This window comes from Ambystoma mexicanum, chromosome 9 (genome assembly GCF_040938575.1).
Source record: "Ambystoma mexicanum isolate Mex_15411 chromosome 9, UKY_AmexF1_1, whole genome shotgun sequence".
In the NCBI taxonomy this organism is placed as follows: domain Eukaryota; kingdom Metazoa; phylum Chordata; class Amphibia; order Caudata; family Ambystomatidae; genus Ambystoma; species Ambystoma mexicanum.
Genome location: NC_090931.1, coordinates 1,407,637,794 through 1,407,709,882, shown reverse-complemented (window position 1 = coordinate 1,407,709,882; position 72,089 = coordinate 1,407,637,794).

Here is a 72,089-nt window from a genome sequence, read left to right as displayed (position 1 = left end):
TCTTGAAACTTGATGCATTGGGTCACATCTTTTAAAGAAGCAGGCCAGTTCACAAGGCTACAAACACACTGCCATGTTCTCTAGTGCACAAGGGAAAATGTTTATGTTGTGCTAAAAACCAGAAAGAACATAACCTCATGGAATTATTCAGAGTTCCAGTTTTTTATGACATACAGGATTGATTAGCATTGTATTATCTAAACAAAAGCAACAGCTTTTCATATTGTTTAGCTGGCAACAGGACCCATGTCATGTGACTCCTTGAGCCAGCCCATGTGTTGTTTCCTATAGCGCTTTACATGCTGGAAGTAGGTGGATACGTATTATGAGGATAACTAAACCAGAAGTCAAGGGGTCTCGTATGGGTTTTGGTTGAGCAGCAAGAACTGGACCCTACAACTTATGGGTAAGACATTTTTATCACACATGGGGCCGATTTAGAGCTGTCACTAAGTGATTACTTTTCAGAAGACTGTTCAAAATAACAATGGAAGCCACATAACATCAAGAGTTATGATGATACTGCATGGCAGAGCTAGTTCAAAGATACCGTGGAGGGGGATTCAGGGGGGAAGGATTGAGTAGAGGATGGGAAGGGCCGTAGGGATAATCATTTTGGCCAGTCAATGAGTGATTCAAACACAACCAGCACTCACAGACTGTGCGCTCCTGCTTGCACCACATCTCCCTCTATCTGTGCTCCTATGTCAATAGTGTTGGGTTATAGGTTGCACTAGAGCACCACCAATTAGCCCAAAATAGTAATACATAATGCATATTAGCAACCTGAAGCAACATTCATGCGGCACACCTTGCCAAAGGTTCAATACTTCGAATTGGATATATATATGGAATCATTTTCATCCATTTTATCACATTGGTAGGCATTTAAATGGCCTCAACATGATGATAAGTTGAATTATCCCAACAGGCTTCAAACCAAGGGTGCGTACAACGGGCACAGACCTTATTAGCAGCCAGTTAATGCACTAGCTTTCTTAAAAGCTTTGTGGAAAGGTTCACTGGCCTGCACTGAAATCCTATGACCTTCTTTGTTGCTCATTTGTGTGTTTGTGGATAAAAGACAAAAGCATGCAAAAACGGGCTATAATGTGTTTATCCTCCCCGTGCATGAGGCACATCACTACCAGTTTTGAGCACATGACAGTCATGATAATTCTGCTGAATGTGGAGGCACATGATTGCCTAGACCTCTTGGAGAGATTCTCTGCCACCACAGATGTGATGGATCCCTTTGGGAAACCCGTTCAAGGCCTCAGAAATGGTGCTCTGGTGGGTTCATGAGGTAGACGGCACACATGACCACACCTGGAGAGCATGTGCCTTCCATTTCTCTCCACCATGCGTCTGTGCTCCACAGCAGAGAGAAAGAGAGGAGAGTGTGTTTGCAATCAGAAACCCTCAGGATGAAACTTGTGGGCTTCAGCATCCTTAAGGATGGTTGTTGATCTGAACATGTGTGATGAACTTCAGCAGGAGACTCCCATGTGAGCAGCCCAGTCCATGGATGCCGAAGGTGTTGAACTCATCAAGTCAGAGTTCTTTGTGATAACTTTAACAAAACCTGGAGCTTGGTCAAAACCTCACATGCACATTACATGCACTGAAGATAGACATGCACAATAATCTGCATAACTGCCCCAAGTGGGTAGGACCAGGCTGATCTGCAAAAGGATATTTCTCTTCTGTCAAAGGTACAGTGCGATAAACTATCGTTTCAGAACCTCCCGAGTGGAAACCTTTCTATAAAACAAGTTATTTGGCCATGTTTGTTCTTGATGGGAGGGCTCCCAGATCTTACTGTGAATTTTTAGGAAGTTGGGGGTTCACCCTAGTTTACCCAGGGTAATCCAAATATGGACCCCTTGTTCACTGTACATAGAGAGGCACAGCTTAGCCTCCCTGATGAGGCCTGACTAGGCTGAAACATGTGTTTGGAGTCACTGTTGGTACTCTTGTTCACAGGAGAATTACCTGGCATTTCAATGCTGTACTGCCAAAGGTGGTGGGAGCAGACTGATATGCAAAGGGATGTTTCTCTTCTGTGAAAGGTACTTGGAGCTAAAACATGGTTGTCGACCCTCCCGAGTGAGCACCTTCCCATAGAATTTATTATAAGTTATTTGGCCATGTTTGTTCTTTGTCGAAGTGCTCCCAGAACTTATTGTGAGTTTTCAGCAACTTGGAGTTTCAACCTCAGTTACCCAGCGTAATCCAGACATGGACCCCTTGCTCACTGTGCTTAGAGAAGTACAGTTTCTCCTCAATGATGAGGCCTGACTAGGCTGAAACACGTGTCTGGTCCTTTTTTTCAAAGAAGAATAGCCTGGCATTGCGGTGCTGGACTGCCCAAGCGGGTGGGACCAGACTGGTATGCAAGTGGATACTTCTCCTCTGTGAATGGTACAGCGAGTTTAAACATGGTTGTAGACCCTCCAGAGTGGGCACCTTGCCATAAAACAGTTTATTTGGCCATGATTGTTCTCAGCAGAGGGGCTCCCAGAATGTATTGTGAATTTTTAGGAACTTGTGGATTCAACCTCCGTTACCCAGGGTAATCCAGATGTGGACCCCTTTCTCACTGTGATTTTAGAGACACAGCTTCAGCTCACTGATGAAGCCCAACTAGGCTGAAACATGTGTCTGGGGTTGCTGTTCATACATTTGTTCAGAGAATTCCCTGGCATTTTGGTCTTGGATTGCCCAAGTGGGTGGGACAGACTGATATTTCTCCTCTTTGAAAGGTTCAGTGAGATAAATTGTGGTCGTAGACCCTCCCGCGTGGGCACCTTCCCATAGAACAGGTTATTTGGCCTCCTTTGTTCTCCGTAGAGGACCCCCCAGACCTTATTGTGAATAACTTTATATCAGTTTGCCAAATTGGCGCTCACTTTTGAGTTCTCCGTAAATGATGCAGAGGGTACCTGTTATGTTGGCACCTAGGTGTAATTTTCATCATCATTTGCACATTGGAGTGCAACAGGGAGGTGTAGTGTGGATGCAAACGTGGCTTTAATGCTTCCCTTTATGCAATCTGCTGTAAACACCAGCTGCCACGTACGCATGGCAGGTAGCATTTACATTGGATTCCGTAGCAATCCACAGCATTTACTCCAGCATGAAAATATAATGCAGGTGCTAATGCTGGAGTCTTTGTATCGCGGCGAGGGAGGGGGAGGCAGAAATGTAAGTACCGATCCGTGTCCCATATCTGCCATGCAAATGAATACAAATATGCGGTGGAGTACAATTCTGGCGTAAAATGTTTACGGCTACATTTAATGCATCCATTTTACTCATCGCCACATCGAACTTGAGCCCTATTGCCTTCTCTACAAAAATAATGGTTCTATGTCATTTTACCAACAGTAGTTTTTTCGATGGATTTTTTACTGAAAAGAATCCATCGAAAATACTCATCAAATGTTTTACATTTTCTATTTGGGGGGTCCCCCCAAGCCCTCCATGTACCTATGTTATTAACCCCGCCCCACCCCTTTTAACCCACTACCCACCCCATATATATTTCAATTTTTTTTTCGATGGACTTTTTTCTGAAAAAAATCCATCGAAATAATTACTGTTGGCAGAAGGACTTTGTACCTCAATAACTTTCACAGCAGGTCGACAAAGACATTGCTATAGCCTCCTCTCTCATCCTCTACCCCACAAAGAAATGCATATTTCATCTGAGAAGACTGCTGGAGCAAGCTGTGAATACAGAAGCTAATAGCTCTCACACCTTTCCTGAGAATAGCTACCGGAGCTGGTAGACTCGCGTCTGTCGAATCGTCAGACAGAAACAGAAAAAGACACACACAAAATCATCGCGAATGTGTAGCTAGTTATGCCGCAAGCCCCGTCAAAGAAAGTCATGGTGTGGTGCTAGATAAGGCTGCAGACCTTAAAATGGGCCAATATTCTGCAGTATGCATGTACAGTCAAATGTTACTGTTGAGTGAATGCAAGATTCCCATCAATCTACAGCTGATATCAGAGGGGGGGGGCCTGTAACAGCATGCTGTATGACTGGATGACATCAGTGTATCTCTGGCAATGCTGGGGTGTGAGCAAGACCATTACAGATTGCAGCATAGGACCCTAAAACATCAAACATAGCAGGATCACGCGCCAGAGGTCAGTGCCGTATAACCATAAGGCCAAGTAGGCACCAACCTATGGTCCCCACCCTTTTTAGGGGCCCTGCCACAACGGATCAAAATAAAGTGGTGCAGAAAATTAAAAAGGTATTAGGAGATAATGTAAACATCCACCGGGTTGAACCCGGTACCGGCAGAGAAGAGGAGTGGAAGCCCGTTCGGAAAACATGGAGATTCTTTTTTCATTTCTATGGTGGTGTTGGGGGAGGGCAGGAGAGGGCTCATCCGCACAGCAGAGGCAAAGCGGGTGCAGGGGCATGGCTTGCAAAGATCAGCGGGAGAGCCACACAGAAAAAAAGAGGTGCAAGCCTGGTAGGTAAGTGCGTGCAGCTGATAACAGGGAGTGGAATACAGTCCAACAGTGCAAGTTAGTGCTTGCAATCCGAGCCGTCTGATTGGCTCTTCCCCACTTCTTGGGCTCTAATAGAGATTATGTGCTTGACTTAATGGTCCTTGTGAAGACATTGCTTATGTAAATGGTTGAGCGTTGAGGCTTGAATCTGTTGAATGCCATGCCAGTCAGCCAAATCAGGACCAGGGCTTTCTTGGTAAGGATGCCTAGAAGCAATATGTTGGGTGAGCTTCAGGGTGGCTCCTGACATTCAGGCTTGGACGGGGATCAGACAGTGCTAGAGACGATGGATGCCGTTGATGTAACAGAACTGTGGGTAAAGTTGTGTGCCAGCTGTGTATGGGTGCAGCTTGATGGCAATGTGGGCGCGGGAGGGCAAAGGCTCCATGTAGAGGCTGAAGATGATAGGAGACAGGATGTAGTCTTGTGATTCGTACTTTGATTTTGTTTTGGATTTGGAGATTGCTGTGATGGAATGGTTATAGTACATGTGTGTCACGGATGTCACGCTATTGCTCCTACAAGTCAGATTTTGTGTTATGATTGTTAATCATGTTAACATGTTTATTTACAATATTTCTATGGAATTATACTATTCTGATTATCGCTGGAACTTTGTAAAACAGAAATATCAAAATTAAGCTAATTTAAATACAATTAATTGAACACAAATCCCATGATTACATGAGCAAAATAAAATAACCAGTAGCGGGGACAGGAGGATTTATAATGAGCTATGCCTAAGGGCTGACATACCTCGGATTGCCCAATCACATTGAAAATACTTTGCGTCTTCTAGGTTCATAATGCATTGTGGAGTGCACAGAAAAGACTCTCAAACAATTTCCAAGTTGTCTGTTTTTTATTAAGCCATGCCAAGTGTTCTTCTCTTTGTGATCCAATGCTGTTCAAAACAGGTTTTTGCTGCATGTACTGCCTCACCATCAAACCGAAACAACCTTCAAACTGATGAACATGTTAAACAATGTACTAACATTAAGATGTGACAAGAGGCATTGATGGTCTGATAAGAGGTACAGATAGTCTAACATGAGGTACACATGGTCTGACAAGAGGTACACATGGTCCTACAATAGGTACGGGTGATCTCTCACTTGCTGGCTTTTCATGTGTATTGTTGGTGGACACAGAGTTAAATGTCAACCTGATTGTAACCGACATTTTGCCATGAATCAAAAGAACATTATATAATCATTTGAATAGTAAAGCATGTGCATACATTCGGCACATGAGCTATAGTCCCATTACAAAGGAGCATTTGCAAATCCAAATGTGTTGCCTTTTCTTTATCTAGACATGTTCCCCTATTTGGACACAACGTTACAGCTTTTAGATATTCCAACACATGTTCAAAATAGGATTAATAGCATATACATGCTGGCATGCATTGTCATAAGTAATAATAATGACAGTCATAAGAATACTACAATTCAATTCGATCAAATCCTTATTTCAGCTCCAACCTACCTGAAAACGTTGATTCCCCAGTATCGCCCGGCTAGAGCACTGCGTTCGTCTAACAAAGGGCTGATTATCTGTCCCAGGTTCAAAAGGGAGAAGGGTCTTGGTAGATCCTTCCTGGTCAGAGCTGCCAAGTTTTTAAATGCACTGAGCCCCCTGCTGGCTGCACTTTTGATTACCTGCACTTCTCCACCCGCCCCCTGCCAGTTCTCCCTTTATCCCTGCCTGCACTTGTGCGATCTGAATGACACAAGGCCTAGTAAGATCATTGTTTTGTCCTCCCTCTGTTTCTCACTCCTGCGCCTAGAAACATGTGTGTACGGGCGTGTTATAAATGCCATATCATATCACATCCTTTCTATTTCATGGTCTCCAGGCGCTCATGTGACTCTGTCAGAAAGAGGGAGGGGTGGGTTAGTGGGGTAGGAGGGAAAGGATACAGGTTGTGCTGTTCTGCTGACGCTTGCAGAACCAGGAGAAACTGGCATCTGTGCGTGTCGGCTTTCTAAGTGTGCTTTGATTGCATTTACTGGCTTGTTTTTTTCCAGAGAGGTAAGGCCCGATATCTGGGATTGTATGTTGATTTCGGATATTGTGGCTTGTGTGTTTTTCACATGTAGTGTGGCTGGCCCTTTAGACTGTGTGTGGTGCTTGGGAGGTGTGTGGGAGAGGAGCTGGAGCACGGGTGGTTAGTACAGTGACAAGCTTCAGAGTGCAGTACGCTTTCATCACAGAAGTAGGATTCAGACGGCAGCAGTTCCCTATTCAGTACAGTGTCTATATTTCAAAATTCAGCTAACTGCAATACATTGGCTACCCTCGAAATTCAACAATGTTCACTCCAAATCCCAAAAGGCAAGCAAGGTGTGCTCTCTTGTAAGGTCACTCATTTGATATGTGTTAATGCTTTAAAACAGAGGTTTGGGTATGATAATTCACTCTGCACTTTCTCTCTTGTTTGCTAATTCTCTCTTGATATCTCTGTCTCTTCCTGTTTCTCCGAATGTCTCTCTCCGCATCTCTCTCTGTCTCCCTCTCTCACATAACACTTTCTCTGCCCGTCCATGCATTTACAAATCAGCATTATTTTGTTCTGAAGCTTGTCTTTTCATTTCCTCTGTGACTTCTAACAATGCAGGCATGGATAGTGAACGCCCTTGGTGGCTGTCTCTGTTGTGTCTCCCTTTGATCAAATCCAAAATCCTCCCTTCTATCTGTCCTTTTTTGTGACCTAGACATGAGACCCTGATTGCGTAGTCTTGATAGCTGCCTGCTTCTGAATTCCTACCTGCAACAGCTACATCATACTGCAAATAGCCCTTTTCAAGTTTTGCTGCTTCTGATCTTCCAAAGCGGGATATGCATTCTGCCCTTCATTACCACTTACATATGCTGTGTACTGTCTCTTTAAGAATAATGTGACCAATCATTATCCTCCTCCCTAGATGGCTTCAAAATGGTAGTGCCTTTCTCTACCTGAACACTGTTGGCCCCGCCTACTTGACCCCATTCAAAGATGTCCGCCTGTATTAACTCCTGGGTTCCATCTGTGTCCTTTGGTCGCTTCGTCTTTTGCCTGTTAACTCAACGGAGTGGGATCCAACTCGGTATTCAACTCGAGCCCACAGCCACACTATTTCCTATTAACACCCCTTGTCAGGGCTCAAAACAGAGGACAATACACGGAAATTATTCCTGCACTACCTCTGACACCAGTCTGTATGATGACACCTTAAACTGCAAGGGTGATATGTGTTTTTTTTCACTGCAGTCCATCCTTAGCGTGTGTGCATGTGCACAGGATTGTTCATCATGACGCAGAAGCCTAGCTGGGGGGCTTTGGAGGCTCTAGGCTCTCGGGCTACAACCAAAAGTCTAGCTAGCCCAGAGTCGCAACAGTCCTGACATTAGCGTAGCCCCAGTTCCTTTCTAGACCTAGCAACACCCCTGCCATGACATCTGTTAAACAGCGAGTGTATACATGCATTTTTCATCCAGCGCATAAATGCTGGCTGTGCAAAATAAAAATGTCCTCAATCGGAAATGGAAATGACTCTGCATGGAGATGTATGCTTGCATGCTTTGTCTACAGGTAATTGTGGTACATATTCGATTGCATGCTTGCAGATGCCGAAGATAGACTTTGTGTCGAGGGTCTTGTGTGACTGCAAATACCTTACAGTGTCCTTTATATTTGCTATTTTGTATTTGTATTTTATTTGTATTTTATATAGCGCCTTAAGCTAAGGCGCTGTACAGAGAGTCCGGAACGGTACAGTAAAATAAGTAACATGAACAAATAAAAAAAATCTGTCACATGAACCAAGATGGAGAAGATGAGACTTCAATTACTTACGAAATAGAGAACAAATAGAAATAGAGCAAAGGGAGACAGGCAGGGCATTCCAATGTAAGAGAGCTAAAGGGACAAAAGACTGAAAATGTGACTGACCACAAGGAAGACGTGGAACCACAAGAAGAAATTGAGAAGAAGGGCGAAGGTTTCGAGAGGGAATATAGAAAGAGAAGAGAGAAGAGAGATAGGTGCAAGGCCATAAAGCGACTTAACAACCAGACATAAACATTTTAATTTAAGCTGAGAATCAACAGATAGCCAACCAAGAGTAGAAAGTGAAGAAGTGGATTTGCGAACAGAGTGAAGACAAAAAAGACAAATAGAGGCATTGAACACTGATCTCAAGGAGGCCGGGTGAGTAAGAGGAAGGCCGAAATGAGCGGTAGAGCAATAAAAAAGCAGAGAGAAGATATCAACAGTTTTGTAGAGTGAAAAGTCAGAAAAGGGCGAGCCTTGCGAATATCATATAGGTGAAAGCGACAGGCAGGCGAAGACAAAGAAATGTGATAAACGATAAAGCAGAATCAAAGTGAATCCCCAGTTGACATGCAAAAGAGAAATAGGAGCTGGGATGGGGAAACAAAACAAAAGAAGGAGTAATATAAGAAGGATGAGTATTAGCAGGAACGAAAAGAACCTCAGTTTTGGCAGCTTTAAGCGTGAGATAGTGAGTTGACATCCAATATTTAATGGCAACAAGACAAGCAGAGAGTTTAAGGTGAATGTCAGAAGAGAGAAAAGAAAAGCACATAAAGAGCTGAGTATCATCACCATAGAAATTATCTGATAGGCTGAATGAGGAAATAACTGCAGCAAAAGGGGAAGTGTAAAGCGAAAACAGAAACAGATCTAGGACAGACCCTTGAGGAACACCATGAGCTAGAGAGAAAGTGTTTTATCACCCTAAGAAAGTGAAAAAGTTCTAAGGGACAGGTATGACTGAAACCAAGAGATCACAAAGCCAGAAAGACCAAAGGAGAATTGAGAAGCTAGAAAAAGAGAGTGATCAACCATGTCAAATGCAGCGGAGAGATCCAACAGAATAAGAAGAGATGAATGCTTAGCATAGCGTTCAGTGAGTAACAAATTCAGGACAGAAAGAAGGGCAGTTTCGGTAGAATAAGAAGGATGAAAACCTGAATGAAAACATGGGAGATATAGAATAGAAGAATTAGAAACAAAAGCAGAAACTTTAAAATACACCAACCGTTCAAGTAGTTTAGAAAGATAGGGCAACAAAGAGATAGCATGGATATTTGGGACAAGCAAGGGGTCAGCTGTAGGTTTCTTCAAGATTGGAATAAAAGAAGCATTCTTAAAAGATAGGGGAAAGTTGAGGATGAAAGACAAATATTGAAAAAAGAAGTGAGATAAGAAACCAGAGAAGGGTAACCTTACAGAATAAGTGCCCGGTGTATGGGATCAGTAGGAGAAGCAGTGAGATGAGCTTTAGCCAGTAAAAGAGAAGTTTCCCCATTAGCAATAGATTTGAAACAAGAACTAGAAGCACATGGGACTAGAATAGGAGGCATGGGTGGTGTTAAGATTACAGAGACCTCAATGTCAGAAAGAAGAGAGGCCACCTTTGAAAAAAAGAATTGGGCCAAGTCAGTGTCTGAATGAGTACAACTAGCTGAATAATCAAGAGTTGAAAAAGGTGCCTTAGTTGAGTTGAATGGGTATGTACGAGATCAGAAAAGTAGTCGCGTTTGGCTGCTACTGAACTTACTTCTGAATTGCTACTGAAATACCTGGTGTACCTTCATTTGCTTTTTAAGTTGATATTGGCTGATTGCACCTTCTTTTAATTTGTTGGTCGCTACTGGCCCATTACACTTTGATTTGCTTTGTTGGTCGCTACTGACGTTTGACACATTGATTACGTTTTGTATTCGCTAACAGCTCGGGCTGTTGGATATATTTTCTAGAGGGGATACATCTAATCTTGTCACACTTTGTTATTGTGGTAAAGTGTGCTTTATTTTATTGGGAGTAATGCACTGGCGGTTTCCTTATTTATGGTGGTAACGTTCCCCTCTTAATATACCCTAACACCTGTCCTTTTCCTGGGTCCTCTTCACAATAATAGCCACTGGACTTATTATACTTATATTTGACAGTGTCACTCTTTCCTCAGCAACTTATCTACGATGCTGAGCCATGCTCTAGCAGCCAAATCACTAAACATCATAAAAAGGTAACATGTAAAGTGGGAGAGGGAAACGCATTTGCAGACAGGATTGCAAAGCAAACTGCCACTGATTTGAATACCAAAATGATGACAGTACAGTCTGAGGAAGTGCCCTGCATGATAGAAAATGGAATTGCCAATGTCAAAGAGATGCAGGCAGAAGCTACTGATGACGAGATAAAAGGGTGGGCTGAGGGCTCTGCAGAATTAGATCTAGAAGGTTGCTAGGTAGACAAGAAAAGTAAAAACTGGACGCTGCCCAACTCCCATGTAACTGCAATGGTCACGATGGCCCACAGCCCTATACACATTTGTGCTAAGAAGATAGTCCAGCATCTAGTCACAGTACGGGAGAACACACACATAAAGAAAAATGGCGAGAGGCTGGTCCAAAATTGTATCACGTGCCTACAACACAATGGTGGGAAGGGAACGGTGACTCCAACAGGCATTTTCGGCCCTCCCTCTATGCCATTTGAGGTAATCCATTTTGATTTCATAGAGATGGAGGGGTGCCAAAACTTGAAATATGTTTTAGTGGTTATATGTGCGTTCAGTAAGTGGGTGGAAGCATATCCATTAAAAGACTGCACCGCCATGAGGACTGCAAAAGAAATGTTAAAGGAGTATTTTTTCTGATTTGGTCTGCCCCGTGTCATATGGCCCGCATTTTGTGGGCGCAGTGATATTACAGATTTGCGCAGGTCTCCAGATTGACAAGAGATTCCATTGTTCTAGACACCCCATGAGTGCCGGTCTTATTGAATGTCACAACAGCATTTTAAAGGCCAAAATAAGTAAAATGTGTGCAGGAAACAAGTTGAGCTGGGTGGACGCATTACCGCTAGCGTTACTGTGCATGCGCACATCTGTGCAGGCAAGAACTGGGCTCTCCCCATACGAGATAGTGATGGGGATGCCGGCGAATATTTGGTGTGAACCACAGCCAAAGCGGCTAAATGAGATAGAATATCCTGTGCTCAGCATTTACTGTAATCTTTTAATTCAGAAATTGCGTTTGATTCATCAGCAGGTGCAGGAGGCTCTACCCGTCATGTACACTGGTCCAGTGCATTCACTGGAACCCGGAGAGTGGGTTCTAGTGAAAAATTACGAGAGGAAGTCATCACTTGCACCCAGATGGCGTGGACCGTACCAGATACTTTTAGCAACACAGACTGCAATCCGCGTGGACGGAAGGAAGGCGTGGATACATGCAACACATGCAAAGAAGGTCCCATCGCCGTCTGAAGAACTGCCTGATCGAGACGATCAAAATGAGACAGTGGCTCCAGATACGAAAGAAATTGTTGCCAGTTCTTTGCCACAAAATCTTTCTGATCCTGAAAAAAAAGCCTGAAACGAAGCCTGGAAAAATTGCTATAAAGGAGAAAGGGCAAAGAGTGCCCCAACGATGTCCAGCAGAACCTGCATCACTGCTGGCTGACACAAAACGTGTACCACTTTGGCGCCAGCCATCTGCCATTGCTCTGCAAGCTGACTCAGAGCCTGAGTCTGGAAGTGCATCTGCACTATTCATTGATCAAACAATGCCAGGAGCAAGGCGGTATGATTTACGGCCTCGGAAGAAGGAGTGAAAAAATCTTCTTTTCTTTTGATCTTTTGTTGCCTCTGTTTCCTATCACGGATGAAGTAGGAACCGGAGGCCTAGGGGAGAGCGGTGTGAGGGTTGTGCAAATCGGACAGCCCAAGAGCGCGGCTCCTTGGTGCTTAAAGATCCATGTGCAGATCACCCCTTACGGACAAGAGGGGCTCACGTGGTACAAAGGCAATTGATAACTGCTCTGGAGTTCTTTGAGCAATGTGCAGATGCACAGAAATCTTGCCGAATGTATAGCAATCCAGGCTGCTGAGAACTGACAGAACAAACTGTTGACATTTTCAGAACTTATTGACATTTGAACGAGTGCAATGAGAAGAGATATTCATGACAAACATTGAACTGGAGAAGAAGGACAGTGAGAGAAAATGCCGGGACCAGCTTTTGCCTCCTCCTGCACCACTGCTGATAATGAGTTAACTATAGAGACCGGAAGGTTACAAAAAAGAAATTGTCGGAAAAATTGTATGCTGATCTGGAGAATAGTCATGTGTGTGATGAGTATATTAGCCCATATAATAACAGTACTGGTATTATGGTACTTAGAAGAAATACACCCATTAGAAGTGCTCTTGCCTGTTAGAAACATCTCCACTACTGAAAGCCAGGCCCATGTAATTACTTACACTTTGTCTCCCGATGGAAGAAAGGCACAGGGAAGGTTATGGGAATAACACATTATTGTTAATAATGAATATGACTCACTCAATATTAAGAAAAAATTATTGTTGGGTATGTGCCCACTTCCCACAGCATGGTGGTAAGGGAATTGGTTGGTATGTGCAGCCACTGCCATTGAGTTCTGCATGCTACGCATCTTTGAGTGCATTATATTATGGGAAATGGAACAAAAGTGAATCTGGTCAATTAGATAGAACAAATATGAATGAATTCGAGGAGATTGTTATGAAACCTGTAGGTTGTTCTATATTTCACAAAGCACAACTGATCACACCAGTAGTGATGCCACAAGACAGATTATTTGTGCCCTATAAATCATCTGTAATCACGTTTCATATGAACCCAGAAGGAAATAAAGATACAGTGCCCCCCTCCTATACAGTAAATTACAGTCCACGCTCTGTCCCCTTTTGCCTAAGAAAAAAAGGCTCCTATTCAGTGGGGACATCCACTAGATGCATGAATATTGTATTTCTTGACAGAGAGGTAGAACCAGTTTATGTAGGTGACCCTGTTTATTTCATATGTGGAGGAAAAGCGTATCCTTGGTTGCCTAGAAATTGGGGAGGTACTTGTTACTTGGGACTTTTGTTAACGGGGGTATTCCTTTCAAGAACAGCAGATATAGCCAAATTGTCCAGGTCAAGACCACAGCGAAATGAGGAAGGAGGTATGATCACGGAAGACATAGCAAAATCATTCATACCATTTTGGAGCCAAGCAATAAACTCCTACAATATAAGACAACTGTCTAGAATATTAGAAAGAACAATACATGGGACAACGGATATATTATACAATATGACATTAGAGGAGAAAGGAATTAGATTGATGACACTCCAAAATAGGATAGCTCTTGATGTAATCTTGGTTGATTGTGGGGGAGTTTGCAAAATCGTGGGATCAGCATGTTGCGTATTTGTAAGCGACTCCTCCCCTACGATTTTCGAAGCTATAAGAAAGTTTCATGTTTTGAGCTCTGACCTGCACCCCTAGAGGGAAGTTGGGAATTGAACATAAGCTCCTGGTTCTGGGAAGTATTACACTCATGGGGCTGGAAATTAGTTGCGATCCTAGTACCAGTACTAGGAATATTTATGACATGTTGTTGTTGTCTACACTGCTTACCTATACTTTGTACTGAAATAAGTCAGGAGTGTATACAGATAGTAACAAAAAAGAGCACCACTAAAACAGATACTCAAATAAATGATGAAATAAAGACAGTGAAACAATTAATGTCAATTGATATTGATGATAATGATAATGAGGAGGAAACTAGCAGTATGCAAGATTCAGAATTAGATACTTGGTCAAAAGAGGATGCAATGTATGTATGAGGCATTTGGAATAAGGCCAAAAGGAGGGTTTGTCAGTCTAGAAAAAGTAGGTACCCCCGCCAATGATGGAGACTATGTATTTTGTTGGCCGAAGACCAACCGCCTCATGTGTCGGTATTAGAAATACGCTTCTATCAGCTTGACCAAAGTGCATCCATTTTGAAGTGATTGAAATCGCCATTTTGTTTTTAACTTTCGCCTCTTGCTTTTCTGTCAAAACCGCTTTGCTGAAAGCTTATTCTGCTCGACTATTATTTTATTGTTCATGCATAGAGCAAAGCCGCGAGATACTTGTTGAAACATAGCGCAGGCGACCCAGACAGAAATGCCCGGTCTCCTCCCTCACAAGTCCTTGGAAGTAAGCAGCAAGGCATTTAATCATTACACATGTGCCAGCCAGTCTCGCTCATGTGGTAGAAACGAACAATTAATGGCTTGAATTATGCTCTTCTTTGCGGCCCCCCTTTCTGAGCCCTGAAGAGCCCTGGAGAGCGAGTTGACCCCTAGCACACGAATAGAAACTAGGAGATAGCGAGGCCTGGAATGTGTCTCTCCCCTGCAGGCAGCTTGCTTGCAAAAACAGAAGCAATGTGTTCTCTTAAACAAAGAACTTTGTCTGCAGGCTCACAAAATTGCAAACTGTTGCTAAGGTGTCATACACATCACAATTGTCAATCATCGAACCCAGTTCAAAGGAAATGCATTATGGGCGGTATTGAATGTGTCACTGCTGATTGTAAGATGCTCATTTTGTATATATGTAACTGTTGTAGAATGATTTGCTCTCTTGCGTCCCTTTGGGTCTGGAGACACACTTTGCGGGGGGTGAGACCCAGTTGGCCAACTGAGACTATTTGCTTTGCAATAAACCCTAGCTTTTGGGAATACAACCTCGTGTCTGGCGTTTCAGTTTGTGTGTGGTGATTGTGCCTTGTTTCCATACGCGAGGGTACCCTAGGTGCCCCACCATAGGTGGCTTATATAGATTTCAGTTCAGCATTTGATGCAGCGGACAAGGCTATGCTTTGGCTTAAGCTCCCGAATCAGGGAATCGCTTCTGGTCTCCCAAAAATGATTATTGCCATGCACCATCAAACAAGGATCAACGTCTGGCTGGACCAACATTGTGCCCTAACTGGCTGCACCAATATTATTCAATCTTTATTTGCCAGATTTAGGCAAGGCTCTTGCTAACCGCTCCTCGTTACCACCCATGCTGGGAGACACTCCAACTTAATTGATGGGTTAAGCAGATGACCTCATACTCCTTGACTTGACCCCGGGTGGACTGCAGGCTTCGTTGAATGCACTGCAGACCTACTCTGACAAAAACTGTCTTCGAGTGAACATTACTAAAACTAAGATTCTGATATTTGAACCAAGAAAGAAGAAGCATAGGAGCATTAATTGGCTCTTGAGGGGAACGCAGATTGAGGTTGCCACCGATTATAAATACTTAGGTATTAACATTGATCCCAAACTATAAGAGTTCATTTCAGTAGAACTAAAGCTAAGATCTCCCCGATCGCCAATTCAATTGGATTGGTTGCCCATAGATGTGTAGGATATTGTGTTGTTTCTTTGCTTAAACTTTATCAGGCGAAGATACGGCCCATTATCCTCTATGGAGCTCCGATCTGGGCGTATCTGACACTGACTGAGCTTGCTAAACTTGAGCCGGCTATACTAAAAAGAATCCTTCGATTACCTACTTATGCAGTTTTGGAGAAGATCTACCTTGAATATGATTTGGATCCCATTTAGGTACATTACTTGTTGAGTCTTTTTATTGTTTACTGGAGAATTGTTAATTCATCCATTGATTTCCTGAATAATTTATTACATGGAGCCATCAAGTCCAGAGCCAGATGTATTTCCCTGAGCTGCATCAAAAATAATCAGAACACTGCAAACAATGGTTGTCACAGGCTCCGGAAAAAGGTCTAGAAATGCCTCTTTGCCAGTTTAAAAAGCAGCATGCAATCCATCATCTACAGCACGGTTATGGCACACATAACTGTGGACCTGCCCAGGAAAAGTAATGCTACCCAATATATGGAATACATTCAAGAAAGGGAATCTCGTCCAGTTTACATGTCTCACTTTTGGGGTAATTCACTGGTGTTGGACTACCTTAAGATTACATTTATCATTGTAAAGACTTTGGAAATCCAGGGTGCATGGGTGGGTATTCCTAGGCGGGTCAGAATTTGAAGATTCTGTGGAGACCGATAATTGGAAACTACAAAACATCTATTGATATTCTGCTCTTCAATGGTAAAACTATGTGAGGCATCTTTGAGATCAGCCGGCCTGCAAGTGACTCTCAGAGGGAATTAACTTTGGTTACTTTTTATAAATGGGTGTAATTAACCTTCAGGATTATGCATATTTTAACCATTAATGTACATTGAAGACATTTTTTAAAAGTGTTCTTTTTTGGTAACTGTAAAATACCAGAAAGAAAGAAAGAAAGAAAGAAAGAAAGAAAGAAAGAAAGAAAGAAAGAAACAAAGAAAGAAAGAAAGAAGGAAAGAAAGAGAGGAGCAGGGAAGCAGAGTGACAGATGGAGGTGTTTGGAAAATTCATCTCAAGGGATTCTCAGTAATGGTGCTTGCAGAAGTGTCACCTTTTTCACAATATAAATTTGTAAAAAAACAAAAAACATTGTATTGTGAAAGTATTTAAAATTGCATAGTGAAACCTAGGCCTCCCCCCCCCCTATACAGGACTCTCAGACTTGGGTGATTTTTTTCTCCAGTATCTAAACTGAATTGTAAAAGTGGTGCCATTCTGGGGTTCTGACTTCTTAACAAAGCATTCAACTAGCAAGCTTTCTACCATTGTCGGAGCGCATGTCGTCTTGTCCAACTGTCTCGTTTCTCTCTGTCTAGCCTGCTTGCAGCCCTCCCTGTGTCCTCCCGTAGTGTTCTCCCCCCTCCTCTTCTCTCCTATCCCCACCTACTCCATGGTGCTCTATGTCTCTTCTATCTTTTCCAACTGCTTCTCTATTGACTATCCTGCTCTCCTCTCTAAATCTGGTAGGAAGAAGTGTGTTTAATTGTTTACTTTTTTCTTGTATTCTAAATAAAATTCAATAAAAAGATTTATTAAATAAAAAAAGATATCCTGGTCTCCAACCCAGGCCTCCCCATCGCTGACACCTATACCAGTGCCTCCTCTATGCAAACCCTCACCAACATCCTCTTTGTCGTTCCCGCGCCAGACCTCTGGACTCTACATATGGTCTTTGTGCTTTCTCCTCTCCCTTCTTCTCCCATTAATGGTGGCACCCGGTGTGAGGCCCTCCTGGCCTCCTTCAACTGCTCTAAGGTCATCATAAATGTTTAGCTGAATGGTACCGTCCTGGTCCAAGGTCCTCAGACCAGTCTTCTCCTCTTTGATAGATGATTCCAGCGCCTCATCAACTTCCTTCCTCCTCCTGCCGTCCCCTCTCTTCCCTCCATGACTTCCTTGCCATCCCCTGCTGTCTCCTCCTTGGCTACCTTGCCCTCTCCTCTTTCCTCTTCTGCCACCCCTCAGGCTTCTTCTACACCTCCGCAGGGCATACCTCTGATGTGTAGCCCTCCCCGGAAGTCTTTCAAGGCTGGCACCCTTCTACATATGGCCACTCTTAACTTTCACTCAGCTGTCAAACACTCCTCTGACATCTGCCGCCTTCTGGAAGAACTTGACCTTGATGTCCTCGGTCTCACCAAGACATGGTTCACAGCCAGATCTGTCACGATCTTTGACACTTTTCTCCCTGACGGCTACAAGATCCTCTCCGCACCCAGGTCCAAATGTTCAGGCAGGGGGTGTAGCCCTGATCTTGCCCGAGTGCCCCGACTGCCTCTGTCATTCCTACGCAGGCCTACTCTTCTTTCGAATGCATCATCTGCAGACTCTCTCTCTCTCTCTCTCCTAGCCATTCCCTTACTGTGGGTACCATCTATCGGCCACCTGGTCAGATCTCCTCCTTCCTCTCTGAGTGGGTGGACCTCTCCTCTTCCCTCATGATCTCGACCACTCAACTCCTCCTTCTTGAAGACTTTAACATCCACCTGGATGCCTCCTATCCTTTCGCTGGACTCTTTTGTGACCTCTGTGACTCTCTCTCACTCTCTATTCTCCCCTCTGGCCCAACTCACTCTGCAAGGCACTCTGGATGTTCTGATCTCTTCAGACCTTCCCCTTTCTATCCCTCTCACTACTCCTCTCTCCTGGAGTGATCACGTTCTCCTTTCCTCCCAGATCACCATCTCTACCCCTCAGGCCAAGACACCTCCAGCACTGCCACCCACCTTCTCGGTTATCTGACCCATGAAGCGTGTGTTAGTTGAGGCTTTCACCAACCACTTTATCACCCACCTCCCACTTTGGCTGACTCACACCCTGAACCAGCCCTTTCCATGCTTCACTCTGCTATATCTGATACTCTTGATGTTCTTGCCCCTGTTATGAGGATCCAATTGAAGCCCAAAGCCACGTGCAACTCTTGGTACGACCCAGAGCTAGTCACTTTCAAATGCAAGTGCAGGGTGGCTGAGAGGAAATGGTGGGCTTCCGGTGCCTCCTCTGACAAACTGGCCTGCTACCTGCTCCAAAGTCAATACCGGCTCTCTGCCCACACCAAGAAGAGAGCTTACATCCAAGCCTGTGTCTCTGCGGCATCTAACAACTCTTTAAAATCTGCAAGGAACTGACCAATTCTGCTGCAGTCTCTACCTCTCCTGTCCCCTGCCAGGCCCTCTGCATGGCTCCGGCTTCCCATTTCATCTCTAAAACTCAGAACATCTCTCTCACTTTCTCTCCCCTTCCCCCCTCTACTTCCTGATATTCCTCTGGCCTTTCTTCGGCCACCACTCCTCCCTCCTTCTCTGCCTTTCCCCTGTTCTCCCCAGACAAGGTTTCTAGAAACGTCTGACCTATGAAAGTCTCATCAAAACAGGTACACCCCTGTTCCTCCAAAACAATCAAGGACAACATTGACACCTGCTCTGGCTGACGTCTGCAACCACTCCTTCGCCAATGAAGTTTTCCCTTCCCCGTGAAGCACTCCCTTGTGCACCCTCTTCTTAAGAAACCCGCTGCCGACCCATCCTGCCCGGTTAACTATCACTCAACTTCCATCACCCCTTTCCTGGGAAAACTCCTGGAAAAGCTGGCTATCTCCCAGCTTAATATTCACACTGAATCTGTTGGTTGTCTCCATGACCATCAGTCTGGCTTCAGAGCTGCCAGAAGCACGGAACTTCTCCCCTGAACATCCGTGAAGACCTGCCCTCCAAACTTGATTCCAACAGCCCCTGCATCCTCATCTTACTTGATCTCTCTTCTGCCTTTGAAACGGTCAGCGATGTCATCCTGCTCAACCGTCTCCATGATAACCTGGGTATCACCGATCAGGCCCTGACTTGGCTGACTTCTTTCCTCTCCGATCGACCCTCCCAGATCCAACTTGGGTCCTTCCTCTCCTCTATCTCTATCTCTACCTGTGGTGTACTAAGGGGTCTAACCTCTCTCCATGGCTGTTCAACCAATACCTGACACTTCTTGCTCACTGCATTGCCGCTCTTTGTCCCAACTTTCAGTGTTATGCGGAATACACCCGGCATTTTCAGGCACTCTTCAGCCGCCTCCTCTCCCTCTATCATCTCTGACTGTCTGTCTGCTATCCAGGAGTGGTGTGCCGCCAATGATCGCGGAAGGATAGCTCAGTGGCAACGTGCTCGCCTTGGAAGCAAGACGACATGGAGCAACCCAGGTTCAATCCCTGGGTCCGCCCTTAAAAACATCTGGGTATTAAGCATGTTATAAATAACCTATCATATCATATAATATATTGTATTGCTGCCTTAATGCCATTAAGACTGAGATACTCCTCATCGGCACACCCGCTCCCTCCATTCCTGTCTCTCTCTGGCCGGCCTCCCTTAGCCTTCTTCCTGCTCCCACGTGTGAGGCTAAAAACCTTGGGTCATCTTCGACTCCACACTCTCCCTCTCTCCACACATCTCTGAGATTTCTGAGAAGTCACACTACCAGCTGCATCTCATTCCAAGAGGTATTCTTCCTTTTCTCTCCTTCCTCAGAAGCTCACTGTCTCTAGAGCACTGGTTCTCTTTAGGCTGGACTACTGCAACAGCCTCTTTCTAAATCTGCCTGCCTCTACTCTCCGCCCTCTGCAACTCATCCAGGAACAGGACTGCAAGACGTGTCCTTGGCCTCAAGCCCATGGATCGCATCTCTCCAGGACTGAATTTTCTGCACTGGCTGCCAGTGGCTGCGGGGATTACATTCAAAACCCTCTACATTGTCCACAAGGCCTTCTGGTGCCTGGGGCCTCAATCCCTTGAACTCTCTCTTCATAACTATCTTCCTTCTCAAGCTCTTCGCTCATCCGTCTCCATCTCCCTCAGGGTCAGTCACTTCTCCAAGCAACGAGTTGGTGGTAGATCTCTTTCTTCGGCTGGGGCCTCCCTCTGGAACAGCCTCCCTGTCTCTATGAAATTTGAGGAGAACCATCTCCGGTTCCAGACGCACCTCAAGACCTTCCTCTTTGCTTATGATTTCTCTCCTCTCCCCTGCTGAACTCCTGGCTGAATCAGAAACTGCACTGGTCACCTGGCTACCCTCTGTTCTCGGGGCCAGGTCCCCTCCCCGCAAGTTGCACACCTGCACTGCCCCCCTGGCAACCTTGCACTCTGGGGCTGTTTCTGTATCCCTACAGCCTTCCCCCCTCCCCTGCACTTGCAGGATCTCAATGTCACCTGGCCTAGTAAGATCGTTGTCTCTGTCTTCCCTCTGTTCTCCTTCCTTGACTCATCGCACCTTGAAACACCCGTGTATAGGTGTGTTATAAATGCCACATCATATCATATCATCATAACCTACCTTCTACAGGATCTTAAAGTCATGTTGTTCTGCTTCAGTATTACCTACGGTGTCTGTTTTTCAACTGTTTCATTTAACATGTGTATATAGTCATGGGGCTATTTGGAAAGCATGGCAAGTGTCTTTACACGCCGATGACACATGATCATATCTCAATAACAGGCATGAACTCAAATTAAAGACTGAGTGAGTGAGGGTTGGAGTCAGTGAGTGAGAGAACACATACAATTGTAGAGTGCACAATACCGCCATTTGTGATCCCTGAATCCAGAATAAAATAGTTGCATGCTTCTCTGCTCTACAGCAAGGCAGTTTGGTCATACCCAGAGAATGCGGTGTTAGTTGGCACTCACTTGTAATTATTTTTTGTTTTGGGGCATTTTGGTGGCAAACCCACACATATATTGCCAACACCATTGCTACAGAGATGAGAGAGAGTAAAGGAGAGAAATGAAGCTGACTTTGAGGTTGACATGACAACTGATAATGCTGTAGTATAATCAGCCGACACACTAAACGTTATTTATTGATCCATTAAGTCTCTGTAATCCAATAGTGGTTTGTTTAACTAATGTTCTCCCAATCAGTGGTACTGTACCATTTCACGTGTCTATGTCACTTTCAAAGCTTTGGCAATGTAGTGTTCTTTCTTTTCACAGCCATAGGCAGTTGGGCTATCTATGTTCTTCTTTCCTTGCCCTGTTGGGCTGCATGTACATTTCACTTTCTGTATACTTTTTCCATGTGTTGGGATGCAAGTACAGCATCCCAGCCAGGCCAAACAATTATGGTTGAGAAAGACCTATTATAATGAACTATCGCAGGAGCAGATTGAAGGGAGTGCACCAGAAGCACATGTTGTTTCAGTAATGTTTGACACATATTAGATACTCAAAGATAACAACACTGAAGGAGTAACAACATGTTTCATTGCTGTGGTTGTAAAGGTCATAGATAGGGCAGTATATTGGACCAGTGTTTTAAGTTCTGTATTTGTAGTAACGTACTGTGGTATGCTGTGTGGGAAATGCCGAAATAGGTGGAAAATGGAGTCACCAAGGTATTGAGGCAGGAGCGAGGTTGGTCTGTTCACATGGCAGGAGAGTTGCCATTTTCGATGTTATGGCCTAGCATATGATGAATAAAATAGAACGCAGGCTGTGATGTGGAGCGGCAGCTCTATTAATTGCAAAAGCAAATCCCCTTTCCCGTTCCCCAGGAGAGAAGCTAAGGTCAGAGGCACCGATGGTACACAGATAAGTGCTAATTGTGTCCAGCTGCAAAGCTTGAATAGAGTTGGAATGGAAAGTGAGCTGGTAAGGTTGCGCTCTTTGAGGGACAAATTCATGAGAATAGGGAATATGGTTTTGTGATGCCAACGGGCAAGATAAAGCCCTCCCCAATGAACAGTCATCTCATATGAATTACAAGTAGACATACAACTAAAATCAAATAAAACCCTGAAATTCAGACTCAAAACCGGTGCCACACCATTACTGGTTACCTTGAGTTCAAAGGAGATACATGGCGCAGTCGTGCCTAGAACGTTCTGTGATTTGGGAAAAGAGGAGAAGAGGTGATGCCAATAAAATAAGTACATGGTTGGGAAGGCAGCTTGTGTGCGCCACGATGTCTGGGTTGATGAGAAGGCCTATTGTCTATTAGTGCAGAGTTGTCTTCGCCAAGTTGTTTTGATTGCATCTGGAACTGGGGTGTGCACATCAGCTAATGGCCTAAACTTACGAATATATCAAAAATGGTGAGCCACCAACCAGGTACTTGGATTTGGTTGTGAGGATGTAGGGGACCACGTGTTTAGGGGAATTGGTTCAGATTAGATGTGGTCAATCGATTCAGGAACTAGAGGGGGATATTAGCATGTTCTATAGGTGATAGCAAATGAGGATGGAGAGAATATGTTGTCCTCACTTATTATGCATACTGTTAATTTGCGGTTTCTCCGCTATAAAAGATGTAACGTCTTTAGATAAGATGAGCTCCATGTCAGCTTGGTTCTATGGGACTGTCTGAGACTTTTTTTTGTGGCATATAATAAAACTTGTTTCTCTTGGAAAGAGGTGCAGTGATTATTTGGTCTTCTTGGATTACTTTTTGGGTGGTTTTTGAGTTGCTTTCCTTTTACAGATGAGCCATTATTTTTTGCAGAGTTGCAATACCACTGACAACATACAGGTCTCCTCGTAAGAAAACTCAGATTTCTTATGAGGATATCTGTTTGTTGAGAGTTGTACTGCACTTCTCCAATCTCAATGTGATTTCTAATGAGGAAATCTGTATGTTGTCAGTGGTACTGCACCTCTCCAATAAAATAGGTTGTGAAGACATCTGTAAGTTGTAGTTCCTTTGATAGGAGCAGTTCCACTGAGAAATGTTTTATCCTGCTCATAATGTTTGTATTTCTACTTCCTGTTTCCATGGTTCTTGTTTATTTGATTTTATTTTATTTGATTTTATTTTATTTTTTTGGAGTGGTGCAGTGCCACACGACAACATACTGATGTTGTCGTTAGAAATCACATTGAGATTGGAGAAGTGCAGTACAACTCTCAACAAACATATCCTCATAAGAAATCTTAATGTGATTTCTTGTGAGGTCATCTCTATGATGTCAGTGGTACTGTACCGCTCCAGTCTAAATAGGATTTATTATGATGATATCTGTATATTGTCAGTGGTAAAGCACTTCTCCAATATAATACGTTGTGAGGACATCTGCAGATTGTAGTTCATTGGATATGTGTAGTACCACTGACAACATACAGGTGTTCTTATAAGAAATCACTTTGAGATCCATATTATAATATAGGACAACTATGACCAAAACCTGCAATTATACATACAACCAACAGTCACTCCCCATTTGAGCTATTGGTCCTTCCCCCTTGTGCTGTCCCTCCTCTCTCCCTTGTGCTGTCCCACCGTGTGCTGTCCATCCACCTCTTGTGTTGTCTCCACCTTGTGCTGTCACTCCTCCCTCCCTTGCGCTCTCCCTCCTCCCCTTGCACTGTCGCTTCTTCCACCTTGCATTGTTGCTCCTTTCCCCCAACTTGTGCTGTCCCTTCTCCCCCCTTGTGCTCCCGCTTTTCCCCCATTGTGCTTTCCCTCATCACCTCCTTGTGCTGTCCCTCCTCCCCCTTATACTGTCCCGCCTCAGCCCCTTTGCTCTGGCACTACTCCCCCTTACATTTTCCCCCTTGCACTTTCTCACCTCCCTTTGTGCTTACCCTCCTTCCCCTTGTGCTGGCCCCCATCGCCCCCTTGCACTCTGCCCCCTCTCCCCTTATGCTGTCCCTCCTCACCCCCTTGTGATGGTCTTCCTTCCCCCTTGCGCTGTACCCTTGCACTTTTCCTATTCCCCTTGCGCATTCCCTGCTCCCTCTTGTGCTTTCCCTCCTCACCCTTGCGCTTTCTCTCCTTCCCACCTTGTGCTGTCCCTCTTCCCACTTGCACTGGCTCTCCACCCCATTTTGGCTGTACCCCTTGTGTATTCCCTCCTCCCCCTTCTGCTTTCCCTCCTTCTCATTGCACTTCCCTACCTCCCCTTGAGATTTATCTCCTCCCCCTTGCACTATTCCTCTTGTCCCCTTACACTGCCCCTCCCCTTGCACTGTCACTCCTTCCCGTGTGTTATTGCTCCTTGCCCCTCTAGCGCTGTCACTATGCTCACCATTAGACTGTCAATGAGCCCCCCTTTGTGCTGTTGCTTGGCTCCTAATTGTAAGCAGTCTTGACAACAAGAGAATGACCTTAATAGAATTTCCCCACATACTTGTAATCCAAAGACATTCTCTGGCTCAGCCAGTAGTACCTAATCGATCTATTCCAAAGAAAAAGTGTGCGCAACTTTTCAAAAGGATGACAATAAATCATGAAGTGTTTGATTGTCTCTTTCTGATCGATTTCTTTGCAAAGTCTGCAATTACTCTTATCATCATCAAATCTGATTTTAGGGTACCAGTTCTTAATTCTCTCATTAATGGGAGTTTGATTTAGTTTGAATCTCAAATAGGTATCCCGCAATTTATTTCATGGAAATTGTACTATGTATAATTGCCGAGGCAAACGTTTAGTTGTACATTTTGCAATTTCCTTATAAAATGACAATTCAGAGATGCAATCAATTGCATTACACCAATCCAATTCAAAAATGTTTTTTTGGCATATAATAGCCTAGATTCTAAATCCTCCGGTTTGACCCCCATTTCAACTAATAGAGCTAACATACTATCATAGTATTTTATAACTGAGGGAGGATTTCGCTCCTTAATCATCCTTCCTAAATTTTCATATAATGAATTTGGAGGGGGATAGAGCATTTTAGCCAGATTAGATAAAGAGCGGCAATGAAACCTTGCCGATAAAGATAAGAGTCCTAACTCGTGCCTAATAATTGCATTAGGCAGGGATTTGGCCAGTCTCAACATACTTTTCCATAGCTCCAAACCGAAACAACCTTCAAACTGATGAACATGTTAAACAATGTACTAACATTAAGATGTGACAAGAGGCATTGATGGTCTGATAAGAGGTACAGATAGTCTAACATGAGGTACACATGGTCTGACAAGAGGTACACATGGTCCTACAATAGGTACGGGTGATCTCTCACTTGCTGGCTTTTCATGCGTATTGTTGGTGGACACAGAGTTAAATGTCAACCTGATTGTAACCGACATTTTGCCATGAATCAAAAGAACATTATATAATCATTTGAATAGTAAAGCATGTGCATACATTCTGCACATGAGCTATAGTCCCATTACAAAGGAGCATTTGCAAATCCAAATGTGTTGCCTTTTCTTTATCTAGACATGTTCCCCTATTTGGACACAAAGTTACAGCTTTTAGATATTCCAACACATGTTCAAAATAGGATTAATAGCATATACATGCTGGCATGCATTGTCATAAGTAATAATAATGACAGTCATAAGAATACTACAATTCAATTAGATCAAATCCTTATTTCAGCTCCAACCTACCTGAAAACGTTGATTCCACAGTATCGCCCGGCTAGAGCACCGCGTTCGTCTAACAAAGGGCTGATTATCTGTCCCAGGTTCAAAAGGGAGAAGGGTCTTGGTAGATCCTTCCTGGTCAGAGCTGCCAAGTTTTGAAATGCACTGAGCCCCCTGCTGGCTGCACTTTTGATTACCTGCACTTCTCCACCCACCCCCTGCCAGTTCTCCCTTTATCCCTGCCTGCACTTGTGCGATCTGAATGACACAAGGCCTAGTAAGATCATTGTTTTGTCCTCCCTCTGTTTCTCACTCCTGCGCCTAGAAACATTTGTGTACGGGCGTGTTATAAATGCCATATCATATCACATCCTTTCTATTTCATGGTCTCCAGGTGCTCATGTGACTCTGTCAGAAAGAGGGAGGGGTGGGTTAGTGGGGTAGGAGGGAAAGGATACAGGTTGTGTTGTTCTGCTGACGCTTGCAGAACCAGGAGAAACTGGCATCTGTGCGTGTCGGCTTTCTAAGTGTGCTTTGATTGCATTTACTGGCTTGTTTTTTTCCAGAGAGGTAAGGCCCGATATCTGGGATTGTATGTCGATTTCGGATATTTGTGGTGGTGGATGTGTGGCTTGTGTGTTTTTCACATGTAGTGTGGCTGGCCCTTTAGACTGTGTGTGGTGCTTGGGAGGTGTGTGGGAGAGGAGCTGGAGCACGGGTGGTTAGTACAGTGACAAGCTTCAGAGTGTAGTACGCTTTCATCACAGAAGTAGGATTCAGACGGCAGCAGTTCCCTATTCAGTACAGTGTCTATATTTCAAAATTAAGCTAAATGCAATACACTGGCTACCCTAAGAATTAATCTTAGTGCAATACAGTGACTACGCTCAAATTCAGCTAACTGCAATACATTGGCTACCCTCGAAATTCAACAATGTTCACTCCAAATCCCAAAAGGCAAGCAAGGTGTGCTCTCTTGTAAGGTCACTCATTTGATATGTGTTAATGCTTTAAAACAGAGGTTTGGGTATGATAATGCACTCTGCACTTTCTCTCTTGTTTGCTAATTCTCTCGTGATATCTCTGTCTCTTCCTGTTTCTCCGAATGTCTCTCTCCGCATCTCTCTCTGTCCCCCTCTCTCACATAACACTTTCTCTGCCCTTCCATGCATTTACAAATCAGCATTATTTTGTTCTGAAGCTTGTCTTTTCATTTCCTCTGTGACTTCTAACAATGCAGGCATGGATAGTGAACGCCCTTGGTGGCTGTCTCTGTTGTGTCTCCCTTTGATCAAATCCAAAATCCTCTCTTCTATCTGTCCTTTTTTGTGACCTAGACATGAGACCGTGATTGCGTAGTCTTGATAGCTGCCTGCTTCTGAATTCCTACCTGCAACAGCTACATCATACTGCAAATAGCCCTTTTCAAGTTTTGCTGCTTCTGATCTTCCAAAGCGGGATATGCATTCTGCCCTTCATTACCACTTACATATGCTGTGTACTGTCTCTTTAAGAATAATGTGACCAATCATTATCCTCCTCCCTAGATGGCTTCAAAATGGTAGTGCCTTTCTCTACCGGAACACTGTTGGCCCCGCCTACTTGACCCCATTCAAAGATGTCTGCCTGTATTGGGGTGCGTTGAGTGGGATCCAACTCGGTATTCAACTCGAGCCCACAGCCACACTATTCCCTATTAACACCCCTTGTCAGGGCTCAAAACAGAGGACAATACACGGAAATTATTCCTGCACTACCTATGACACCAGTCTGTATGATGACACCTTAAACTGCAAGGGTGATATGTGTTTTTTTTTCACTGCAGTCCATCCTTAGCGTGTGTGCATGTGCACAGGATTGTTCATCATGACGCAGAAGCCTAGCTGGGGGGCTTTGGAGGCTATAGGCTCTCGGGCTACAACCAAAAGTCAAGCTAGCCCAGAGTCGCAACAGTCCTGACATTAGCGTAGCCCCAGTTCCTTTCTAGACCTAGCAACACCCCTGCCATGACATCTGTTAAACAGCGAGTGTATACATGCATTTTTCATCCAGCGCATAAATGCTGGCTGTGCAAAATAAAAATGTCCTCAATCGGAAATGGAAATGACTCTGCATGGAGATGTATGCTTGCATGCTTTGTCTACAGGTAATTGTGGTACATATTCGATTGCATGCTTGCAGATGCCGAAGATAGACTTTGTGTCGAGGGTCTTGTGTGACTGCAAATACCTTACAGTGTCCTTTATATTTGCTATTTTGTATTTGTATTTTATTTGTATTTTATATAGCGCCTTAAGCTAAGGCGCTGTACAGAGAGTCCGGAACGGTACAATAAAATAAGTAACATGAACAAATAAAAAAAATCTGTCACATTAACCAAGATGGAGAAGATGAGACTTCAATTACTTACGAAATAGAGAACAAATAGAAATAGAGCAAAGGGAGACAGGCAGGGCATTCCAATGTAAGAGAGCTAAAGGGACAAAAGACTGAAAATGTGACTGACCACAAGGAAGACGTGGAACCACAAGAAGAAATTGAGAAGAAGGGCGATGGTTTCGAGAGGGAATATAGAAAGAGAAGAGAGAAGAGAGATAGGTGCAAGGCCATAAAGCGACTTAACAACCAGACATAAAAATTTTAATTTAAGCTGAGAATCAACAGATAGCCAACCAAGAGCAGAAAGTGAAGAAGTGGATTTGCGAACAGAGTGAAGACAAAAAAAGACAAATAGAGGCATTGAACACTGATCTCAAGGGGGCCGGGTGAGTAAGAGGAAGGCCGAAATGAGCGGTAGAGCAATAAAAAAGCAGAGAGAAGATATCAACAGTTTTGTAGAGTGAAAAGTCAGAAAAGGGCGAGCCTTGCGAATATCATATAGGTGAAAGCGACAGGCAGGCGAAGACAAAGAAATGTGATAAACGATAAAGCAGAATCAAAGTGAAGCCCCAGTTGACATGCAAAAGAGAAATAGGAGCTGGGATGGGGAAACAAAACAAAAGAAGGAGTAATATAAGAAGGATGAGTATTAGCAGGAACGAAAAGAACCTCAGTTTTGGCAGCTTTAAGCGTGAGATAGTGAGTTGACATCCAATATTTAATGGCAACAAGACAAGCAGAGAGTTTAAGGTGAATGTCAGAAGAGAGAAAAGAAAAGCACATAAAGAGCTGAGTATCATCACCATAGAAATTATCTGATAGGCTGAATGAGGAAATAACTGCAGCAAAAGGGGAAGTGTAAAGCGAAAACAGAAACAGATCTAGGACAGACCCTTGAGGAACACCATGAGCTAGAGAGAAAGTGTTTTATCACCCTAAGAAAGTGAAAAAGTTCTAAGGGACAGGTATGACTGAAACCAAGAGATTACAAAGCCAGAAAGACCAAAGGAGAATTGAGAAGCTAGAAAAAGAGAGTGATCAACCATGTCAAATGCAGCGGAGAGATCCAACAGAATAAGAAGAGATGAATGCTTAGCATAGCGTTCAGTGAGTAACAAATTCAGGACAGAAAGAAGGGCAGTTTCGGTAGAATAAGAAGGATGAAAACCTGAATGAAAACATGGGAGATATAGAATAGAAGAATTAGAAACAAAAGCAGAAACTTTAAAATACACCAACCGTTCAAGTAGTTTAGAAAGATAGGGCAACAAAGAGATAGCATGGATATTTGGGACAAGCAAGGGGTCAGCTGTAGGTTTCTTCAAGATTGGAATAAAAGAAGCATTCTTAAAAGATAGGGGAAAGTTGAGGATGAAAGACAAATATTGAAAAAAGAAGTGAGATAAGAAACCAGAGAAGGGTAACCTTACAGAATAAGTGCCCGGTGTATGGGATCAGTAGGAGAAGCAGTGAGATGAGCTTTAGCCAGTAAAAGAGAAGTTTCCCCATTAGCAATAGATTTGAAACAAGAACTAGAAGCACATGGGACTAGAATAGGAGGCATGGGTGGTGTTAAGATTACAGAGACCTCAATGTCAGAAAGAAGAGAGGCCACCTTTGAAAAAAAGAATTGGGCCAAGTCAGTGTCTGAATGAGTACAACTAGCTGAATAATCAAGAGTTGAAAAAGGTGCCTTAGTTGAGTTGAATGGGTATGTACGAGATCAGAAAAGTAGTCGCGTTTGGCTGCTACTGAACTTACTTCTGAATTGCTACTGAAATACCTGGTGTACCTTCATTTGCTTTTTAAGTTGATATTGGCTGATTGCACCTTCTTTTAATTTGTTGGTCGCTACTGGCCCATTACACTTTGATTTGCTTTGTTGGTCGCTACTGACGTTTGACACATTGATTACGTTTTGTATTCGCTAACAGCTCGGGCTGTTGGATATATTTTCTAGAGGGGATACATCTAATCTTGTCACACTTTGTTATTGTGGTAAAGTGTGCTTTATTTTATTGGGAGTAATGCACTGGCGGTTTCCTTATTTATGGTGGTAACGTTCCCCTCTTAATATACCCTAACACCTGTCCTTTTCCTGGGTCCTCTTCACAATAATAGCCACTGGACTTATTATACTTATATTTGACAGTGTCACTCTTTCCTCAGCAACTTATCTATGATGCTGAGCCATGCTCTAGCAGCCAAATCACTAAACATCATAAAAAGGTAACATGTAAAGTGGGAGAGGGAAACGCATTTGCAGACAGGATTGCAAAGCAAACTGCCACTGATTTGAATACCAAAATGATGACAGTACAGTCTGAGGAAGTGCCCTGCATGATAGAAAATGGAATTGCCAATGTCAAAGAGATGCAGGCAGAAGCTACTGATGACGAGATAAAAGGGTGGGCTGAGGGCTCTGCAGAATTAGATCTAGAAGGTTGCTAGGTAGACAAGAAAAGTAAAAACTGGACGCTGCCCAACTCCCATGTAACTGCAATGGTCACGATGGCCCACAGCCCTATACACATTTGTGCTAAGAAGATAGTCCAGCATCTAGTCACAGTACGGGAGAACACACACATAAAGAAAAATGCCGAGAGGCTGGTCCAAATTGTATCACGTGCCTACAACACAATGGTGGGAAGGGAACGGTGACTCCAACAGGCATTTTCGGCCCTCCCTCCATGCCATTTGAGGTAATCCATTTTGATTTCATAGAGATGGAGAGGTGCCAAAACTTGAAATATGTTTTAGTGGTTATATGTGCGTTCAGTAAGTGGGTGGAAGCATATCCATTAAAAGACTGCACCGCCATGAGGACTGCAAAAGAAATGTTAAAGGAGTATTTTTTCTGATTTGGTCTGCCCCGTGTCATATGGCCCGCATTTTGTGGGCGCAGTGATATTACAGATTTGCGCAGGTCTCCAGATTGACAAGAGATTCCATTGTTCTAGACACCCAATGAGTGCCGGTCTTATTGAATGTCACAACGGCATTTTAAAGGCCAAAATAAGTAAAATGTGTGCAGGAAACAAGTTGAGCTGGGTGGACGCATTACCGCTAGCGTTACTGTGCATGCGCACATCTGTGCAGGCAAGAACTGGGCTCTCCCCATACGAGATAGTGATGGGGATGCCGGCGAATATTTGGTGTGAACCACAGCCAAAGCGGCTAAATGAGATAGAATATCCTGTGCTCAGCATTTACTGTAATCTTTTAATTCAGAAATTGCGTTTGATTCATCAGCAGGTGCAGGAGGCTCTACCCGTCATGTACACTGGTCCAGTGCATTCACTGGAACCCGGAGAGTGGGTTCTAGTGAAAAATTACGAGAGGAAGTCATCACTTGCACCCAGATGGCGTGGACCGTACCAGATACTTTTAGCAACACAGACTGCAATCCGCGTGGACGGAAGGAAGGCGTGGATACATGCAACACGTGCAAAGAAGGTCCCATCGCCGTCTGAAGAACTGCCTGATCGAGACGATCAAAATGAGACAGTGGCTCCAGATACGAAAGAAATTGTTGCCAGTTCTTTGCCACAAAATCTTTCTGATCCTGAAAAAAAAGCCTGAAACGAAGCCTGGAAAAATTGCTATAAAGGAGAAAGGGCAAAGAGTGCCCCAACGATGTCCAGCAGAACCTGCATCACTGCTGGCTGACACAAAACGTGTACCACTTTGGCGCCAGCCATCTGCCATTGCTCTGCAAGCTGACTCAGAGCCTGAGTCTGGAAGTGCATCTGCACTATTCATTGATCAAACAATGCCAGGAGCAAGGCGGTATGATTTACGGCCTCGGAAGAAGGAGTGAAAAAATCTTCTTTTCTTTGGATCTTTTGTTGCCTCTGTTTCCTATCACGGATGAAGTAGGAACCGGAGGCCTAGGGGAGAGCGGTGTGAGGGTTGTGCAAATCGGACAGCCCAAGAGCGCGGCTCCTTGGTGCTTAAAGATCCATGTGCGGATCACCCCTTACGGACAAGAGGGGCTCACGTGGTACAAAGGCAATTGATAACTGCTCTGGAGTTCTTTGAGCAATGTGCAGATGCACAGAAATCTTGCCGAATGTATAGCAATCCAGGCTGCTGAGAACTGACAGAACAAACTGTTGACATTTTCAGAACTTATTGACATTTGAACGAGTGCAATGAGAAGAGATATTCATGACAAACATTGAACTGGAGAAGAAGGACAGTGAGAGAAAATGCCGGGACCAGCTTTTGCCTCCTCCTGCACCACTGCTGATAATGAGTTAACTATAGAGACCGGAAGGTTACAAAAAAGAAATTGTCAGAAAAATTGTATGCTGATCTGGAGAATAGTCATGTGTGTGATGAGTATATTAGCCCATATAATAACAGTACTGGTATTATGGTACTTAGAAGAAATACACCCATTAGAAGTGCTCTTGCCTGTTAGAAACATCTCCACTACTGAAAGCCAGGCCCATGTAATTACTTACACTTTGTCTCCCGATGGAAGAAAGGCACAGGGAAGGTTATGGGAATAACACATTATTGTTAATAATGAATATGACTCACTCAATATTAAGAAAAAATTATTGTTGGGTATGTGCCCACTTCCCACAGCATGGTGGTAAGGGAATTGGTTGGTATGTGCAGCCACTGCCATTGAGTTCTGCATGCTACGCATCTTTGAGTGCATTATATTATGGGAAATGGAACAAAAGTGAATCTGGTCAATTAGATAGAACAAATATGAATGAATTCGAGGAGATTGTTATGAAACCTGTAGGTTGTTCTATATTTCACAAAGCACAACTGATCACACCAGTAGTGATGCCACAAGACAGATTATTTGTGCCCTATAAATCATCTGTAATCACGTTTCATATGAACCCAGAAGGAAATAAAGATACAGTGCCCCCCTCCTATACAGTAAATTACAGTCCACGCTCTGTCCCCTTTTGCCTAAGAAAAAAAGGCTCCTATTCAGTGGGGACATCCACTAGATGCATGAATATTGTATTTCTTGACAGAGAGGTAGAACCAGTTTATGTAGGTGACCCTGTTTATTTCATATGTGGAGGAAAAGCGTATCCTTGGTTGCCTAGAAATTGGGGAGGTACTTGTTACTTGGGACTTTTGTTAACGGGGGTATTCCTTTCAAGAACAGCAGATATAGCCAAATTGTCCAGGTCAAGACCACAGCGAAATGAGGAAGGAGGTATGATCGCGGAAGACATAGCAAAATCATTCATACCATTTTGGAGCCAAGCAATAAACTCCTACAATATAAGACAACTGTCTAGAATATTAGAAAGAACAATACATGGGACAACGGATATATTATACAATATGACATTAGAGGAGAAAGGAATTAGATTGATGACACTCCAAAATAGGATAGCTCTTGATGTAATCTTGGTTGATTGTGGGGGAGTTTGCAAAATCGTGGGATCAGCATTTTGCGTATTTGTAAGCGACTCCTCCCCTACGATTTTCGAAGCTATAAGAAAGTTGCATGTTTTGAGCTCTGACCTGCACCCCTAGAGGGAAGTTCGGAATTGAACATAAGCTCCTGGTTCTGGGAAGTATTACACTCATGGGGCTGGAAATTAGTTGCGATCCTAGTACCAGTACTAGGAATATTTATGACATGTTGTTGTTGTCTACACTGCTTACCTATACTTTGTACTGAAATAAGTCAGGAGTGTATACAGATAGTAACAAAAAAGAGCACCACTAAAACAGATACTCAAATAAATGATGAAATAAAGACAGTGAAACAATTAATGTCAATTGATATTGATGATAATGATAATGAGGAGGAAACTAGCAGTATGCAAGATTCAGAATTAGATACTTGGTCAAAAGAGGATGCAATGTATGTATGAGGCATTTGGAATAAGGCCAAAAGGAGGGTTTGTCAGTCTAGAAAAAGTAGGTACCCCCGCCAATGATGGAGACTATGTATTTTGTTGGCCGAAGACCAACCGCCTCATGTGTCGGTATTAGAAATACGCTTCTATCAGCTTGACCAAAGTGCATCCATTTTGAAGTGATTGAAATCGCCATTTTGTTTTTAACTTTCGCCTCTTGCTTTTCTGTCAAAACCGCTTTGCTGAAAGCTTATTCTGCTCGACTATTATTTTATTGTTCATGCATAGAGCAAAGCCGCGAGATACTTGTTGAAACATAGCGCAGGCGACCCAGATAGAAATGCCCGGTCTCCTCCCTCACAAGTCCTTGGAAGTTAGCAGCAAGGCATTTAATCATTACACATGTGCCAGCCAGTCTCGCTCATGTGGTAGAAACGAACAATTAATGGCTTGAATTATGCTCTTCTTTGCGGCCCCCCTTTCTGAGCCCTGAAGAGCCCTGGAGAGCGAGTTGACCCCTAGCACACGAATAGAAACTAGGAGATAGCGAGGCCTGGAATGTGTCTCTCCCCTGCAGGCAGCTTGCTTGCAAAAACAGAAGCAATGTGTTCTCTTAAACAAAGAACTTTGTCTGCAGGCTCACAAAATTGCAAACTGTTGCTAAGGTGTCATACACATCACAATTGTCAACCATCGAACCCAGTTCAAAGGAAATGCATTATGGGCGGTATTGAATGTGTCACTGCTGATTGTAAGATGCTCATTTTGTATATATGTAACTGTTGTAGAATGATTTGCTCTCTTGCGTCCCTTTGGGTCTGGAGACACACTTTGCGGGGGGTGAGACCCAGTTGGCCAACTGAGACTATTTGCTTTGCAATAAACCCTAGCTTTTGGGAATACAACCTCGTGTCTGGCGTTTCAGTTTGTGTGTGGTGATTGTGCCTTGTTTCCATACGCGAGGGTACCCTAGGTGCCCCACCATAGGTGGCTTATATAGATTTCAGTTCAGCATTTGATGCAGCGGACAAGGCTATGCTTTGGCTTAAGCTCCCGAATCAGGGAATCGCTTCTGGTCTCCCAAAAATGATTATTGCCATGCACCATCAAACAAGGATCAACGTCTGGCTGGACCAACATTGTGCCCTAACTGGCTGCACCAATATTATTCAATCTTTATTTGCCAGATTTAGGCAAGGCTCTTGCTAACCGCTCCTCGTTACCACCCATGCTGGGAGACACTCCAACTTAATTGATGGGTTAAGCAGATGACCTCATACTCCTTGACTTGACCCCGGGTGGACTGCAGGCTTCGTTGAATGCACTGCAGACCTACTCTGACAAAAACTGTCTTCGAGTGAACATTACTAAAACTAAGATTCTGATATTTGAACCAAGAAAGAAGAAGCATAGGAGCATTAATTGGCTCTTGAGGGGAACGCAGATTGAGGTTGCCACCGATTATAAATACTTAGGTATTAACATTGATCCCAAACTATAAGAGTTCATTTCAGTAGAACTAAAGCTAAGATCTCCCCGATCGCCAATTCAATTGGATTGGTTGCCCATAGATGTGTAGGATATTGTGTTGTTTCTTTGCTTAAACTTTATCAGGCGAAGATACGGCCCATTATCCTCTATGGAGCTCCGATCTGGGCGTATCTGACACTGACTGAGCTTGCTAAACTTGAGCCGGCTATACTAAAAAGAATCCTTCGATTACCTACTTATGCAGTTTTGGAGAAGATCTACCTTGAATATGATTTGGATCCCATTTAGGTACATTACTTGTTGAGTCTTTTTATTGTTTACTGGAGAATTGTTAATTCATCCATTGATTTCCTGAATAATTTATTACATGGAGCCATCAAGTCCAGAGCCAGATGTATTTCCCTGAGCTGCATCAAAAATAATCAGAACACTGCAAACAATGGTTGTCACAGGCTCCGGAAAAAGGTCTAGAAATGCCTCTTTGCCAGTTTAAAAAGCAGCATGCAATCCATCATCTACAGCACGGTTATGGCACACATAACTGTGGACCTGCCCAGGAAAAGTAATGCTACCCAATATATGGAATACATTCAAGAAAGGGAATCTCGTCCAGTTTACATGTCTCACTTTTGGGGTAATTCACTGGTGTTGGACTACCTTAAGATTACATTTATCATTGTAAAGACTTTGGAAATCCAGGGTGCATGGGTGGGTATTCCTAGGCGGGTCAGAATTTGAAGATTCTGTGGAGACCGATAATTGGAAACTACAAAACATCTATTGATATTCTGCTCTTCAATGGTAAAACTATGTGAGGCATCTTTGAGATCAGCCGGCCTGCAAGTGACTCTCAGAGGGAATTAACTTTGGTTACTTTTTATAAATGGGTGTAATTAACCTTCAGGATTATGCATATTTTAACCATTAATGTACATTGAAGACATTTTTTAAAAGTGTTCTTTTTTGGTAACTGTAAAATACCAGAAAGAAAGAAAGAAAGAAAGAAAGAAAGAAAGAAAGAAAGAAGGAAAGAAAGAAAGAAAGAAAGAAAGAAAGAAAGAAAGAAAGAAAGAAAGAAAGAAAGAAAGAAAGAAGGAAAGAAAGAAAGAAAGAAAGAAAGAAAGAAAGAAAGAAAGAAAGAAAGAAGGAAAGAAAGAGAGGAGCAGGGAAGCAGAGTGACAGATGGAGGTGTTTGGAAAATTCATCTCAAGGGATTCTCAGTAATGGTGCTTGCAGAAGTGTCACCTTTTTCACAATATAAATTTGTAAAAAAACAAAAAACATTGTATTGTGAAAGTATTTAAAATTGCATAGTGAAACCTAGGCCTCCCCCCCCCCTATACAGGACTCTCAGACTTGGGTGATTTTTTTCTCCAGTATCTAAACTGAATTGTAAAAGTGGTGCCATTCTGGGGTTCTGACTTCTTAACAAAGCATTCAACTAGCAAGCTTTCTACCATTGTCGGAGCGCATGTCGTCTTGTCCAACTGTCTCGTTTCTCTCTGTCTAGCCTGCTTGCAGCCCTCCCTGTGTCCTCCCGTAGTGTTCTCCCCCCCCCTCCTCTTCTCTCCTATCCCCACCTACTCCATGGTGCTCTATGTCTCTTCTATCTTTTCCAACTGCTTCTCTATTGACTATCCTGCTCTCCTCTCTAAATCTGGTAGGAAGAAGTGTGTTTAATTGTTTACTTTTTTCTTGTATTCTAAATAAAATTCAATAAAAAGATGTATTAAATAAAAAAAGATATCCTGGTCTCCAACCCAGGCCTCCCCATCGCTGACACCTATACCAGTGCCTCCTCTATGCAAACCCTCACCAACATCCTCTTTGTCGTTCCCGCGCCAGACCTCTGGACTCTACATATGGTCTTTGTGCTTTCTCCTCTCCCTTCTTCTCCCATTAATGGTGGCACCCGGTGTGAGGCCCTCCTGGCCTCCTTCAACTGCTCTAAGGTCATCATAAATGTTTAGCTGAATGGTACCATCCTGGTCCAAGGTCCTCAGACCAGTCTTCTCCTCTTTGATAGATGATTCCAGCGCCTCATCAACTTCCTTCCTCCTCCTGCCGTCCCCTCTCTTCCCTCCATGACTTCCTTGCCATCCCCTGCTGTCTCCTCCTTGGCTACCTTGCCCTCTCCTCTTTCCTCTTCTGCCACCCCTCAGGCTTCTTCTACACCTCCGCAGGGCATACCTCTGATGTGTAGCCCTCCCCGGAAGTCTTTCAAGGCTGGCACCCTTCTACATATGGCCACTCTTAACTTTCACTCAGCTGTCAAACACTCCTCTGACATCTGCCGCCTTCTGGAAGAACTTGACCTTGATGTCCTCGGTCTCACCAAGACATGGTTCACAGCCAGATCTGTCACGATCTTTGACACTTTTCTCCCTGACGGCTACAAGATCCTCTCCGCACCCAGGTCCAAATGTTCAGGCAGGGGGTGTAGCCCTGATCTTGCCCGAGTGCCCCGACTGCCTCTGTCCTTCCTACGCAGGCCTACTCTTCTTTCGAATGCATCATCTGCAGACTCTCTCTCTCTCTCTCTCCTAGCCATTCCCTTACTGTGGGTACCATCTATCGGCCACCTGGTCAGATCTCCTCCTTCCTCTCTGAGTGGGTGGACCTCTCCTCTTCCCTCATGATCTCGACCACTCAACTCCTCCTTCTTGAAGACTTTAACATCCACCTGGATGCCTCCTATCCTTTCGCTGGACTCTTTTGTGACCTCTGTGACTCTCTCTCACTCTCTATTCTCCCCTCTGGCCCAACTCACTCTGCAAGGCACTCTGGATGTTCTGATCTCTTCAGACCTTCCCCTTTCTATCCCTCTCACTACTCCTCTCTCCTGGAGTGATCACGTTCTCCTTTCCTCCCAGATCACCATCTCTACCCCTCAGGCCAAGACACCTCCAGCACTGCCACCCACCTTCTCGGTTATCCGACCCATGACGCGTGTGTTAGTTGAGGCTTTCACCAACCACTTTATCACCCACCTCCCACTTTGGCTGACTCACACCCTGAACCAGCCCTTTCCATGCTCCACTCTGCTATATCTGATACTCTTGATGTTCTTGCCCCTGTTATGAGGATCCAATTGAAGCCCAAAGCCACGTGCAACTCTTGGTACGACCCAGAGCTAGTCACTTTCAAATGCAAGTGCAGGGTGGCTGAGAGGAAATGGTGGGCTTCCGGTGCCTCCTCTGACAAACTGGCCTGCTACCTGCTCCAAAGTCAATACCGGCTCTCTGCCCACACCAAGAAGAGAGCTTACATCCAAGCCTGTGTCTCTGCGGCATCTAACAACTCTTTAAAATCTGCAAGGAACTGGCCAATTCTGCTGCAGTCTCTACCTCTCCTGTCCCCTGCCAGGCCCTCTGCATGGCTCCGGCTTCCCATTTCATCTCTAAAACTCAGGACATCTCTCTCACTTTCTCTCCCCTTCCCCCCTCTACTTCCTGATATTCCTCTGGCCTTTCTTCGGCCACCACTCCTCCCTCCTTCTCTGCCTTTCCCCTGTTCTCCTCAGACAAGGTTTCTAGAAACGTCTGACCTATGAAAGTCTCATCAAAACAGGTACACCCCTGTTCCTCCAAAACAATCAAGGACAACATTGACACCTGCTCTGGCTGACGTCTGCAACCACTCCTTCGCCAATGAAGTTTTCCCTTCCCCCTGAAGCACTCCCTTGTGCACCCTCTTCTTAAGAAACCCGCTGCCGACCCATCCTGCCCGGTTAACTATCACTCAACTTCCATCACCCCTTTCCTGGGAAAACTCCTGGAAAAGCTGGCTATCTCCCAGCTTAATATTCGCACTGAATCTGTTGGTTGTCTCCATGACCATCAGTCTGGCTTCAGAGCTGCCAGAAGCACGGAACTTCTCCCCTGAACATCCGTGAAGACCTGCCCTCCAAACTTGATTCCAACAGCCCCTGCATCCTCATCTTACTTGATCTCTCTTCTGCCTTTGAAACGGTCAGCGATGTCATCCTGCTCAACCGTCTCCATGATAACCTGGGTATCACCGATCAGGCCCTGACTTGGCTGACTTCTTTCCTCTCCGATCGACCCTCCCAGATCCAACTTGGGTCCTTCCTCTCCTCTACCTCTATCTCTACCTGTGGTGTACTAAGGGGTCTAACCTCTCTCCATGGCTGTTCAACCAATACCTGACACTTCTTGCTCACTGCATTGCCGCTCTTTGTCCCAACTTTCAGTGTTATGCGGAATACACCCGGCATTTTCAGGCACTCTTCAGCCGCCTCCTCTCCCTCTATCATCTCTGACTGTCTGTCTGCTATCCAGGAGTGGTGTGCCGCCAATGATCGCGGAAGGATAGCTCAGTGGCAACGTGCTCGCCTTGGAAGCAAGACGACATGGAGCAACCCAGGTTCAATCCCTGGGTCCGCCCTTAAAAACATCTGGGTATTAAGCATGTTATAAATAACCTATCATATCATATAATATATTGTATTGCTGCCTTAATGCCATTAAGACTGAGATACTCCTCATCGGCACACCCGCTCCCTCCATTCCTGTCTCTCTCTGGCCGGCCTCCCTTAGCCTTCTTCCTGCTCCCACGTGTGAGGCTAAAAACCTTGGGTCATCTTCGACTCCACACTCTCCCTCTCTCCACACATCTCTGAGATTTCTGAGAAGTCACACTACCAGCTGCATCTCATTCCAAGAGGTATTCTTCCTTTTCTCTCCTTCCTCAGAAGCTCACTGTCTCTAGAGCACTGGTTCTCTTTAGGCTGGACTACTGCAACAGCCTCTTTCTAAATCTGCCTGCCTCTACTCTCCGCCCTCTGCAACTCATCCAGGAACAGGACTGCAAGACGTGTCCTTGGCCTCAAGCCCATGGATCGCATCTCTCCAGGACTGAATTTTCTGCACTGGCTGCCAGTGGCTGCGGGGATTACATTCAAAACCCTCTACATTGTCCACAAGGCCTTCTGGTGCCTGGGGCCTCAATCCCTTGAACTCTCTCTTCATAACTATCTTCCTTCTCGAGCTCTTCGCTCATCCGTCTCCATCTCCCTCAGGGTCAGTCACTTCTCCAAGCAACGAGTTGGTGGTAGATCTCTTTCTTCGGCTGGGGCCTCCCTCTGGAACAGCCTCCCTGTCTCTATGAAATTTGAGGAGAACCATCTCCGGTTCCAGACGCACCTCAAGACCTTCCTCTTTGCTTATGATTTCTCTCCTCTCCCCTGCTGAACTCCTGGCTGAATCAGAAACTGCACTGGTCACCTGGCTACCCTCTGTTCTCGGGGCCAGGTCCCCTCCCCGCAAGTTGCACACCTGCACTGCCCCCCTGGCAACCTTGCACTCTGGGGCTGTTTCTGTATCCCTACAGCCTTCCCCCCTCCCCTGCACTTGCAGGATCTCAATGTCACCTGGCCTAGTAAGATCGTTGTCTCCGTCTTCCCTCTGTTCTCCTTCCTTGACTCATCGCACCTTGAAACACCCGTGTATAGGTGTGTTATAAATGCCACATCATATCATATCATCATAACCTACCTTCTACAGGATCTTAAAGTCATGTTGTTCTGCTTCAGTATTACCTACGGTGTCTGTTTTTCAACTGTTTCATTTAACATGTGTATATAGTCATGGGGCTATTTGGAAAGCATGGCAAGTGTCTTTACACGCCGATGACACATGATCATATCTCAATAACAGGCATGAACTCAAATTAAAGACTGAGTGAGTGAGGGTTGGAGTCAGTGAGTGAGAGAACACATACAATTGTAGAGTGCACAATACCGCCATTTGTGATCCCTGAATCCAGAATAAAATAGTTGCATGCTTCTCTGCTCTACAGCAAGGCAGTTTGGTCATACCCAGAGAATGCGGTGTTAGTTGGCACTCACTTGTAATTATTTTTTGTTTTGGGGCATTTTGGTGGCAAACCCACACATATATTGCCAACACCATTGCTACAGAGATGAGAGAGAGTAAAGGAGAGACATGAAGCTGACTTTGAGGTTGACATGACAACTGATAATGCTGTAGTATAATCAGCCGACACACTAAACGTTATTTATTGATCCATTAAGTCTCTGTAATCCAATAGTGGTTTGTTTAACTAATGTTCTCCCAATCAGTGGTACTGTACCATTTCACGTGTCTATGTCACTTTCAAAGCTTTGGCAATGTAGTGTTCTTTCTTTTCACAGCCATAGGCAGTTGGGCTATCTATGTTCTTCTTTCCTTGCCCTGTTGGGCTGCATGTACATTTCACTTTCTGTATACTTTTTCCATGTGTTGGGATGCAAGTACAGCATCCCAGCCAGGCCAAACAATTATGGTTGAGAAAGACCTATTAGAATGAACTATCGCAGGAGCAGATTGAAGGGAGTGCACCAGAAGCACATGTTGTTTCAGTAATGTTTGACACATATTAGATACTCAAAGATAACAACACTGAAGGAGTAACAACATGTTTCATTGCTGTGGTTGTAAAGGTCATAGATAGGGCAGTATATTGGACCAGTGTTTTAAGTTCTGTATTTGTAGTAACGTACTGTGGTATGCTGTGTTGGAAATGCCGAAATAGGTGGAAAATGGAGTCACCAAGGTATTGAGGCAGGAGCGAGGTTGGTCTGTTCACATGGCAGGAGAGTTGCCATTTTCGATGTTATGGCCTAGCATATGATGAATAAAATAGAACGCAGGCTGTGATGTGGAGCGGCAGCTCTATTAATTGCAAAAGCAAATCCCCTTTCCCGTTCCCCAGGAGAGAAGCTAAGGTCAGAGGCACCGATGGTACACAGATAAGTGCTAATTGTGTCCAGCTGCAAAGCTTGAATAGAGTTGGAATGGAAAGTGAGCTGGTAAGGTTGCGCTCTTTGAGGGACAAATTCATGAGAATAGGGAATATGGTTTTGTGATGCCAACGGGCAAGATAAAGCCCTCCCCAATGAACAGTCATCTCATATGAATTACAAGTAGACATACAACTAAAATCAAATAAAACCCTGAAATTCAGACTCAAAACCGGTGCCACACCATTACTGGTTACCTAGAGTTCAAAGGAGATACATGGCGCAGTCGTGCCTAGAACGTTCTGTGATTTGGGAAAAGAGGAGAAGAGGTGATGCCAATAAAATAAGTACATGGTTGGGAAGGCAGCTTGTGTGCTCCACGATGTCTGGGTTGATGAGCAGGCCTATTGTCTATTAGTGCAGAGTTGTCTTCGCCAAGTTGTTTTGATTGCATCTGGAACTGGGGTGTGCACATCAGCTAATGGCCTAAACTTACGAATATATCAAAAATGGTGAGCCACCAACCAGGTACTTGGATTTGGTTGTGAGGATGTAGGGGACCACGTGTTTAGGGGAATTGGTTCAGATTAGATGTGGTCAATCGATTCAGGAACTAGAGGGGGATATTAGCATGTTCTATAGGTGATAGCAAATGAGGATGGAGAGAATATGTTGTCCTCACTTATTATGCATACTGTTAATTTGCGGTTTCTCCGCTATAAAAGATGTAACGTCTTTAGATAAGATGAGCTCCATGTCAGCTTGGTTCTATGGGACTGTCTGAGACTTTTTTTTGTCGCATATAATAAAACTTGTTTCTCTTGGAAAGAGGTGCAGTGATTATTTGGTCTTCTTGGATTACTTTTTGGGTGGTTTTTGAGTTGCTTTCCTTTTACAGATGAGCCATTATTTTTTGCAGAGTTGCAATACCACTGACAACATACAGGTCTCCTCGTAAGAAAACTCAGATTTCTTATGAGGATATCTGTTTGTTGAGAGTTGTACTGCACTTCTCCAATCTCAATGTGATTTCTAATGAGGAAATCTGTATGTTGTCAGTGGTACTGCACCTCTCCAATAAAATAGGTTGTGAAGACATCTGTAAGTTGTAGTTCCTTTGATAGGAGCAGTTCCACTGAGAAATGTTTTATCCTGCTCATAATGTTTGTATTTCTACTTCCTGTTTCCATGGTTCTTGTTTATTTGATTTTATTTTATTTGATTTTATTTTATTTTTTTGGAGTGGTGCAGTGCCACACGACAACATACTGATGTTGTCGTTAGAAATCACATTGAGATTGGAGAAGTGCAGTACAACTCTCAACAAACATATCCTCATAAGAAATCTTAATGTGATTTCTTGTGAGGTCATCTCTATGATGTCAGTGGTACTGTACCGCTCCAGTCTAAATAGGATTTATTATGATGATATCTGTATATTGTCAGTGGTAAAGCACTTCTCCAATATAATACGTTGTGAGGACATCTGCAGATTGTAGTTCATTGGATATGTGTAGTACCACTGACAACATACAGGTGTTCTTATAAGAAATCACTTTGAGATCCATATTATAATATAGGACAACTATGACCAAAACCTGCAATTATACATACAACCAACAGTCACTCCCCATTTGAGCTATTGGTCCTTCCCCCTTGTGCTGTCCCTCCTCTCTCCCTTGTGCTGTCCCACCGTGTGCTGTCCATCCACCTCTTGTGTTGTCTCCACCTTGTGCTGTCACTCCTCCCTCCCTTGCGCTCTCCCTCCTCCCCTTGCACTGTCGCTTCTTCCACCTTGCATTGTTGCTCCTTTCCCCCAACTTGTGCTGTCCCTTCTCCCCCCTTGTGCTCCCGCTTTTCCCCCATTGTGCTTTCCCTCATCACCTCCTTGTGCTGTCCCTCCTCCCCCTTATACTGTCCCGCCTCAGCCCCTTTGCTCTGGCACTACTCCCCCTTACATTTTCCCCCTTGCACTTTCTCACCTCCCTTTGTGCTTACCCTCCTTCCCCTTGTGCTGGCCCCCATCGCCCCCTTGCACTCTGCCCCCTCTCCCCTTATGCTGTCCCTCCTCACCCCCTTGTGATGGTCTTCCTTCCCCCTTGCGCTGTACCCTTGCACTTTTCCTATTCCCCTTGCGCATTCCCTGCTCCCTCTTGTGCTTTCCCTCCTCACCCTTGCGCTTTCTCTCCTTCCCACCTTGTGCTGTCCCTCTTCCCACTTGCACTGGCTCTCCACCCCATTTTGGCTGTACCCCTTGTGTATTCCCTCCTCCCCCTTCTGCTTTCCCTCCTTCTCATTGCACTTCCCTACCTCCCCTTGAGATTTATCTCCTCCCCCTTGCACTATTCCTCTTGTCCCCTTACACTGCCCCTCCCCTTGCACTGTCACTCCTTCCCGTGTGTTATTGCTCCTTGCCCCTCTAGCGCTGTCACTATGCTCACCATTAGACTGTCAATGAGCCCCCCTTTGTGCTGTTGCTTGGCTCCTAATTGTAAGCAGTCTTGACAACAAGAGAATGACCTTAATAGAATTTCCCCACATACTTGTAATCCAAAGACATTCTCTGGCTCAGCCAGTAGTACCTAATCGATCTATTCCAAAGAAAAAGTGTGCGCAACTTTTCAAAAGGATGACAATAAATCATGAAGTGTTTGATTGTCTCTTTCTGATCGATTTCTTTGCAAAGTCTGCAATTACTCTTATCATCATCAAATCTGATTTTAGGGTACCAGTTCTTAATTCTCTCATTAATGGGAGTTTGATTTAGTTTGAATCTCAAATAGGTATCCCGCAATTTATTTCAGGGAAATTGTACTATGTATAATTGCCGAGGCAAACGTTTAGTTGTACATTTTGCAATTTCCTTATAAAATGACAATTCAGAGATGCAATCAATTGCATTACACCAATCCAATTCAAAAATGTTTTTTTGGCATATAATAGCCTAGATTCTAAATCCTCCGGTTTGACCCCCATTTCAACTAATAGAGCTAACATACTATCATAGTATTTTATAACTGAGGGAGGATTTCGCTCCTTAATCATCCTTCCTAAATTTTCATATAATGAATTTGGAGGGGGATAGAGCATTTTAGCCAGATTAGATAAAGAGCGGCAATGAAACCTTGCCGATAAAGATAAGAGTCCTAACTCGTGCCTAATAATTGCATTAGGCAGGGATTTGGCCAGTCTCAACATACTTTTCCATAGCTCCCCCGATATCTGGTCAAGCATCTTATCTATCAGTGTTAGACAAATGTCTAAGCCATACAGGAAGGTTGAATCTACCTTTGGGGTATATAACTCAATGAGAGGAAATAATTAATATTTGCAGTGTTTGGTATACACAATACGCATTTGTGTAGATAAGTATTTCACCTTTTTGTTTAGTATTTCCTTCAACATTTTTGCTGAGTTAGTATCAATCAATGTGTACCCCAGAATTAATCTAAACTGCACGTGGTATGCTTATTCCATCGATGGTCTACTTCTGTAATGGGATTGTTTTCTTCAAGTTTTGAAAAATAATCCTAGATTTTTTGGCATTAAACTGTAAGTTATGCACATGTGAGTATTGGGGCAGGCCAAAAGGTGCTTGGTCAAAAATCAAAATATCATCTTCAAAGGAGGGCCAGTTCATTTTCCAATGACCCAGCCTTGCCGGAAAGCTGAGGTTCTGCGCCCAAATCTCATCAACATTGCAGAGATACAGATTAAACAGGGTTGTTACCAGGTTGCAACCCTGCTGTCATGCCTGCGCCACGGGCGCACTCATTGGCAACCATCATGGACTAATTAATTGTTATTAATTTATCATCATAATACTCTTTGAACAACCCCTCTTCACACTTTGGTCCTTAATTCCCATTTGCGCAACTTTGGTGTTTTCTTATTTAATTCAGCTAACTACATATACCATAATGCACCTTGCTACAGTTATCTATTCCTGGCTATTCCCATTCATCGGTATTGGAGCCACAATCCCCAGAAGCCCTAGCGATCAGTGCTGCTTCCACCATGTCAGGACCAGAGAGGGAGGAGGCAAATTACCTTCAGGTTTGCTGCTCCAGGTGCTGCCAATTAGCCTGCCTCAGTACAGGGCTGGGCTGTATTTAAGCAGCTGCCTGCAGGAGCTCAGTCTCTTGCATCAAGAGTCTCCCAGCCCCTTTTTGCCTTGAGCCTCGATTTTGTTTGCTGTTACTGTTGCTGCATTATCCTGCTTTTGATACAGTGCCCTTTCTCGGCTCCCTGCCTTGCATCCTGCTGAACTCTGCTGCCTTCAGCCCTAGTCATCTGGTCTCCCTGCCTTGCTGCCCTTTCTGGGCTCCTTGCCTTGCAGCCTGCTTCACTCCGCTGCCTACAGCCCTTGTCCTCTGGGCTCCTTGCCATGCAGCCTGCTTCACTCCGCTGCCTACATCCCTTGTCCTCTGGGCCCCCTGCCTTGCAGCTTGCTACACTCCTCTGCCTTCAGCCCTTGTCCTCCGGGCTCCCTGCCTTGCAGCCCTGCTCCTTTGGGCTCGCTCCTTGCTGCCCTGCTCTTCTGGGCTCTCTGTCTGCCGTCTACTACAGCTCTCTGCCCTGCTCCTCTGGGCTCCCTGCCTTGCAGCCTACTACAGTCCTCTGCAGTCCACAACAGTTTACCTACACCTTGTGCCATCCATTACTGCAGCCCTGCTTCCCTGTTTGCAGCCCCCCTGTTTCCTGGATGCTGCTCCCTTAATCTCTTCCTTGTTTGCAACCCTCTGTTCTTGATCCCTGTCCTTCTCTTCCTTGGGTCCTCTGTCCTTCCCTTAGGTTACCCATTTCAGTTATACTGCTTTTCCTTCATTTCCTTCTGCTAGATTGCTCATTGACTTCCCTTTCCCTGGATATTTCTGTTCTTGTCTTCTCTTGTTTCATATGTAGATCCCTTTGTACAACCTCTGCCCCTTCCCTTGTCGCGTTTCAGTGTTACAGACACCCACTGCTGTTGTTCCCAGCCATGAGCATACAGCGTGGGCCCCTGTAATCGCAATCTGTGCAGAAGGCTGGAGTTTCCTAAGGTCCCAGGAACACTCTTTCCCATTTCTGCATACACCCCAAGAGGGAATCCAGTTTGTTTCTACCTTTGTATTTCCTGCTACAGTTGCCTACTCTTTGTTCTTCCTGAGCTTCCTGCTGTGTGTGTGTGCTTATCTGTCACCTTACATGAGCACAGCCACCCAAACCTTACCTGGGTGCCCTGTGCCACTCTTGACATAGTGCCATCCTTGACACCTGCTTAACCCCCATGTCCATTGATATCAGTCCTGTGGTAGCTCCTGTGCAATTCACCCTTACCAAATTTGCAGTATTATGATGTAATTTTGCAATAAGTGACATTAGATAAGCTGCAATGCCCAACCGGCCATCTTTTCCCATAGCAGGCTTCGAATTACATTGTCAAACGCAGCAGTAAGGTCAATTGAAGCCATATATAGTGGCCCAGCATTGCCTAGTTTCCATTTCATAAGCAGATGGGCCAAAATGGTTGCATTCAATATGGTGCCCATTTGAGATCGAAAGCCAATCTGAAATCGTGAAAATACATTATTGTGTTTTATGTGTACTTGAAGTTCGTGTAACAGGATGATAGAAAATACTTTAGCAACAGCGTCTAATAGTGCAATTGTCCAAAAGTTATTGGGGTCTGTTGGCATCCCCTTTTTAAATATCGGTACCACGATAGAATGTAAGCATGATGGAGGTATCCTGGATTTTAAAAAGATATTATCAAATTGCATTTTTAAAATAGGCGCCCAGAACTGAGGGTTGCGTTTTAAAACACAAGGTGGTATACCGTCTAGGCCAGCTACTTTGGAGTAATTCAATTACTTTATTGCTAATTCAACATCTTCTAGTGCCCACACAGGTAATGTACTATGTAGCTACATTAAATAATACATGCTTACATTACAAAAGAAACTCTGTAGCTTGAATTTAAATGTAAAATATTGTGTCCATACTTCTGCAGAAATGTGAGTTGCTTGATCATTGCTAACTCTCAGCGTATCAGCCCTGAGCATAGCCCATGTGGATCTCCTATCATTGCGACAAAGGTTAGCAATCCTCTTTTGGTTTTTCAAATTATGAATGTATCATTTAAAATGTAAACATTTATTGTGATATGCATTGCAGAGAGTTTTCTTCCTTGTAAGAAACTCTGCCTGCGATAGATGACTAGCTTTTAATTGTCTTACTTAACGATTTTTTACACACTTTGCCAATTGGATCTCCCTGTTGTATTGGTGGGAGTACTTTTCCTTTGTTGAATCTTCGATATTTTCTAACTTAGCTAATGCCATGCGAATTACTATCATGTATCTTCTCTCTGCCCTCTTATGTAATGAATTAAATCGCTACCCAGATTTTTTATGAAAAGTCAGATTATTGCCGATCATGACATTTTTTGTCACATAGTTAGGTACTCCAACGTAGTGAAATGCCTGGGCGATCGCCTACCAAGAAGACTTGGCTTCTATCGCCCATCAATGTGGAGACGTTCAGTTGGATCGTCAAACAAATGATTAAATGGTCGCACCCCCATCCCACGGGCTCTGTTGTTACAATCTCCCTGCATTGTCCCAACGCATTCGATGATACTGCAAAGGATTCAATACAGGAGCTCTTCGAGCCCCTCCTCAAGGAAACTTGGGGGGTCAAGAGGTCGAATTTCACAAATAAAATATCCCAATATGCAAAATGCTCTATCCATCGTTGCCCTCTCACATTAACGTGAGAATAATGATCAAGTATTTCTAAGCCTGTAGAAGTATTATCAGCAGTTAAACAGCATGCATTGAAGTCCCCTCCTATAAGTATTCTACAATCCGGGTTCTGGGGTAGAACTTCCTCCAAGATCTTTGAAATACGGTTGAGCATCATTTGTGACTTCAACTGAGCCGTATTATGATATGTAATATGGGGAGCATCACCAAGGGATACTAGTAACACTAATATAGCTGTGGAATTTTGTACCATGTTTGTTTTTATCACAAGGTTCGTATTCATGAATATTGCTAGGCTCCCACAGGGTCTCCCGGAGTCACCTCGCATAGCCTCAGTATGAAATGCAGTAAAGCCATGCAGTTGAAACTTGTGTCAACACATAGTTTCTTGACAGAATATAATATCAATACATTTATAAGGCATGGTATTCTTAGCCCACGTGAGAAGATTAAAAAACCCACATGCTTTCCATGAGGCCATTTTTATAAAAGATTTGCTACTATGTGGGGGCAGAATTCTCAGTTGGATTCAAGGTGACAGCAAGAGAGGTCAACCTTTACGAATCCTTGCTAATATTTGAAAGAGCAGCGAGTTGTGCAATCAGTGCCGCTTCAGGAGGTCCACTCATGTGAGGCCTAATATCACTTGTCATTGCCGGCGTTTCTACTTCTTCTGGTGTTTCATTGAAGATAATTGCCTCGTCAATAGAATCAAAAAGAAAGGGGGTTAATCCGATTAATTCACGGTCCCTCTGGTGCTGTCACACCAAATCTGCTATGATATAAGATTGAAATGTGCACACCATCCGATGATTATTCATTACCGGAAGCGTAATCCATTCAATGTCCCCAGAATTTAAGCTTCTAAGAGCTGGTATTTTCTGAAAGGCCTGTAATATGAAGGATTGATTAAGGTGCTTATCACCATTAATATCGGCATTGCTCATCCAACCCCTAATGTTTGATGAGGTTGGGGGCAAACTATCATTCTCCACATGAGAAGAGGGTTTACAATTATGAAAACCTGATGATTTACAGAATGGATCGCACTTCACACTGGAGGGTGTTTGGGTGTTTGTTCACATTTCAATATCTTATTAGGCATGATGTTACTTGTTAATGCCTTCAGATGTTTTCCCACTATTTGACTCATACCCTCTATTTTAGGAGACCCTTGAGGTGCGGAAGGAGCATTCATTGATATGTTCCCTTTAGCTTCAAGTGTCTGAGCTCCAATATTACTTTTTTTATTTGCAATCGGTTTATAAAACATTGATAGCTGCGTTTGTTGAGGAAGTGTCAAACTAGAAGTAAATTTACCCTTTGTTTACTAGAGATTATTGGATCCACCTGATTATTTTCCACTATTTTGAGGGGCAACTTATCTTCACCTTTTGGGACACCAAACAAATCATTTTGGGTTACACCTTTGCTAATAGAGTCGTCAGAAGTCCCACCATCTAGTTGTATGACTCTTTTACTCTTCTCAGAGAATTCGTCTAAGTCGATACCTCTTTCTATATTTGTAGAGGTGCCTATCGCCTTATTGGTCTTTTTTGTCTCGTTTTGTTTGGAATTTGGATATTTTTTTTTTTTTTACCTAACGCCTGCTGAGCGGCTAGGCGATTGGCTTTTCTTTTTAGGGCACAAAAATACAACTGTTTTTCTTTCCTGGATGAAAACTGATTCCCGGCACCAGAGTGGCAGATCTCTTGACCCACAACAACCTCACTAGTTCATGTTCCCGCACATTGACCTACCTTTCATCTATTGGATGTTCTTGAACTTCCCCATGTTGAAATGTATTTCTTATTCCTTCCCCCAAAGTGCTTCCCTCACCACCCCCCGGTACTTTCCTATTAGGCTGCAATTTCGTCATCCCGGTGCTGTCATTCCTCTTTGCTTCCCTTCGTGTTAACATAAAATGCAATAAACAACTACAAAAGCCAACATTATTGGCATTGCCAATGCTTGTCTCTCTAGCAGACAGTTCAGATCCAGTCAATGTAATATTTAAGGGCAGAGTTGTTTAAAGGGCAGGGTTACATTGCTCTCTCAGGACCATTATGCGAGACAGACAAGCAGTAGCACCCATTCATGCTGGACACTACTGAGTCGACCCATTGTGGGCCAACACATGACTGCCCCTTATAGGATGAGAGATTGTGGCACTGAGTGAACTTTCAAAGGGGCGGGGCATAAATACAAGTTTTAAGGGGGAGTCTTTTAGCATAATTCTGGGAAGACTCAGTGGCATTTACAGACAGAGAAAGGAGTGAAATATTCCAGTACTGAACATGGCGGATCAGGAACATTTCTCTGCAGGGAATCATGTATGTGCCCATCAGAAAGTAGTGCCCAATACAAAAGCACATTATTGCTGCAGTGCCTGATACAGTCTGCGACCACCACACTGAAACTTGGCAATCACAACCTAGATGCCAGTAGAAACTATGCCATTTTGAATTATTATGGAAGGTGGTATATTGGTACCAGTTTTGTATATTGTGATCATCGATTTCTTCATCGCTTTCAGCTATCAGTGCTGAATTGGAACGAGAACTGTGACGGGTACGCAAGTGAAGCACTCCTCATGGAAATACAAGCAGTGTAAGAAGATTCATAATGTGATCAATACCAGCAGGAAGTGACAACATTTGAAGTATTCTGATTGGCTGAGAAACAGGGAAGTGGAGCGGGGGTCCTTACCAACAAGAACCTCACCATTTCCTCCACCTCCTCTGACATCACCCCCTCTTTTGAAAATGCCACTATTCAACTCCTCCCTCCATTTCCTCTCACAGTTTTGCCTCTGTTGACCCCCATGACCTCTGAGTTTGTGAGCTAAAGCTTCTCTTTAAGTCATTTCCCACTGACATCCCCAGTATTATATTTGGGACTTCGATATTCCCAGCCCCTCCACAACCATTCAAATTGAACTTGTCTCCATCTGTCTGACCACTCCCTCTGCTTCCTCCATGACCAACCTATCCACTCTGGCAGTAACTCTCTTGAACTTTCCTTTCTTTCTACTTCACTTTTCTTCACTGTGTGGTCTTGGGCCTTTTAACTGTGTCCAGCTGGCTGCTCATTGCCACCATGCGATAAGAGAGCAACATAGACCAACCCCCTCAACAGACCAGCTGTGAAGAGTTGTAATGTTAGGCGACCAAAATTAATATGGATGTTAACAGGAGTGGGCTTCCACCCCGAGTTCCTGAAATAAATTATGATACACTACAAACACTGCTAAGCACTACCCCTCCACAAGGATTACAGAGCACACACTGTAAAAAGTTGAAACCAGCATACAAGAACATGAACAACAATAACACAGAGACAGTTTGCCATAATGAGCGAAACTCCAACAATGGCCACAACTATGTATGGAGGCCTGCGGGCCCCATTCAAAACTACGACCTATATTCATTGCTGGAATGGGGACACCACTAGTCAGATTAAATAGGCAAACTTTACCTGCAGACCCCATGCTGCATGTGTACTATATCCGTACACCAACCCACCCGAGGTGCCCAAATGGTCTGACACCAGTAACCGAGTAAGATTATTTTCTCCGTGATGCCACATGACTACTATTAACCCCTGGGGAATTGGGAAATGGCAGTCTTAGCTTACACCATAAAGTGGATCCAGAGGAGAGCTGAAGATAAGCTGGACTGAAGCTGGAAAAGTCAAGAAATGCACTAGTGGTACCATCATATAACTGCAGGCGTAATCTGCTTCGCCCTGCTCAACAATAGGCACAAGGGAGGGCCGTGTTCTCATAAGAGCCCAGGTGAGCATGTTCTATCTACTCTCTTTGATCACTTATACTAACACCCATTCATAATAATGTACAAAGCCTGATCTTCCATGGCTGAAAGGGCAAGGCCATCGGGATGAGAAGTCTCTTTTTGATATTAGCCACTTTGTGTGGCACCACTTATACACTTACTGTAGCAGACCATGCAGAAACCAAAGACAATGAAGCTAGAGGCGCGGGAGGGGACGGCCACACATCACCACCTCACACAGTGTCTACATGTCGGGCACTCATCTGCCACCCTCAGATTGGCAATAAAGGACTAGGGCAGCATATTGCCCTGTAATGCCTCACTGTTTTGAAGCTTATGTGCCAGCTGCTCCGCCCAACCAACCTCCCTTCTACACCGGTTGGTACACACCTCCCTTTTCCCTAACCTGGCCACCACGTTCCTGAGCGGGGACACTATGAGGAATGGTTTCGGCCTCCATGCACTTCCTGGTAACTCTTCTCTTGATGGTGCAGTCCAAGCTGGATGTGGAAAGCCTATAAGTACCTCTACCCATCACCCCAGGCTCATTGGGAACATGTGAGTGCTCGTGTTTCATAGCTGTTCCCCAAACTGCCCCCCTCACACAACCTAGGATGCTTCTTTCAAGGCCATAGGGTGCCAGCATAGCCAATGCGTGCTTGAGGGCAAGGCACACCTCCAACTTCCTCTATATCTCCCCCTCTAGGAGGATTCTACATTAGCTCTCCGAAGAGTGCAAGCTCCTGGACTCTGGGGGACCACATGAGGCAGCAGCCCCTCAGGTGTCAGCACTGACTCCCGCCTCTCTTGATTCCCCCAATCACCTCTCAAAGCCCACTCCAACTAAACCTACTCTTGCTGAACACTACCAGAGTGTCTAATCCATTTTCTTTTCCAAATGCCCTCCTGTGAAGTGAAGCATCGGTTTAGTTGGCCACTAAACAGATCAGGTACAAAGATGGTAAAGTAAGTAGAAGCGCTTCAAATGCATATGCACTTCTCACATTAAAAAACAATATTAGAACAACCAATGGTGTGCACATGCTATTTTCTGATGCCATGACATTATTGAAGGGCAGTAGCCCTGTCTTAGAAAGACAATTATTGGGCCAGAATGTACCTCTGATCTATCCAATTGATCCCTCTTGCTCTAATTACTCTATTGCACTCTATTGTACTCTATTATTCACATTAAAGTCCTGGTCCCCCCACCCCTCATTCCTTCAAGTCACCCTTAAATGACTGTGAGAAAAGTCAAGCACCCCCATACCTTGATGGTGTGGGGACCTCTCTCCTGTCTCACTCCCCTATTCATGCTTCCGCCATATAGTGTGTTTTTTAAAATAATTTTCAATATGACTTGGGACTCCTTTTTCCAACACTATCCTGTACACACATTCACACCTTTCCATCGCTATCCACAGCCATGGATCATCTCTGTTATTTAGACCCTCTAAACAAACATGTGACATGACCTGTGACTCTGGTGCACATTCTGCACCCTCTCGCTACCAGTAGCCTATGAAAATTGTCTTGCAGTCCTCTCATCTACACTGGGCTCTACTAAACCTAATCTTTTCTTTTGGCAATCACCCCAGCAAACGTTCATCTACCCTCCAAGCTTTGATCACATCTCCCAAGCCAATATCTGTCATCTCCCTTTCTGCTAATCATTTTTCTCATATACTTTCCCACTACTTTCCCACTAAAATGTGTGTCACTCTCACATACCTCCTTTCTCTTTCTTCTTCCTCACCTTGACCCGAACCTCCCTCCCTCCCCCGTTCACAGTCAGCTAATCCTATTATACCTTTCCTACTGAACTAACACACATCTTTTGCATGCCAAACTCATTTTGCGCACAGATCGACCCGATTTATCCTCATACTCTGAAAGGCTTAGTCTCAATCACCTGCCCTCATCTCTCTGAGCTTCTTAAACTCTCTTCCTCCACTGCAAGTTTTTCTCTCTCCTTCAAATCTGCAATTGTCCACAACTGTCCAACCCATTTTGAAGAATCCCTCTGCAAGCTCAAACACCACAATGAACTATTGCCCAGTTTCCCATCAACACTATTACTTAAAGGTCTTTGACTGGGTGGTCTTCAACAAGTTTACTTTGAGGGTAATGCCTTTAGAGATCCACTGCAATCTGTCTTCAGAGGTAAACACTCCACTGAGACTTCAGTTGTGCATATCTCCAACTTTTTCTCTGATGCTTGTCATTCCAAACACACTTCTCTGCTCAGCTTTTGGACCTTTCTGCCACTTTCAACACTGTCAGGGACTCCTCTCTCATCCTCACTGTCCCCTTGTGTTTTGCAAATTTGCTCTAGTCTTGATTTCCACTAATCCATGATGGTCACTCCTTTAAAATCTCATGGAACTCACAAACATCTTACCCCACCACTCTCCCTGGCATTGTCCCTCAAGGATCAGTCCTTGGACCTATGCACTTCTTTCTATATACCTTTGCCCAATTTAGAGCTGTCATGTGCTTTGCTTTCTCTACCACCTCTGTTCTGATGACACTTAAATCTATCTTCCTTTCCTTCTTTCACCCAGCCATCTCGGAATAGATTACCAGCTGTCTCACCACAATCAGTCCCTGGATGGATCCCCACTGCCTAATGGTGAATTCTTTCAAACCTGTAGTAATCTGTCTCCAGGCTTCCAGCAGCATCTCTGTCACCCCTTCCCCTATATCCTTGCTGCCTTTCCTGCACTCTTGCTCTAAGATCACAACCTTGGGGTCATCTTTGATCCCCACCTCCCCTGCTCCCCCTATCCGCCCAAGCCCTGAACCTGTTCTTGTAACCTCCTGGGTGTGCACCGTATGCACAACATTATGTTGCTTCCCAACTAGGATTGCACTTTATAAACCCCATACATGTAACCACAGGGATTGAGAGGAAAAATCCAGAACACCCATCCTTTACTTTCTGTCCGCCTGTAAGGATGATGACCACTGGTGCAGTTAAAGGCAATCAGGAAACAGTATGAGTCAGGTCATACAGTGGTGTGCCCAATATGTATGCATCATCATTTAACAACATCCAATAATATAAAAATAACAATATCTAGCTCACTGCTCACTGCTCTGAAAAGGTATGACCCCAGAATGTGGAACCCTGTACCCATCATCATTGGACCCACCCCCGGCCTCATGCAATGCAGAGGGGAAATCAGGATCTCTTCTTAAAAATACCACCTTCTTCACACCTTGCACGAAATAACCCTGAACCCACCCAGCGCCGTATCCCTCCTGAAAACAACCTTTTATAGAGCTCCCTCTTTTTCCTTCCCCAGACCTGCACTGTTACATGCATGACGCAGTAAATGCTAAGTATTTGCAGGTACCCTACATGCTACACCAGTAGTAAATACTATGTTGCGATGACTCTTCCCTCTGCAACCATTTAATGTATGCCTGTAGCCCTACTGATGTACAGTGCTCTGGTGGGAGGACTGTGCCCCCTGCAACCATCTAATGTATACATGTAGCAACCATCTAATGTATAAATGTAGCCCCTACTGATTTGTAGTGCTCTAATGCAAGGACTGTTCCACTCCTGTAAATATCTAATGTATGCCTGTAGACCCTACTGCTTTACAGATCTCTGATGGGAAGACTGATCCATCTAATGTAAACATGTAGCTTATAAGGATGTAGAGACGTATTTACAAGGCCGACAAGACTCATGCTTGGGGCAGCAGATTTCAATATAAAGGTTGCCATTTAAAAAATAAATAAAGCCAATTTTGTTTCTCCCAGTCTGGCTGATCCACAACACTGCACAAGTAGTTGTGAGCTGTTAGCAGTCATTCCAGTCTGGCATCTAAAGTCTTTCCTGGCCAAGCAAATATCTGTTTGATATTTACAAAAGCTTTATTGTTAGGGTGACTTGTTTTAAACAAAATAATTAAAGGGAAATGCGTACCAAACCTAGCGTGTTTTAGATATTTAGTGATACAGTCATACAACTCTCACAGCCATATGACAGATATGCTATGTTATGTTAATGTTAAAGGATAGTTGTTCCATGAACTATCACCACCGGAGTGGTCCCCTGGCGCTCTGGTGGCTCTGAAAAAAAAGGGAGGGGTGGGGGTGGAGTTAGTGGGAATGAGCTGGAGAAGTGCAGGAGAGCAGTGATGTGCTGTTGGAAGCCTCAGCCTGGAATTCCAATGGCTGGGCTTGGGGAGTTATACTGTTGGAAGATGTTGTGTGCTGTTGTGCGGCTCTATGTGTGCTTTGTTTTGTTGTTGCAGTGTAGTAAAGTTTGTGCGGATTGTTGTGTTGTAGGTTTGTGGTTGTGTTTGTTTAGAATTTGAGAGGGTGAAGTTGTTAGTGGGTTGGTTAATTGGCATTGCTGTCTTGAAGTGAGGCGCTACATTTCCGTATTTCTAATAAGGTGGGGTGTGTGGGCGTCTCCGTGTCTACGTCTAGCTCAGGGGCTGTACGACACTCACGGTCCCTTTCCCATATGTCGTCCGTTCATATGCATAACCTTGCCCACGTTGGGCAGCCAGATGTCTACGTGGCCCCTGTTTTTATGCGGGGCAGACAGGTGTTTGTGCGTTCCTTGCAGTCTAGCCCCGAAAGCATTCCCAATCTAGTAGGAGGGCGGCATCGTAAGCCCGGGTTTATTCCCTCCATGTGTTGAGGCTGCTCGGCATTCATCATCTTATTTGGTTGCTCATTCATGTTACCGCTCCTACCCCCTATACCAACGATATAAAGCTTGTTGGTCATCTTAACCTTCCCAGAATGCTCTTTAATATGCAAAACTGCCAAAACCTCATTGGTTTTTATTGCTGCCACTTCACATTATCTTTGGAGTTCTTTCTAATCAATACACACATGCACTGAGTTAAGTATCACTTTTATATTCAAATACACAACATGCATTATACAAACCATTGCAAAAATGAGGATTTTCTCTTCAGAAATGTAAAGGTGCATCATTTTACAATATTAAACACATGCCTATGCTTAAGTCAAGTACAGAGTTCCTGCAAGTGACATTAAAATGATGTTCAGAAGCAAGCACTCATTTCCCTCCCGGGCCTCACATTTCAGAGGTTTGTGGCTGCCCAAAAGATGCAAGCATGAAACAGATCATAGAGAAGTTAAAATGGCGAAGAGTAAATCTAAATGTGTAAGTACATCAAGAAACCTGCGAAAGGATAGAAGTGTTAGAACAAAAACTGTGCCAAAGGTACACACTGTTTCACAGCTATAAAGGTGTCCTGTAAGGATATCCATTCAGCCATCTTTACAGAAGCTGCTCGGTGCTAAGCAGGTAAATGTCATCCCTGCTGGGTTTATCATGTGTCTGATGACATTCTGCTTCACGCTCAGTACTACCAGGAGAACCAACTGCAAAGTATGTAACACAATGCATAACTGTATGTAATTTTTACATTAATTATGTTTTAAATCCAAGGTTGGGCTTTTACTGTGAAACAGTACTTCAAACAACAGCAGGTCATCTATATCTATACCTACTAATCTCAAAATATTCCTATATTTTGTACAGCCCAACCAACAACGGAGTTAACAGATATTTTACATTATCAGAAAATAGTCCATAGGCGCCCCTCTTTGAGAACGAACATGGCTAAATGACCTGTTGTTTGGGAAGGTACTCACTCAAGAGTCTGCAGCCACACTTTAGTTCACTGTTCCTTTCACAGAACGGAAATATCCATTTGCATATCAGTCGTTGTCCCACCCACATGGCCAGTCCAGCACCAAAATGCTATGCCAATTCTCTTCTGAACAAGAGTACCAACAGCAACCCCAGGCAAGTTTGTCAGCCTTGTTGGGCCCCATCAGTGATTATGGGAGATGTTTATGCCCAGGCAGAGTTTACAAACTTCACTGTGATTTTGCCATATTTTGATGGCGTTCCAGTCCAAGGGATTAGATGTACATCGGCTGCAGCAGGTAACTTGCCTTATTTCCATTATGCCCCCTGCTAACACTATAGCAATAACCATGAGAAGAGGGTTAAGTTATCTGTATTCAACATTTGTATAATATTTTCCTGTAAAACCTGCATATATTTAATGTATGCACGTTACCATTTGACAAGACCAGATGTAGAAATGTAGTTATGTTGCATTAATAGTATAGAACAGTCTAGGTGCTTCTCAGAGTGACAGCAGGCCATTTGTGGCAGAAATCAGATATTAGCTTTGTAACTGAAATTCCTCATTCCAACCTTCTCTCCCTTGTGTCCAGTTTGCAGACAGCTTATATTCGAATCACTGTCTCCAAAAGATTGTTTTCTCACCTAACAGAAAGTAGACAACTAGCCATAACAAGCACCTCTAATCCACTCAACTGTAGAACACACTGCCTTCTCCAAATCTTGGGCAGCAGAGATCTGAAAACACTCTTTCAACTAACATAACATAGAAGATAACAGGCTTTAATAGCAAGGAAGTAATAACTTTCTAATCCCTGCAACCTTAAACACTTCCTTATAATGTTATGGAGCCAAAATAGGGGACAACATGGGGGTGAAGGGGCATAGCTTGGACAACGCAGATAGAGTTTGTTGAAGGGGTGGAATCGGATGAAGGTGCAGAGTCTGGCAGAGGTGGAGTAAAGTTGGGGGGCTGCATACACTTATTTTGGTTTAGGGCAGCAGAAAGTCTAAATACGTCACTGTGTAGAGTGTTATGTTGCGTAGACTGTTTCCCCTGTAACCATGTAATGTATGCCAGTAGCCCCTACTGATGTACAGTGCTCTGTTAAATGGACTATCCCCCCACAACCATCTAATGAACGCCTGTTGCCCCTAAAAATCTGTAAAACAGTTACCCCATTTAAACATCTAATCTCCAACTGTAGCCCCTACTGGTGTGCCGTGCTCTGATGCGAGGACTGTGCCACTCACAACCAGCTAATGTATGCCTCTAGCTCCTGCTGATGTACAGTGCTCTGATCTGAAGACTGTTACTGCCCTGCGACACTCTAAAGTGCACATGTAGCAAATACTGATGTGTAGTGCTCTGATGTAAGGATTGTTTCCCTATATGTATGCCTCTAGCCTGTACTGGTGTACAGTGCTCTGTTGCAAGGACTGTGCCCTTTGCAACCATCGAATGTATGCCTGTAGCCCCTAATAATGAACAGTGCTCTGATTCGAGAACTGTTCCCCCGGAACCATCCAATGTATGCACAGTGCTGCTCTGATGGGAAGGGTGTTACCCCCCCCCCCAAAAAAAACATCTACTCTGCACCTGTGGCCCCTCCTGATACACCGTCATTTGATGGGAGGACTGTTACTCCTTGTATAAATCCAATGTACAATTGTATCCCCTGTTGATGTACTGATAGCCATTGCTTTGATTCGAGGACTGTTCCCCCCTTCCCCAATCAAACTGCAACGATCTAATATGTGCCTGTAGCCCCTACTGATGCACTGTGCTTTGATGGGAGGGCTGTTACTCCCCATACAAATCTAATGTACGACTGTATCCCCTGTTTATGCACTGATCCTCATTGCTCTGATTGGAGGACGGTTCCTTCCGCAGACATCTAGTGTATGCCTGTAGCCATACTGATGTACTGTGCTGTGATTCAAGGACTGTTCCTTCCGCAGACATATAGTGTACACCTGTAGCCATACTGATGTACTGTGCTGTGATTCAAGGACTGCTCCTTCCACAGACATATAGTGTACACCTGTAGCCATACTGATGTACTGTGCTTTGATTCGAGGACTGTTCCTTCCGCAGACATCTGGTGTACGCCTGTAGCCATGCAGATGTACCGTGCTCTGTTTCTAGGACTGTGCCCTCTGCAACCATCGAATGTACAACTGTAGCCGCTACTGAAATGTAGTGCTCTGATGCGAGGGCTGTTACTCTTGTAACATCTAATGTACGCCTGTAGCCATACTGATGTACCGTGCTCTGATTCGCGGACTGTGCCCTCCGCAGATATCTACTGTGTGCTTGCAGCCGCTGCTGTTGTACAGTGCTCTGTTGCTTCCCAAAGATATGCTGGAGCTCAATATATATCCAAAATAAAACATATCATAAATAAATGTGCTCAAACTGCTGAGAAGGGAAGTTTGCAGCTAATGAAGTCTAGTTAAGTGCAGTGCTATATCCTTATGTATGTATTTTATGTGTATTTGTATGCGTTTCTTAGTGATTTGGAACCTTTTCTACCATACAGAAACGTGCAGCATCTCACGAAAATTCAGAAAGAAGTGACAGACCTCTACAAGAAAGAGGGTCCTTTACTCGCTGCTTTGGGACTTTCTTGGATAGCTGTTTTTTATCACTCACCAAAAGTCTCAACAAAGCGCCTCCAGACTGAGAAACCCCTCCACAAAACCGCTGGCAGTAAAAAATATGCATCTGCCCAGCCGGCACTGAGATTAACATCTCCGTCTGTTGTATCGGAACTCGGCTCAGGACCCCTTTTGCGGAGTGATATGCATTTCATTGCGCTCGCTATGGGACTGCCATGAAATCGCAGCCAGTCCACGCCTGCTCTCTGGTAATTACTTCGGACATATTTGAGTGGGAAATCGTTTTGCTTCACAAGTATCATTTACAGCTTTGCCCTGGGTTAGTGGTCTTCCAACAGACCAGCGTTGCATGAATTCAGGGTCCACTGTTGCTGGTGGCTTCTGGAGGCATGGGAAGAGTCGCAGAGCGGCAGGCCTGGATCCAGACAGCTGTCCAAATCCAAACAGGAGGCTTGCTGCCTGCACCGCACCAGGTTATGAATGGGCTCCCATCTAGTGGTGACCAGGCATGAGATTAGCAGCAAGAACGGGCGGCGACTGTCCTGCGATGATCAGTGATGCTAGAAGGCAAACCCTCTGCTTCCATTCTCACTATTCCCATCAAATTGACAAAATGTCCTCATCCATTCCAAATCTTGCACCCCCAGGTCCTCTTTGGGAGGTCTGTTAATACCGACTCTCCACTTTGAAAGAGCACTGTGTTCCAATCTAGTAGTTTGCATTTAACATCTCCTGCTGCAGTATCATAGCTTGAGTGTCGCTAATCGCTACCTCTGAGATTTAACCAATCACTTCACAGATATGTAAATTAGGTCTGCCGTCATCTGTCATCGATTTTAATAGGTAGGTGTTTGTGTAAGCAGTATTTTTTATAGCGCGGTGCCTCTCTGTGTTTTCAATAAAGATTGCTTAAAATAATAGCGTTGACAATCATTGGGGGTTCAAATAGCATATGATCTCACTTCCTGTGATATCATTGATTAGATCAATGGCTTCGTCCCTTACCCCTCCCTACCATTGTGATTTTGGTAAAGGTTGCCAACGTGCTTGCCTTGGAAGCAAGACGACATGGAGCGCCACTGGTTCGATCCCCGGGTCCGCGCTTTGAAACCTCTGGGTATTAAGCGCGTTATAAATATTCAATCATATCATATCCCCAAGTTCAAGGTACTCCTTACTTTATTTGTTTTAGTTTGTTTAGTGTTGACCTCGCCTTTTCTCTTGTATTGCAGGCTCTGTTAAAGGCAATTTTAAGTTTGCGCACAACTTTCTGGAACCCTGAAACTGCCATAGCATGAACTTGTTGTCAATGGTCCTCGCTGTTTGGGCCCTTCATGCTCAAACGTTCTGCTTCTGAGGACTGCAGGGGTGAAACGTCCATGCGCCCTGGAGGTTACGGGCACCCTCGGGTGAGCACACACTCAATGTCATTTGAGAGGTTCTTGAACGCGCCTGTGGATACTGGAGCACTCCTGCAACATCAGTGGGATGTATTGCACACTATGCAGGTGTCACCGGATTAGGCTAGACTGGGAGCGGGTGTTCCCAGTGGCCAAACCAGGTTTAGATGAGGAAGCAGGGAATATCTTCACAAAACAGCGTCTAAAGTGTTTTTACAGCAATGATAACCGGGTGAACGACCTCACACCACATTCTTGGTATTTTGTGGAAGAAGAAAACAGTTTTTTTGTGGGCAGCAGATGTGTTGAAAGGGGTGTAGTTGGAGAATAGGGACCAGTCTTCATGTTTATATTGAAAATACAATGCTTGTAGACCCAAATTGCCATCACACTAACAAAGGAAAGTTTGGCACAATTCAAATATCCTGCTCTGACAATTTCTCTTTTCAGCTAGCCTGCCTGAGTGCACCCATCTTTCCTCGTCTCCCACTTCTACCAACCTCCTGCCCGCCACCAAAGACGCGGATTCTTCCCTGTCCTCATTAGGTTTCTGCACCGCTACATCTTTGCAGGTTTGTATATTTCCTCGATAAAAGAATAACTGTATAATGTCAACTTATTACTGCTAACCAGGCCCATGGCTATTGTATCTGTTTCACTCAAGAGGAACTGGTGACACCGCGCTCCTGTACATCTGGTTTAGGTGTTGCATCCCGGCATCTTCTTTACGGTACTGCTTAAACACCTTCCCACCCAATCGCCCATGAAATACTCTTGACCGAAGCTATTGCACCCTTCCTGCATCTCACTCCATCACCCACCATAAACAAGGCGGGTAGCCTGCACGTTATAAGTCAATCGTGATGGCATCACCGGAGGCGTCACTAGGAGGGTGAGGGGGACTCTTTTGGTTGTAGCCCCGGATAGAAGCTCAGGGGCTGCAACCAAAAGGCTAGCTAGCCCCGAGTCCCGACAATCCCAACATTAGCACAGCCCCAGATCTTTTCCAGACCGAGCAACAACCCTGAGGATCACAGAGGTTACCTGCTGGCTTACTCCACCAGCCCTCACGTAAAAAAATGGGTATCTCCCTCAAACTCCATCAGCCCGCCCTTAAAAAGTGCCATATGGATTTCCGCCATTGAAACCTCCGTATTGCCCACGGGAAAAGAAGAGGGAGATCAACCACCCTAAAGGAAAACTTTCCTTCCAGCTGAAAGACTGCCATGCCACTGCTAGGAAGACCAGGATGACACACTCCATACGCAGACTCCTGAAAACCTACTGCCCTCACAAATGGACTCTCTGAATCTGGAATCATTGCAGAAAACTGAAGACAGCTGCAGCACCTCCCAATTCCTGTCAAGCCCAATGCATTCTATTTACACCCCCCCTCCTTAATTATTTAAGACTCCTCTATTTCCGCATCAAGGCCAGAGCCTCCAGTTCTGCATCGTAACGTCCTGCCTCCTATTTCATCCCAGGCTCCACATTCAGGGATCTCAAACATGCTCACTGCCATATGCGCTCTTCTTCCTTATAGCTGCTAAAAAATGGCAAACACGTTAGCTCACCTTTGCACCCTTGTCTCGTCCAATAATTAAAGGCCTTTTTAGCACAACCCACACTAGCTAACCCGTTGCTCCTCCTCTTCCACACCTCCCTAGAATGTGAAACTACCAATTTCAAATCCCTCTTCCAGAGACCACCCTTAAACCCTAGTGATCGCAAAATGTACAGACCTGCCACACCATTCAGAACTATCAGAACAGACAATTGATGAGTGAATACGCATGTGCTTTCATTTAGTCAATGTGTCTTCGTGCCATTGCATGGCTAGTATCTAAGAAGCCAGGACTGGGGAGTCATTCTTCCTTCCTTTATGGGATGACCTTGCTGTGGAGGGTGAAATGTGGGTGAACTGTGCTAGCCCTCCTCAACCTGTGCATGGCCTTTAACACTATAAAAGCCCCAGACTTCAGATTGACCGGCTCCATCTCCTTCCTCATGGAAAGGACCGAAAGACAATCCTTGCTCATCCTCCATCCATGCGCTGTTCCCAAAAATTCCTTATCCCACCTCATGCTATAGACTCATTCGTTCAATCGCTTGAGATCACCTCTTACAACCATGCAGAGGACAAGTGAGTCATTCAAGACATTCAAGTTAAGATTCGCAGGACTGGGGATAAATCCTGCCTGCTTCACGCTGCCCCCTATTTTGTCCAGGCAGCACCAGACTTTCTAGCACAGGCAACACCATTAGAAGAAACAGGCAGCGACGATAGTGTCATACAGGACCGCATAAATTCTGCAGGCCAATCAACATTTACCTGTGACAAGTTCGCCATATCCCCTCACTACTTCCCACCGGCCCTCGTGCCTGAATTCAGGAAGGTGGAAATGACAGGATCAGTGTTCTGGTGGCATGTCCAGTGGACAGGCCTGCATAGTAGATAGCCAGCCAATCTGATGCTGGCATCCATGCACAGATGTTCCCATGACACAAATCCTTGACAGTCCCACCTTAGTGCTAACCAGTTTTGTACTGAAATGTGTGACTCTAATTTCACGAGTGAACATCAAAGTCCCTTTATATACGATGGAAGCTGCTAAGTCTCCTAGGACACTTAAGTGTTTCCCTTACATTCCCGAATGCCCCCTTCCACGCTGTCCTCTTCCTGCTCCGGGACCGTCAAGACAAGAACAGAAGGTAAGGTCTTCACCTAGCATTGGACCACCGATTGACCCCAAACCACCTGGCTCAAACATTCTAGAATCCTAAATCATATGCTGCCACATCATCATGGCCACCCTCAGTCTTTAGATGCCCTCAGTTTACCACGATTTACCTACCATATAGCAAATGATCTAGGAATACGTAAATGCATAGGACTCTACCCAGTGCACCATTGAACACAGACATCATGCTTCATCCATCTGTGGATTCTAACTCATAGAATATGCCGGTTGTATAGGGGTTGCTGACTACTGAGTTTCCGAATTCTGTTCCTTAATAATGAAGGGATAGCAGCTTTCATTAATGTGTAATGAGCTTTTGTCTAAACTGGGTAAAGTACATGTTGGTAGATGTACATCAGCGCAGGCTTGGACTCGCCTATAGGGCAATAGACCAAAAACCCAAAATGCGATTGTGGGCCAGTTTTTTTGTTGAAAGTGGGCAACCCTTCTGGCCTTGTGGGCCAGTTTGATGAGTTACTTCACTATGCGGGCAGTAATTTTGACCAGTGTTGCAAAATAAATATTCTTTAAAATGAACAATTTGCATCACATTTATCAAAAAAAACCTCCCTCTTGGGTACTATTCAAACAGTGTCACAAAAGGAATTAATTGTCATTTGCGACTGTGGGCCACTTTTTCTTTTGTGCTCGAGACAATTTTATGCCCAGTCCGACCCTGCATCAGCGTCAAGAACATTTTAGAGGCGAGAGAGCGAGTCTCTCTCTCTCTCTCTCTCTCTCTCTCTCTCTCTCTCTCTCTCTCTCTCTCTCTCTCTCTCTTTCTCTCTCGACTTAAATATACATCTGCTAAGCAGTGGCGGCTGGTGAGTTTGAAACCTGGTGGGGCGTAAATTTCCCCAGGGCAATTTATGAGCGAGCGCGCAAGCCTACACCACCCAAGGGAGGTGGGGGGGTGGGGTTCTCCCTCATGAAATCTTTAGAAAAATGGCCTCCAAAATGTGCAATTTACTGTCCAAAAAACCCACCGAAATATGACAAAAAGCATTAGGTTTTACATACTAATGGTGGTACATTATTCTTACGTGTGCATTTGTGATGGTGTATTTTACAGCAGCTGATCTGAGAAAGGGCAACATAGACTCAGAGCAGTATTAAAATGGTTTTCAGACATAAAGGAGAGGGTTAACGGCTTGTAACATTGAAGCTGCACCAGAATACTCATTACAATGTGTAAAGAAAGTACCAGAAACTATAACGCTGCAATATATTAATTTCTATGTTTTCGTTCTGGGGCTTTAAATGAGTGCTTTGCGCAGCTCACATTACAATATTCATTTGCTGCAGCCCTTCAGGCACCCGATTTATAAGCACTCTGCGTGTCCTTTGCTGAAGTCCTGTTAAAAACAGCTTTGGCAAAGCCACTGAGGTCCTGTTTGAACACGTTTTTATTTCAGTCTCAGAAGAATACACAGATTGTGTGGCCATCACAAAACCAAGGAGGAGAGAGAGGTTACGTTCCTCTGCAGCTATCAAACTATGCTTTCCAAAATGACCAAAGAGATTGCAGGGGGAAGCACCCCACTGAGGGGTTGCACACCTTTAGGTGGTCTATCCACAGAACCACATCAGTCTGTATAAAAAATGTGGTTCTGTGGAAAGTCCACATAAGGGTGTGCAACCCCTCAGTGGGGTGATTCCCCACTGCAATCTATTTTATAAATTCATCCGCCCATTAAGCCACATGATTTGCACAGATGGTTTTACACCCCCGAAATCCCTCTATTTCAATGTGAAATCCACGGGACTTCAAAATGTTGCAGGTTGCTTTTGGTCACTATAAATAACATATCATATCAACTTGCACTGGAAAGAACAGCCAAACAGCCCCCTTTTCAAGCTCACTGCTTGTCTTCCCCTTTCTTACTGTCACTGCCATATTCCGCACACTGGCGGTGCCATAAAAAAACAGCGAACATTTTCACCAAAAGAAAAAGCCTTCAAACTATCCACACAGACCCTTGCCAGGCAATCCATGATGGATGCCATATCTATCGTGTCCTGTGATGTCTTCCCAGAAATGCCCTCTCTTGTCCTTCTCTTATGTGGTACACTTACTCCAGCCACTCAACATTCGCTTAAGCAAAATGGAGTACAGTAGTTTCTTCCAGCTCAAGCCTAAGTAGGGATTTCGTCACAGAAACAAACTAGTGAGAAGTGTTTACGTCCAAGATAGGGAGTTCAAGGAACGCAGAACACCACGCAGTGTGAAACGTAGTAATAGCTAGCCACTGGAAGGGCAGTCAGCAAAAAAGAGTAAACATGGAAAAGCACGGAATAAAGAAATGACCCCCCCCCCGCGACAATCCATGTACTTTAAGATAATACCTAAGTTATTAAAGAAACGTCATTTTATTCATGTCACAACAAAGACTTAATTCTCCAAGTCTCGAGTGCTTTTCCATGTTTACTCATTTTTGCTGACTGCCCTGCTCACTAATTTGTTTCTGTGAATTCCAAAGCCCACTTCCTTGCTGCGCTTGGAAAATTCTACGGCAGCGAAGTGAATCTCTTCTGGCACGGGTCATTAACGGCCGCGGATCTCATCCAGCACACGTGTCATTCATCACAAAAAAGCAATGAAAACAGTCCTGGCCTGGTAATTCCGATTACATATATATAATATTCAATGAAAAAACTTTGTTAAAGGGACGTTATGGTTAAGTTGCGCTACTAAAAACCTACGAAATTCAGGGAAAAAACGTTGTTAAAGGGACGTTATGGTAAAGTTGCGCTACTAAAAACCTATGAAATTCAGTGAAAAAACTTTGTCAAAGGAATGTTATGGTTCCAAGTAAAACCGAAAAACCCTTGAAATTCGCCAGTTATGGTAAGCTAAGCAACCATAACTCGCGCCACCACCGTGCACTGCTAAGACTAACACCCAGGACATCAAAGATGACATCACAAATGTCATTGATGACATCCCTGATGACATCACATGCGTATGTACTTTTCATGAAATATGTGTACAAGGGATTCTTATTATAATGTTGCGAAACAAGTGTCAAGGATCATTGCAATAAATATCATACCCTAATTAGTGCATTGAACGATGCATTGATATAAATAGAATTCTATTATGGAGTTCTATCTAGTATACTAAGCTACTGATACAGAAACATAACATGGTGTGCAGTGTACAAGATGAAGGTATAATATTCGTAATGTTAATATGTTGAATAATGAAATGATAATTGTTTTCTTAATAGATTTTTGTGTATTGTGAAATATGTAATACGTAGCTAATACAACATTACTATAGACAAAACACAAAGACACAAGAACACATACCAATATGGGTATATACAGGGAAAGTGAAGTTAGCAAAAAAGCACAAGTAGTAGCAGAAACAATTCATAACTTAACTGATTATTTTCATGCAAATAAATGATTGCTCTGTTTCAAAGCTGCTATTCACCCTATGTATATGTATCACTTGATGTGATTGACCCACAGGGAAAGTACAGCCATAAAAAAAAAAAAAAACAGAACTATCAGAAAGTGCTCATAAGTCTATTGATTATCTTTATGCACAAAAAGGATTGCTGTCTTTCAAGCTTGTGTCTTCCCGTATGTATATGTTTCATATGATGTGACTGGACTCTAACAGAATTACTGTAAGAACCTACTTGAAGGATACATCTACAAATAAAATAAAATGTTTAGTTTCTGACTGTTACTGAAGAAAACCATGTGGCCTAGATATGTCAGCAAAAGAAAAAAGAGTGAGCCAGACATGTGATGTCATCAGTGATGTCATCAATGACATTTGTGATGTCATCTTTGATGTCCTGGGTGTTAGACTTAGCAATGCACGGTGGTTGCGCGAGTTATGGTTGCTTAGCTTACCATAACTGGCGAATTTCAAGGGTTTTTCGGTTTTGCTTGGAACCATAACGTTCCTTTGACAAAGTTTTTTCACTGAATTTCATAGGTTTTTAGTAGCGCAACTTTACCATGACGTCCCTTTAACAAAGTTTTTTCCCTGAATTTCATAGGTTTTTAGTAGCGCAACTTAACCATAACGTCCCTTTAACAAAGTTTTTTCATTGAATTTCATAGGTTTTTATTAGTGCAACTTAACCATAACGTCCCTGTAACATTTTTTTTTTAACTAAATTTTAAAGGTTTTTATTAGTACAACGTGACCATAACATCCTTTTCAATAGATGAAGACCACTAACATCTTTGAAGACCACTAACATCTTATGTCCTCAAAGTGGGAATGCCGGGTGGTAAAAAAAAACAAAAAGATTTTCCTTCCTACGCCGGGACGCCTGCGGCGTCTCGGTGTAGGAAGGAAAATCTTTTACCAAGATGGCCACCATGGAAAGGGAAGGCGGGGTGTATAAAGAACACAACGGCGCATGAACGGGGTTGGGGGGGCACAGGGGAGACACATGGGCATGAGCGGGGGGTGAGAGGGAACAGGGTACAAACGGGGCATGAGCAGGGGGTGGGGGGGAAAAGGAAGGAAACACAGGGCATGAGCGGTGGTGGGGGGAACACGAGAGAGACACGGGGCATGAGCAGCGGGTGGGGAGGAACATGAGGGAGACACGGGGTATGAGCAGGGGGTGGGGAAGATCACGAGGGAGACACAGGGCCTGAGCGGGGGGGTACAGGGCACATACGGGACATGAGCGGGGGTGGGGAGGAAAGGAGAGAGACAAGGGGCATGAGCAGGGGGTGGGGGGAACACGAGGGAGACACGGAGCATGAGCGGGGGGTAACACGAGGGAAACACGGGGCATGAGCGGGGGTGGGGGGAACACGAGGGAGACACGGGCATGAGCGGGGGGTGGGGGGCAACAGGAGACAGACACGGGGCATGAGCAGGGGGTGGGGGGCAACAGGAGACAGACACGGGGCATGGGTGGTAGCAAGAGGAGACAGACACGGGGCATGAGAGGGGGGTGGGGGGAACACGAGACAGACACGGGGCATGAGCGGGGGGTGGGGGGTACAGAAGACAGACACGGGGCATGAGCGGGGTAGTGGGGGGCAACAGGAGAGAGACATGGGGCATGAGCGGGGGGTGGGGGGGGTACAGGAGACAGACAAGGGGCATGAGCGGGGGGTGGGGGGCAACAGGAGAGAGACACGGGACATGAGCGGGGGGGCGGGGGGGTACAGGAGACAGACACGGGGCATGAGCGGGGAGTGGGGGGCAACAGGAGAGAGACACGGGACATGAGCGGGTGGGGGGAACAGGAGACAGACACGAGCATGAGCAGGGGGGGCAACAGGAGACAGACACGGGGCATGAGCGGGGGGGTAGGGGGGTACAGGAGACAGACACGAGCATGAGCGGGGGTGGGGAGGTACAGGAGACAGACACGGGGCATGAGCAGGGGGTGGGGGGCAACAGGAGAGAGACACGGGGCATGAGCGGGGGGTGGGGGAAACAGGAGACAGACACAGGGCATGAGCAGGGGGTGAGGGGAACAGGAGACAGACACGGGGCATGAGCGGGGGGTGGGGGGCAACAGGAGACAGACACGGGGCATGAGCAGGGGGTGAGGGGCAACAGGAGACAGTCACGGGGCATGGGTGGGAGCAAGAGGAGACAGGCACGGGGCGTGAGCAGGGGGTGGGGGGAACAGGAGACAGACACGGGGCATGAGCGGGGGGTGGGGGGGTACAGGAGACAGACACGGGGCATGAGCGGGGGGTGGGGGGCAACAGGAGAGAGACAGGGGACATGAACGGGGGGCTGGGGGGGGTACAGGAGACAGAGACGGGGCATGAGCGGGGAGTGGGGGGCAACAGGAGAGAGACACGGGACATGAGCGGGTGGGGGAACAGGAGACAGACACGGGGCATGAGCAGGGGGGGCTACAGGAGACAGACATGGGGCATGAGCGCGGGGGTGGGGGGGTACAGGAGACAGACACAAGCATGAGCGGGGGTGGGGGGGTACAGTAGACAGACACGGGGCATGAGCAGGGGGTGGGGGCAACAGGAGGGAGACACGGGGCATGAGCGGGGGGTGGGGGAAACAGGAGACAGACACAGGGCATGAGCAGGGGGTGGGGGGAACAGGAGACAGACACGGGGCATGAGCGGGGGGTGGGGGGAACAACAGAGACAGACACGGGGCAGGAGCGGGGGGTGGAGGGCAACAGGAGACAGACACGGGGCATGAGCGGGGGGTGGGGGGCAACAGGAGACAGACACGGGGCATGAGCGGGGGGTGAGGGGCAACAGGAGACAGACACGGGGCATGAGCGGGGGGTGGGGGGCAACAGGAGACAGACACGGGGCATGAGCGGGGGGTGGGGGGCAGGAGGAGACAGACACGGGGCATGAGCGGGGGTTGGGGGCAACAGGAGAGACACAGGGCATGAGCGGGGGGGTGAGGGGCAACAGGAGACAGACACGGGGCATGAGCGGGGGGTGGGGGGCAACAGGGGACAGACACGGGGCATGAGCGGGGGGTGGGGGCAACAGGAGAGACACGGGGCATGAGCGGGGGGTGAGGGGCAACAGGAGACAGACACAGGGCATGAGCGGGGGGTGGGGGGAACAGTAGACAGACACGGGG